The sequence below is a fragment of the Miniopterus schreibersii genome (assembly GCF_964146895.1).
Source record: "Miniopterus schreibersii genome assembly, chromosome: 2".
NCBI lineage: Eukaryota > Metazoa > Chordata > Mammalia > Chiroptera > Miniopteridae > Miniopterus > Miniopterus schreibersii.
The window spans coordinates 161,667,460-161,739,548 of record NC_138102.1 but is presented as its reverse complement, the minus strand read 5'-3'; positions in this window follow the sequence as shown (position 1 = coordinate 161,739,548).

Genomic DNA, 72,089 nt, shown 5'->3' with positions numbered 1-72,089 from the left:
CGCCGCTAATGAGCCGCTGCCCACGCGGGCAGGCTGCGGTCGCAGGTGGCTGGCAAAGCTAGGCAGGTTAAGAAAATAATATTTATCATCCAGCTGCCAGGGCTGTCTTTATCAAAACTCTTTCTAAAAGCCCTACAAGAAGAAGAAAAAACCGGCTTGAAAAAACATTTTTTTTTTTTTTGAAGGGAAACAAAAACAAAAAGCCCAAAGCAGCTGTGATTCAAAATGCTCCTTCCTAGCTGATGGGTTTAGAAAGAAAGCGGGAGGCCGTGATTGAATCCGACAGCGATTTTTAAAACATTCTCCTGCAAATAAAATGGGAAACAACAAACAACTAAATCCGATTGTTTATTTAAAAATTAGAATTAGGCAGCAACTTTGAATCGACACGACTAAATTCTGTTTTGTAGCAACCTCAAATTAAGCAATATCTTCCATCTGTTGAGCACACTCTGAATTTCCTTAATGATCACTATATGAATGTAAATTTTGAGTTTTAGCCAGTTTGTCCAAAGGAGCACAATGCAAATTAAAAAAAAAAAAAAAAGAAAAAAAAAAGCAATCATTGTCTCTAAGGAGGCTGCTGTGGTTTCCTCCATTTAGTTATTTCTTTACATTGGCCTTTCAGGGATGGGTGCCTTCTCTGTTTTGTGTGGTGAAGGTTTCTTTTTAAAATTATTTAATCAAAGTCTGATTTATGATTTAGCTTAACAGATGGTTCGTGATAATGTAGGTCAAAGTGATTTCAGAGAAATTCGGCGTTTGAAATCGTGTGTATGTGTGTGTGTAAACCTTTCTGTTTTCGTGGGCTCGCATTCCTATCTGGGTATGTATCTGAAAGCCAGCTTCTGAATGCTGACCCCAGCAGGGTAGTATTCCATATGAAACCGATTTATCAATGCAACCGTTCCTGGTTCCTTCCTTTGGCAATCAGCTTCATCTTCAGGGGGAAGAGAGGATAAATGAGAATTGAGGCCAGCGCATGCTGTCCTGTGTTCTAAGTACACATGTTAAACCACGTGTTGGAGAGAATATCATTAACTTCATATGGGTAGGAAATGAATTCCTATCCCTTCTGACAGATGCCCCGGTTTATATAGAAAAGTATTTTGTAAGGCTCACACACAATCCATTTAAGATTATCACGTTAAACCATATTTACTTCAGAGGTCTGTAATAATTACATATGCACTTGAAAATCCCCAGGACTTTGGCTGCTGTGTCACAGATTTATACTCAAACATTTTCATTTGATGTGCAAAGTGAGAAGTACTCTTTAGTGGCAAGACAATTATCTGATTCTACTAATAAATGACTGCACTAGTAGTCATTTTTAATTGAACAATTATAGGATATTGCACTGTCAGTTGATTATAGAAGTCATTTCATAAATGTCAAAAATCTCTTTAAATGAATTATGAAGCTCCAAAATAACTCCGGCAATCAGCCAGCAATAACACAATAATCTGTTTACCCTGTTGTCAGCTGAACTCTCACCACTTTGTCGAGGGGAAGAAGCTAAAAGGAAAAGCAGAGCACAGTGTGGGGAGCCTTTCTTAAGGGTTACGCTTCGTTCCAACTGAAGCAACCTCCTGGGCTTTGATTAACATAGATTGTAAGTGTTCTCGAGAGCTTGTCTACGTATAAAATGTATTACAAAATTGAAGTCACCCTGCAAATGCAAACATTGCAAACATGTACGTGTGTTCCATACATGCCAACCATTCCAAGTAAGCTGATCCACGGGCACTGTGTTAGCAACTCTGGGGCTGGCCTGGTGCCTCCCAGGACCCTGGCCCCTCACATCTGTTTGCCTTAGTTCCCTCGCCATCTCAGTCTTTTTTGCCAATTATTCTTGGGTTGAATCTCTTAAATATCCCTAATATCCACCAAATTTTATTTTTAAAGTTTACCCAGAAGAAGCGTTACTTTTAATATCACATCACAGAAAGCACTGCCCTGCTGTTTTCAGTTTCACATACATTGCTGTTGGCATGGAACAAGTGTGGACGCCTGTATGGAGATAATAATATCACATTTTCAGCTAGTAAAAGCGAAGCCAAAGGCAAATTCATTTTCACTTGCAGAGAAGGCGCACTGGCAACACAGAAGTTTCAAAGTTTTAACATGAAAGTTTATTGCAAAGTGAATGTTTTTTAAATATGTGATCTACTATATTTCCTTAAAAAGTACACTCTGATTTTGCAAAGAAAATTTTAGTTATTTAATACCTAATTTTTGATGTGCCATCTTTTCATATTTATTGCTTTCCACTTAATGGCACTCTTTCCTGTATTCGTTGAGCAAAAACAGTAATGTTTATTTTCAGATGAAGATATTATTTATAAACTTCTTTGTGGAATAAAATTTTCTAGAGCAAGAAATAAAGCCTTGAACTTTTATTTTATTTTATCAGTTTGGGATTATTTAGCTTAAGCACTTTCAAGTTGAATCCACTCACAAATCAAGGTAATCGTAATTTTACAGTTCCTCACTTAATATGTATGGGGGACACAGCATAATGCCCCATTTGTTCTTTCCAGGTTGTACATTCTTCAGTGAACAGCCCAGCAGACACATTTCTTGGTCTCAAAAATATTCTTTTAAGTTGCCTTCTTTCGCAGTTCTTCCCTTAGCAGTTCTCAAGGTTATGGCGTAGGGATGTCAAAATGACTCTACAAAAAGTAAACTGTAATACATTAAAAAATCCTAAGAACAGAGAAAGGTTACTCTAAAGTCTAGAAAACTGATCTGCAGTATGTACTTATGGACGGAATTAGATGACATACTAATTTCTGACAAGACTGGACCAATTCCACTGGCAGAATGGAGCAGAGGAAACTCAAAGGGCAGACAAACCTCCGTAAGGCCCATGCAGTGTCTTGAGAGAACTGGGGGAGAAAGAAAGCACCAGAACGTGTGGATGGGTGTGTGGCAGTTAGAACTGATTCAAAATTGGCTGAATGGCTTCGCCAGTGACACAGGTCATGACCTTAGATGACATGTTATTCACCTGATCTGTCCTTACATTTTTATCCACTGTTACATAAAATGACTACTGCCTTAGAAAAAATCTTTTGGAATTCATTGCTTAAATAGTTCTTTCAAGGTGTGTGTAAACCTAGATGAAAAACATCACACCCAAAGTCAACTCCTATTTACAGATAATATAAGAGGGATATTATGTTAACGGTTATTATATCACATTGTTTTCACCATTTTCCAAGAGGTAAAATATACTAATACTGGATTCTATTGAATCTGGCAGCATTATTGTTAGATACACTATTTCTTTATGTATCACTAAGGAAATAATGCTGCTAGTTGATCATGTCAATTGTAACACACTTCCTGATATAAAAGATGTTGGAATCTGGAAAAAAAAAATCATCATACCACTTAGCTTCACTAAAACAAGGTAGCACAGGCATAACACATAGCCTTTAATGGTTTAAAAGGCATTTCAGTCTCCTGGAATGCATAAAGTCACCATAATCGCCAAAAAGTACTGCAAAAACTAGAGTTAAAAATTCATTGTTTTTATATAATTTTTGTCATACTTTACCAATAAAAACAAAATTTGATACAATCATAAGTTGTGTTTGTAGTCTTAAATTATATTTTCCTTTATTGTCACTGAACAGCTGAACAAATACACATAAATATACATGCACACACACTTCATTACATGTATGTATATGATAAAATATGTATGTATATACACATATATACTTTGTCACAGACTTTTAAATTTTAATGCAATGAGGCAGTCAGATTTTAATAAACCTCTGCTGATAAATAAGTTGTAGAAATAGAAATACTAATAATTGGTATACAAAGTAAGGTGGAGGTAAAATTGAAAAAAAATTATTATAATTAATATGTCTGTTTTTCTCCTCTATAAGATTCTTTTCTTTGGCATTCCGCCCCCCCCCCCATATAGTAACTTGAAATAGAGGTCAAATATATGCTTATTTACATCAATATTATATTTCTAGTCATGCCAATGATGAAAGCACTTTAAGTCCTGGAGGAGAGTAGTAATAAATTTTTTTAATGCAATCACATAGAGTGTTGCCTTACAATTTGAGCATTAAAATATCAGTCAGGTATTCAGGAAACATAGACCGACATAATCAAATAGTTACTATCTAAACCCTCCCTAATCTTTTAAGGGCTGAAGAAAATGCATATATAGAAAAAGATATTAAGGAAAAATAGCTAGGATAGATGGGATTTTAAAGCATTTGTAAAGAGCTAAAATGCAATGAATTGTGTATTACAGGCAATGTTTGGAGAGCCTTTTGAATTACTTAAAGCTGTCAAAGAAATTTTTCCCCCCTAAAAGTTTATTTTTTAATATTTTAGTTATAAAACTAAAAAAAAAAAAAAAACACTTAAGAGAATTGAGCTGGTTGGTTTTCAATTTCTGAATGTTTGAGTGAAACTCAACCATAGCACATGTTGTCATTCTAAGATTTTTTTAAAAGGGGGGGATGATTGAAACAAAAAAGACACAAAACAAAAGACAGGAGAACTTTTGATACATTCAGAGAACTGATCCAGACTGGGAAATCAGTAGGTATTGCTCTTCTTCACTTCCCATTTTCACGCTTTCCCTGACTTTCTTCCCTGTTTTGGGCTCCTTTTCTCCTCCCTCTGATCACACCCCACCTCTCTGTTTTGGTTTGCCTGATAATACCTCCTATTTCTGACTTTTAAAATGTATTATAGTCTGTGGCTTAGATCTGGTGTATTTATTTATTTATTTGTTTAGTTTTTGTAGACTGCTGGTATCTTTTTTAAAAAAAATTAACGTTGACATAATTGCAGGTGTCCCCCTTTTCCCCGACCTTTGCCCACCTTCACCACCCCCTCCCTTGGCCTTCACCACACTATTGTCAGTGTTCGTGGGGCAGGCATTTATGTTCTTTAGCTAATCCCTTCACCTTCTTAATTCAGTCACCCCCACTCCCCTCCCCTCTGGCACCGGCCAGTCTGTCCTATGTATCCATGCTTCTGGTTCTATTTGGTGTTTTTAAAGCCTTCTTTAAATAACCAAAACTCTATCAGTAAAATAGTTCAAGATAACATATTGATATGAATCAACATTTAATATGTTACTCTTACAACAGCTTAGCATTTTGACAGAGGATCTGTTAAGAATATGTGCTTTATCTTGAAAAATAAACACTTAAGCTCGCTTTTCAGAAAGAGGGACGATCTAGTGTTTGGATGAGTTTGTCTCCAGGTCCACTGTGTAATATTTCTCAGTCTGTAGACATGGTTTCCATATCCCTGTTCTTACCATATGCTCCACTCTAGTGTTTCCAGTCTTCTCCTGGACATTTTTATTTGTCATCTTGATTGTCTCAAAGGCATTTCAAGTTTGATGTAGTCCCAAATAAGCTCATTCTCTTGCTCCCCAAAACCTTTTATTCCTTTTGTGGAAGGTTAATTCCTTGGTTAATAGTACCATTGCCTGCTCTTGTCTGCTTTGCTTGGACCTTTTTGGTTTGCCCTCTACCCATCTTCCTCTCCTCCAGCCCCACCCAATTTCAGCTAAGTAGATATAAGTCTTGCAGATTTATCTCAGAATTGTCTCTTGAGTCCTACCCCTTCAATGTGCTCTTGCTGACATTGACTTAGCTTAAGCAATTAACTTCTCTTAATAGATTATTGCAATGGACTCCTAAATTTTGTCTGTGACAAGGTTTTATTTCTCACTGTGATGTGCTTACACACTAATCTGTCACTATAAGCACCTTTTAGAAATGTCAATCATATGTCCCTCTCTTGTTTAAAAATTAGGTTTCTCACTATTTTTATTATAAAGTCTATACACTCAAGCATGGAGTTAAAAAACAAACTTTCACATCCAGGCTTAAATTTTCTTTTCAGCCTACATTTTTGCTAACAGTCCACACAGCCCTTATTCCAACCTTGCAGAATGCTTTCCATTTTCTTTCTTTCTCTCCTGATTTTGTGCAGTCTACTTGCTTACTTAGAATGTATCATACTGAAAATATCTTCCTTATGTTTTTAAGATTTATTTCAGATGTCACTTCCTCTGCAAAGGCTTTCCAGACTCTCCCAGGCAGTTGACATCCTTAGCTTAGCTATTAATCTTATAGTATTTGCCTTGGGAGGATGTTCCACTACAGCCACCCCCCCCACCCCCCAGTACAGACATTGGGCTTTCCCCTTTATACAATAATGACACCTCTTGATAGCAAAACCTCATTCCACAGTTGGGAGTTCTGAAAGTCCTGAATTATTGAAAGCGTATCCACACGAAATAGTTTGGATGGGGTCAGTTCACTTAAGTCTTAGATAATGGTGGAGACATTACCTGGAGAAATGATAAGTGACACAGAGGCAATTATTGATGGAAACTTTTACCTACAACCATGAGAAGCACAACTAGGATCCTGAATTATGACTGTGGTCATAGTGATGGGGAGAAGACAAATATGAATGATATTAAGCAGGGCTTGGAGATTGGTGTGATGTGAGATGAAGGAAAAAACAAAGTCTAGAATGACTCCTAGGCTCCTGGTTTGCTAAATATAGATTCCCATTAGGAGAAAAAGTGAGTGTAGAAGGAGGACAAGGTTTGAACATTTGAATTTAACCACTTTCAGTATATCAAGGTGTATATTTCCTTTAGATGATTAGATATATTGTACTGAAAGTTTCATCTTAAAAACTAGATCAGATGTTGGCTTTTTTGTTGTTGTTATAAAGGGTCAGGCAGCATTTTCATCTTTGAGGACCATATGTTCTTGGTTTGTTCAACTTGAGTTTGTAGCATCAAAGCAGCCATAGACAAAACAAAGAGGCATGGCTGTGTTTCACTAAATTTTCATTTACAAAAACAAGTGGCAAGCTAAATCAAGCCTGCAGGCCACAGCTTGCAGACCCCCGATCTAGATAATTGAGGTCCTCAGTGAATAGGAAAATAAATTTCTTCAAAGTGGATGAAATTACTCAAGGAAAGTATCTAGAGGGAGAAGTCAGTTTGTCATTGGATCAGGAAGAGTATAACCCATGAAGAAACCGGAATAAAATGGTCCAAGATGCCAGAAATGCAGGAAAACAAGAGGATTTGTATGTAAATAAAGTAATGAGATTTTCAAGATTAACTATGTCAAATGCGGTAGAGAGCTTTAGCAAGTATGAATAAAGAAAGGAAAAAATGCAAATATATATATATATATATGTATGTATGTATACAACTGACTTGATTTTGCTAAAAGCAATCACTAGCAACCTTAGAGTGAGAAGTTTCAATAGAGTGTGGGAGCAGATTTCATTTTGCAGAAGGAGGTGTCATGAAAATATAAAAGGGAAACCAACAAATATTCATTACTCTTTCAAGAAGCTTGGCTCAAATAAAGATTGGCAACCTACTTCAAGAAAGGAAGTTTTTGTCCTGGTTTTGCATTGCACCATCTGTATAGATTTAGGCAGGGAATCAGGTATATTAATGATTATACATTGTTGCTGCTATCGAAGTCTTTAAAATCTATAATTAACATCTGTGTTTCCTTGCATGCTGAATGTTTGGGAATTTTAAATGTACAGGTTAAGAATTATATGTTAAAGTTTTTCACTGAGAGCCTTCACTCCTCTTTCTTGGTTGCCTGGAGTCTGTAAACCTTTCTTTAAGCATACCTGATACTTAAAAATATACGTTTTTCTTTTTTCTTCCATAACTGCCACATCTCCTTCCTTCCATGACATAGTCTGATTGATTTGTTTCTGTTCCTGTATTTTCTCAAATGATGTATAAAGGTTCTTATAGGAGCCATATCTGGGATGCTAGTCTCTTAAATTTTGGTACTTGGTTAAAAGATTATACTTACCTAAGAATCTGGCCACATGAAACATAATCAATATAAATGTAAACTTGTGTGTACAATAATTTCAAAAATGTATTAGAATATGGAGAAAAAAGGTTCAAAATGTTAAAATAATCTGGAAGAAAATGAATATATATTTAATATTCAAAATATACTTAGGAGATGAGTATTTCACCATCCCACCATCCTGCCTTATCCAAATATGAATTGAAGTTCAAAGAAGTTTACATTGGAGATAGCAGTGTGGTACCAACAGATATTCTGTGCCCATCTTATGGAAAGATAATGCATATTATCTTTGAATTATTTATTATCAATGAATGGAGAAAGTTGTGCTGAATATTTACTGAGCACTTAAATCTGTGCCAGGCCCCATTCTAAGTACCCAATAGTTGTGAATTTATTTAATCCTCAAAATAAACCTAAAAGGTAGTCACTCTTATTACCTTCATTATACAGATGAAGAAACTGTGGTCCAGACAGATATATAATTGGCCCCAGGTTACATGGCTAATGAGTGGTAGAGCCAGGATTTGAATCCAGGAAGATAGCTCTGGAACTCCACCTCTTCACAACTAAGATGATGTGGTTAAGTGTTAACCTGTGAATAACAGGAGCTAATTCCCACTAGTATAAGACTAATTCATTTGAGAAAAAAAAAAATCACAAGTGACTCTTCAATTCCTTTCCAAATAACATATTATTCCTTATAGTAATCAAGGTCCAGGCTGTTCCTGCAATTCTCACAAGTCCCTAAGACACTCTTACTAAAAGCCTAGTCAGTATTTCTTACCACGTTGTTAAAGCAGCAAGAGTCTTTCAAGGTTTTTCAATCATACTTGAGTCAAAATTCATGTAACAAAGTACACATAATGCTCCAGGGCATTGTAACCCCAATGGGAATTTTCTGGCTTCCCAAACTTCAGAATAAATAGATTCCATTTGCGAATTACATAGAGATTGTGAAAAAGTGACCTCACCACAGTCCCCACTTCTCTAGTCTTTTTCTCCCAACCCCACTTCAATTCTTTCTTTTTCCATAAAATATGTTTAATTGTGTCATCTATTGCCCGGAGGACTGTGAGGAAGTTGAAAGGAACCACGAACCAGCGGAGCTAAAAAATGGGACAGAAGGACCCAGTATCAAGGTGATTCTGGTCAGATCGCCATCAAAGGGGATAAGGGTAAGGGCTGTTCCCCTAGAAATGAAAAGTGCATCTGCTAGTCCTCATCTTGCTGTCTTTTGTTTCTAGAAGCAAATAAAGCACTCATGACATTTAATGTCTCTCCCAAGCTTCTCTTGCTCATCCACAACAATACACACATATGTTTACTATAATATATGCCATTGAGATTTCCTCTAGATTGCAGCCTCAGAGCTACACCTGATTAATTCATTTAGCAGATTGTGTTTTGTGGTAGCTTTGTTAGAGACTATAGCAGTTTGAATAACATCATTTCATTCAACATCATTTCATTATAACTTTGATGAGAAAAAAATTTGATTCCCGTGGGAACCACTGCCTCTGTGGACTCTGCAAGTTCTCCCCATGCCTGTGTGGGGTTCCTCTGGGACCCTACTTTCACCCCACACCTCAAAGGTGTGCATATTAGGTGAACTGGTGTGTCTAATTGTCCCAGCCTGAGTGAGTGTGGTATGCCCTGTGATGGAGGGCCTCCCCTCCAGGGTTGGGCTCCACCTTGTGCCCTGAGCTGCCAAGATAGACTCGGGCCACCTTTGAGCCTAAACTGGAATAAACAGGTTAGAAAAGAATAATTTTCCTTGTTTGTATTAATCTTTCTTAAATGCATGTATAGGTCACATTTATTTCAATGTTTAATATTAGAAGTGTTTGGGGTCTTTATTTAGAAGTTTGGTGATGTTCCTGTGACCAGAGTCATGCTGTAGGAACCTAACTGTTGTTTGTATCACTTAGCTTATACTAAAGTCTGCTTCCAAGAACTTACCCACGAGGGTAAGTGAGGAGTTACCGCACATCCAAACTCCTCATGTATTGGCATCCTTGTGCAAATACTCTTGTCATTGGTAATACTGCATTTTCAGGGCATTTTCCTCCTGTCATTCAAGGAAGTCTCTATTACATGAAACCAATTCCTACACTCATAATATTATAGAAAGAGATTTAATTAACAGAAAATACCAAAATAACATATAATTAACATTAAGCAAGTAAGCAGTCAGTGATACTGAGAATTTTTGGGACGTAGAAATATCTAAATGTCCACTCACCTTATTTATCATGGTACTGATGAGAAAAGATAATCCTCATTCCCTTAACAGTAATCTTAGCCATGTTTGTTATGTCCTGATTTAGACACGCATCTCCTGACTTTCCTGTCACTCCACCGAATGAGCGACACTGATGCGGGTCTGAGGTGTGAGGTACGGAGGTGAATTGCCCAGCTGGGTGCACAATCTGGTACATGTGCCCACTCACCTCTATGGCCTCTGCCAGCATAAAGCACATGTTCAATATTTTAAAACTAGAGAAAACTTGCTTGTAGACTCAGTAATCTTAATAAGATACTTTCTTGTAGGAGTCTATCTACTAAGGAAGAAAAGCTATGTTCTAGGCATCATTCTCTCCAAGGAAAAAGACCTAACAAATTAGCTGCATTAATGCATTACTTCAAGAAGAGTAATACAGGTTTAAAGCCTTTATATTATATTCTAGCCAAAGACAGCAGGACTCTGGCAGAGAGCAGCACAGTTACCTGTTCCAAGAGGTGGCCAGGAAGAACAAAAGCCCCACTTGATGAGTAAAAGATCAGAGGGAAAGATGGGAGAGATTTGGTGGAGAGGTAGGTGGTTGTTACAACGAGAAGAGTGGGAATCAATAAGGAATTTATTGAGAACAAAGAGAGCACACCATACGCTCAATATTTATGGGTGTAACACCAAAGAAAATAATCCTGCAATATTATTGTATATTGATGTTAAAACAAAAGTACTAGAGTGAATAATTGTATTTTATGTTTAAGATTCATAAAACTTAAAACATCAATGAAACTCAGTGTTTACATTAATTTTAATTGAAAAACATGACTATATAGCAAAGCCTCAAGTAACAATGTACAGATATAAAACTCTATGGTAAAGATTGAATAGTCGTCAGGGCTAGGAGGGTATGTGGAGGGGCCTTCTGAGAGCTGAGCTGACTATATTCAGCGAGGGGGAAAGGTGTAGGGACACGAAGCTGAAGGAAGGAGAAAGAATAAGGCTGTCGCCTGATGCCTGAATGTCTGGAAAAAACTGCACACACACACACACACACACACAAACACACACACGTATATATTGATATTTTTATACTTAAAAATGGCAGGTTTTACAAGAATATTGAAAGCTAATAGTGCAATCACCAGCAGCAATACACCGGGGCAGAAAACTAGAAAATGCCAAAGATTAGTCAAGGCATTAGATGTCAAGGACACATATGAGAATGTAATACTGGTTTTCCCCCAGAATGTACACACACTCATTTCTGTAGATTCTTTTAAATTTTGAAAATGTACTGTGTGTTAATAAACACTGACTTTATAATCTCAAAGTGTGTATGCATTTTTGGGGGACACCCTATATGTGATGAACTTGAGACTAGAGAAGACTTAAGGCTATAGGCTAGTGTGTATCTGACAATTTTTTTCCCAATCAAAGGAAGCTTTAAATAATAGTGAATTGTTACCTATGATAATGATTTAAAAAACAATTTCTCTAGAACAAAATAAAAAGGGAGAGAGAGAGGAAGATTGTACAGGAGCACGTGGTTAATTGACATTCATTTTCGGGAGCAAACTTGTAAATAGTACCATTCTCACAGGAATTAAATTCCTTGCACTGTGGGTAACTTTAGAATTCAAAGGTGCCACAGTTCCTCGCTCTGTGTTGATGGAACTGAACGGCATTAACCTTTTCACTTGCACTAACAAAGACAAGTGAAGACAAGGTGTGCTATGACTCCTGCACATCTATGTTTTGGTTTTTGCCGGGGGCCCTCTACAATTATCCCGCACTTCAGACCTAATTTCTCTACACGTTTACCTCCATTGTTTTTGCACTACACCTGCAACACCACAATCTCATTAACTTTTTTCTTTCTTTTTCCCCAAAAGGAGAATTTATAAGAACATAGAAGATATAATTATTCGGTGATATAATATTGAGTAAATCTTTGTAGTTTTTGCAACTATGTTGTCCCTCATCCAAAGTAAATGTTTTTTCTTTACACCATTTAGTCTTATAAATAACACTCTACCGCTTCAACCAGAAATTCTATTGCTCTCCTAGTACTAAATTAATCAGACTTCTTATTTTTGTGCAGTGACAAGAAGGAAAGAAAACCAAATTGAAATTTAGAACCTGATGAAGTTTTTTTAACAATAGAAATATTACTTAAATGTTTATTTCTTCACTTCTTTTTAAAATTCAAAATATATGTATACATGTACACAAAATACATTATACTCATGCACATATATATAATATACTTTTATTTTGTTTTATGATCATAAAATATCAAACAACAATTTAGCACCCAGAATAAGCTATTTCAGATATAGAAACACATGCTTGTGTTTTTACAGCTCACAAGTAATTTGGTCACTGCAGAGGGATAGAAAGTTGTATTTTAAGGCAATCTCTAAAATGGATTCTCTTGGCTACCATGAGAAAAGATTAATTAACTAAGTAAGTACAGGAAGAGAAATCTTGTTTGCCTTCAGTTACATTTTTCCTAACCTTAAGGAAGTTTGATAAGCCCAAAATGTGCTTTTATAAAAATATAACACAGGCCAGATAAAAATTAACATTGATAAATGTCCAAACTTCGGTAGGAAGAGTTGAACAATCATGTTCATTTGTCAGACTCCAAGGCACACAGGGAAAGACACCTGATGTAATGAGGAATCTGATAACTTCTTTATATGATATGCAGTAGATTTATAAGAACGTGGAATGGTTATCTAGAATAAGAAAGGATCTATTAGAGGACATGTAAGCTGTCTTCAAATATTTAAAGAATTGTCATGTAGAGAGGGGGCAAATACAGTAAGGACCAAAGAGTCATATATGGGCTTAATGAATGGAAGGACTCATTAAGAATAGATAGCACTGCCCCGGTCAGTGTGGCTAAGTGGTTAAAGCATCAGCTTTCACACTGAGGGCTCTCAGGTTCGATTCTCAGTCAAGGGCATGTACCTGGGTTGCAGGTTCCATCCCTGGCCTGGTCATGGCATGTTATGGAACATGCCCTGGTCGGAGACAACCAATTGATGTATCTCTCTCTCTCTCTCTCTTCCCCGCTCTCTCCCTCCCTTCCATTCTCTCTAAACAAAAAAATGGAAAAAATATCCTTGGGTGAGAATTAACAACAACAACAAAAAGAATAGATAGGACTGACACAGAATATAGTATCATGAAATAGAGAATTTAAACAAAATCTCGATGACTATCGGAGAGGTGCTGGCGCAATGCTTTTCTGCGTGGACGTTGTAATAGATATGACCTCTAGGATCATTTCTATCTCTCAGTCTTATGAGTTGCTTTCTGTTGACAATCATTCTAGTCATGAGAATTCTTCTAAAATGCAGAGCACTTTCCAAGCAGTTTTTTGCAGAACACTAGTTCTGGTGGATTTTAATAGGTACTTTGTGTGTGGGGCGGAAGACTAGTCAAATTAATTTGGGGAACACTGTTTACCATACACTCTTTTGGGGGCATAAAAATGAACATTTGTATTTTATTTTGCTCATATGCAAAAGTTCTGAGAAGTCTTGCAGTAAAAATCCTTTTCAACTTGGAATAAACCAACACTCTCTGAACTGAATTGAATATAGAACACTTACTGTACTCCTGTTTGCAACTTGAAGGAATAGTGTTCCTTGGAATATTAGTGCTGGAAGCAGCAATTAATGCACAATAAAGAAGAAAAACCCTTAAACTGATGCCTAATGCATTTTTAACACATTTACAAATGCTTAATATACAAAGGAGAAATTGTCCATGTAGAGAGAAGATTCTTTTCCCAGAAAGTTAAAAAGTTATTACAAAGTTCCCAAAACACTTGCCTTTGATACAAACCAATCATATATTTTAAGTATTTTATATACATTTTTAAATGTTCTTGTTCTTCATAATGAAATATCCAACTAATGAACCTAATTTGGAGAATTGCCACTTTTATTCTGTCTATTGATTTTTATCTCTACAAATCATCTTTATTAAATTTGTAAGAATTATTTACCTTTATACTTGTAAACTCATCTTTATGAAAGAATAAAGATAAAAATGTATACATTTTCAAATAATTACATCAACACTGTCCTAAAGATGAAAATGGTGACACTATTGACACTGAACTGTTGTCTGGGAGACAGTGCCCCCATGTGATAGCTCAGAATTCCCACTCATTAAAAATGTTAAACATCCAATTTGGTGTATAAAATGTGGTTTTGAGCTGTCAATGCACAATGCAGAATTCTTAAATATATTAAAGTTCATTAGTATAGAATTAGAATCACATTTTATTAATTTAATTATGAATGTATAATTTCAAATATGAACATAATCAGTCTTAAATAATGTAGATTAAATAATTTATTGCTTCACTTATAATTTCATTCTTTTTATCTCTGGTCTGTCCTTCCCAGGATCAATGATCAGAGCTTATAAATCTGTTCAGGTCATTTCACCCTAACAATAATATATAAATGAAAATAAAGTCCTTCCCTAATTCTCCAGTAATTCTATAGGTATTCATTTTCATAATTTTTGAACTCCAAAGAGAATTTTTAACACTTAACAACCTTTGAAAAATAAAATTATTTTTTATATTAAACTCATTGCATTTTCTATGTGTTATAATTCAAGAACTTGTGTTGAATTTTAATTATTTTTACCCTTTTGCCTGCTTTATTATGAAAATGCAGCCTCCACTAAAAAAGGATGATTTTTTTATTTGTCTCTTGTATTTCCCATGTCTAGCACAGAGTAATGTTTATTGAATGAATGAAGGAATGAATGAATGTATGATTGAAAAAAAGCCATGCTTCCAATGAATCCCTAGTGCCTAGCTTAGTCTCTGATACATTATTGGGTGTTCATGTTTTTTAATTAAGTTTCCCAAGGTTAGGTTTTATCTATGATTCACTTTTATATCCCATACTATCATCTCTATTATTCTGTTGTATATTTTATATACATTCAATAACATTTTTGAATGAAAGAATGAAAAATAATATTATAATCTTTATCTGGTGCTTCCACTTTTCATTTTCTATTCATATTGAAACCCTGGAATCTTGGTTCTCTTCCCACCCTATTATAAAATATTCCATTTCAAAAAGTCACAATAATCTCTTAAATTCTCAAAACCATTGCTATGCAGCATATAACAATGCTGAGGAAACCATTCTTCTTTCAACTAACTATTCATGGCTTTCATGAAAACATGCCCTTCTGGCTCTCCTTTCTGATCACACCATCTTGTTCTTTGTAGCTAGTCTTCCTTATTCCTTGGGGTTTATTTATTTGTCCTGCTTTCTATGTTCCTTTAAGGTGGCACTAATTTACCAGATAGGCCTCAAAGACTCTAGCATTATATCTTGTATATAATGGGAATTCCATAAGTATTTTTAAATAAATGGTTTCCTGCCTTGAATTGATTTGATCATGAAAGACTTTCTGGAGAAAAAGAACTTTAAGAAGGGTTCTTACCAAAATTAATATAAAATAGTGGAAAGAAAGATGAGTCAGTCATTCTCAGTGGAAGGAGCTGCATGTTGAGATATGTATTTCCATGAATACATACATAACCTATGAACAGTGTTAGACATGTTTTCTTAAACTGTATAGAGACACAAGTCATGGAATCTGAGAAATGTCTATCCTGGCACAGGTCTGAGTTTCTGAAAGGATCAAAGGATAGGTCAAAATAGCTGGATTTCATAAGAATAATATTTATTCCTTATAAATGCTGGACAGTGGTATGGCCCAATGAAAGTAGAAACCGAGGAAAGTTATTTTCTAATTTGAACATATTATATTTATTATGATTCTCATTTAAGACCTAATAGTAAAATTTATTGCCTTATTTTATGCTTAAATTACTATCACCCACTCTATTACTACTAGTCATAGATAAATATATACATGCAATATATATTCTTCTTATATATATATATATCCTATATAATGAATATATACAAATATAATATGCATATCTATAAGACATAAAGACCCAAATATATTACTGTTCTGGATTGCTTTTCCCATTACTAAAGTATAGTCATTAACCAGGAGAAAGAGAACAGCTGGTTTGTAGAACAGAGCATCTTGCTAATGCAAGAAGTGAAGAAAAACTCTACGGAAACCAAATCCTTGTGGCAGATATAGCCCCAAATAAGGACATTTTAGGAAAATGGATTTTCTGGTGCTGGATCCCTTTCCCCAGAAGCAGCCAGCTGAGGAGCAGCATGCCTCTAAAGGACTCAAAGTACATATTTTAAGGAAACTGGGAGACTATGAGGGCAGCAAGCATGTGTCACTTAGCTTCTTTCAACTTTTGAATTGAATCTAAGACTTCAAACGTTTTTAAATACTTGTCATCTCCCTCCCTCACAGGGCTATAGGCAAGATTAAGGAGATAATGTTTTAAAAGCAATTGAGCCCCTTGACAGAGAAAGGATAAATATGGATCAGTGTTTTTGTTGATAAACTATACAAGACTTAGCATGGAAACAGTTGTGCAATTTAATCCATTTTGAGGAAAAATGACTCTATAGAGCTTGATTCCTTTTTGGTGAAGTTCTATATTGGTGTGAGTACCTCAGAAAGAATATCTTATGTTTAATTTCCCTATATCCTGAAACAGAATTTAGCCATCCACTAAAATAATGTTAAATCAAGCCATATAGTATAACAGGTTAGCAGAAGTTTGTACACTACAGCTTATTGGACAAGAGTGGCCAGTCCTGAAAAAAGTCATCAGTCATCTGTTTTTGTAAATAAAGTTTTATTGAAACACAGGCATACCCATTTGTTTACCTTTTGTCTCTGGTTGCTTTGCAATATATTACTAATAGCTGAGTAGCTGTATGACCCACAAATCCCAGACTATTTTCTATTTGTGCCTTTACTGAAAAAGTTCACAGACTTCTGGTTTAGAGGAGCGGGTTTTCATATGATAAACATGTATTAAGTGTTCATATGTTCCCTCAGTAACAATATAAATTTCTGCAAATTCTTTAGCATTTGTAAAATTTGGTCTTCATTTTATTCATCTGTAACAGTACCTGTCTGATAAAAGGTTTAAATTATAGGAAGTCTGTAAAAGCACTTAGCACAGTGCCTGACACTTAATAAGACTGAGATAAACTAGTTATTATTGTCATTGTACTATAGTACTAATTTAGTAAGCAGATTGAGCTCTGACATTCTTAGGCATGTATTTGAAATACTTTTTCACATGCTTTCAGGCAGTATTTTTCCTGAGCCCATTATCAAGTAGTCCTAATGTTCTTGCAGGGCTTCATGTTCATATATGAACCTTGAGAGTTTCCTCCCCCAGTCAAACAAAAATGGTGGCAGACTAGGTTTTTTGTGACCCATTAGTAGTAATGACACTCGCCTACATGGGAGGAAAGAGGAGAGTAAAACAAAGAAACCACACTCAAAGAGTAACAGAAAGAATGATGACAATATCTTATCAAATAAAAATTGATAAAGAAAAAGTGATAAAAGCAAGTAATGAAAATGAGGGTGTTGAGAATTTGAATAACCAGAGTGAAAAAATCCACTAGAGGTGCTCAGGCACAGATCTGAATTGGTAAACTTGTAGATATTTTGATAGAGATTAAACATTCTTAGATCACACAAAAAGAATAAGAAAAGTGAAACAAAACCTCAAAAAAATGCAAGTTATGACTAGCCATAACTCTGTTTGTAAACATACACATAAACAGAAGTATCAGAAAGGGAGAGGAGAGATGAAGAAGAATATATATTGAAGAAATAATGGCTGAAAACTTTTCAATATAATAAAAATGTTAATCTATACATCCAAGAGGCCAAAAAGAAATCCAAGTAAGATAAACTGAAATCAATATCCAAGCATATCATAGCAAAAATGTGAGAACACATTAATAAATTGAAATGACAATGCACTGACTGGGAGAAAATACTTGCAAGCCATATATCTGATAAAAGAATTTTATCAAGAATATATAAAGAATTCTTTAAACTTCATGTTAGAAAGTCAAAAATACAAATTATAAAATGGATACAGGATCTCAGTGGGCTACAAAGAAGATATAGAGAAAATAAGCACATGAAGATATGTTAAACATTATTAGACATTAGAGAAATGAAAATCAAAACCTCAGTGACTTATCACATCATACACACCAGGATGGCTATAATGAAAATGTCAGATGATAACAAATGTTGACAAGGATGTGGAGAAATTGGAACATTATTCAGTGCTTGTAAGAATATAAAATGGTGCAACCATATTGCAAAACTGTCTGGCAGTTCCTCAAAATATCCAATTGCTATATCATCCATCAATTACATTTCTAACTGTAAATTCAAAATAAATTAATACTACATCTACATAAAAATTTGTACATAAATATTCATAGTAATATTATTTATAATAATAATAAATGGAAACACCCAAATATCAATTAATTGACAAATAAGTAAAAGCTGGTACATCCACAAAATAAAATATTATACAACAATAAAAAGAAAAGAAGTACTGACATATGTTGCAACATGAATGAATCTTGAAAATACATAGACTCTTAAGCAGAAGAAATAAAAAGAAAACAATACCTAGTACATCATAGTAAAACCACTGAAAACCCAAAGATAAAGAAAAAAATTGCAAAATCATCTAGGAGGGGTGAAAGGAAAAGAAGGTGATTAATAAAGGGCCAATAATAACATGGACAATTGACTTCTCAAAAGAAACAATGAATGTGTATATCTTTGGAATGTTATATTCAAGGTGCTAAAATAACTATCAACCAAGAATTCTATACCCAATGCAAATAACCCTTGAAAAATAAAACCGAGACTATCCTTTCAGTTATTTCATAGTTTAGTAAATAAACATATTATAATAAATATTTAAATATAATGAAATTAGTTGAATGTGAATATAACTGTAGAAGCCCTGTGAATGAAGTAATAAATTATGTATAGAGGTTTAAATACAACCTCACAATAATAGTGGCATGTAGGCAAAATGACAAAATTAGATATTTTTAAGAAAGAGAGTCCTAGAAGATGTGTGTCTTTCTGTATTTACAGAAATAAAATCACAAGGAGAATTGTCACATACACAAATTAAAATAGTCAAGAGTCAATTTCTGAAAAACTTCTTAATGACTTCTTAATGACATGTCTCTGTGTATATGTATGCATATAAGGTGAATATTAGTAACAACTGTTAATTATTTCCAAAATAAATTTATGTTCTCTATTCTTATAGCAATTCTGATAGTTTTGGGGTATGTGCATTTTCAAAAATCCCCCATGTGCCTGATAAAATTATAATTATAATATGATGATAATATCAATCTTCTATGATTAATAGATTTTGATGTATGTTATTTTTATTTTAATTAACATGGAGTATTTACTATGTGCCAGTGCAATAGACAGTATTGGTGCCGTGTTCAGATTCCCTTTGTCAGACTAGAATCCTCATCATCCAAATGCTGAGTATTTGCTCCTAATATCTCATATTTACTTCTCTCTCTAGCCAATCATACAAATAGGTGTCAGTCAAAAAGAACTTCCTCACCTTTAGTTCTCTGCAAGTAATGATTAACAGATGTGGATAAATAAAAATTTGTGTCCTTTTTTCTCAAAAGTGAATAACTCTGTAGTGTGATTTATGCTCCAGATCACCTTGTGAATCAAGAAAAGACTAGATGTTACCTAAGACTTCATTCTTGTTTTTTTTTTTAATCTTTTTTTGAAAATAATCTGTCATATCTTTACAGGTTTTTCTGAAGAACATTATTTTAATGAATCATGTGCACATGATTCATTGTCTCATGCTCACTTCTAAAGAATCCAACTTAAAATGGTTGGTACCAGGATAGATCTTAAGAAATAGACACTAATGATGGGATTCTGGAGTTGGACCACCCCAATGTAGCTGAGAATTATGACCCCATCACTGGTGAAAAGTGGAGGTATGTAAGTTCCATTGTTCAAAATTTCAACCATGGTAAACTTGGTGGAAGGAGATACACTTACTTGTGTAATCTCTGTGGCGTTAATAGGTATGTGGGGGGTGACTACAAAGTCTATGAAATTGAATTGCTATGTATGAGTCAAATAGATGATTTGAAAAAAGAAAATAACAGGTTTAGGATGATTGATCACTAATTAAATCAAAATGGGAGTCAGATAGTATATTTAATGGCATTTAAAGAGCTATTAATCTCCTGTAAGTGAGTCATAGACAGAATAGAAGTATGACCCCAGAATTTCATTGTAAGTTTGGCCTAAAAGGCTAAATTATTAGCCTAGGAAAATTCCTAATGTCAAATTCAAGCTATTGATCTGAAAAAAGTTGGGTTCTGACATATAAAATAAGGATATCTGGATAAATACCCTGGAAAACCTTGAATCCAAAATTTCCTGAACTTTTGGGGCCTGGAGAAGTCACCTATGCCCCCTGTTGTAAGATGGAGACCCTCCCACCTTTGAAGACTATGTAGAAGCACAAAATAGGTCAGGTACCTTAAAAGACAATGCTGCCTTCCTCAGAATATGTTTTCAACCACCCTATGGTCACCAGACTCACAATGAGAGTCAAATCTTAGTGTGATTTAAATAGTGAAGTACTGGCTCTGCTAAAGGAGTACCAGGAGTGTTTGACAAAAAAGTTATAGCAGCTGGCTCACATATACTGTCACATGTAAGAAGAGTATTCCTGGTGGTGGATCCTGAGGGTACTGGATCTAGGAGGACAGAATATAAACTTGGATAAGGAAGACTTCTCATCTGAAACATCCTTGCAGACACACCTAGAAATAATGTTTAATTTGGGCGCCCCACGTCCCAGTGAAACTGACACATAAAATTAAACATCACAATCTCAATGCCATGTAGAAAGAAGATGGAGTTAACCTCCATGCAATCTTTCCAATCTTTTAGGCATATGGAAGAATTCTGTGGTAGTTCCCATGGACACCATTAAGGACCTTAGATGTCAGTGGAGGGTCAGAGGCCACCATACTGCCTGAATGATTGTTGGACCAAAAAATGTGATGCTCAACCCAAAGAAAGTTTTGGGAAAAGTACCAGTGGTAGGTCCAGTGATAGGTCTGCAGGGGTCCTTTGCTTTGGAGATCACCAGGGAGAATCTGAACATTACTTCAGAGAACCCAAGCACAAGACATACATAAATCTCTCCATATCAGGGAAGCTATAAGTGTCAATCAAGATCAGACTGAACAAAAATAAGTTAATGAAGACTCAACAAACCATCTATAGTGGAGTAAAGTTAGAAGACTACAATCTTCCTATCTTCCTCCTCACTTCCACTAATAGAAAAGGAGTTTGTTTCTAAAGAATAGAGAGAGAGAAGTTGTCACAGAGCCACGTGACACCTTATGTCATCCTTTTATTTATTTTTATTAATCCTCATCTGAGGATATTTTTTCCATTGATTTTTAGAGAGAGTGGAAGGGAGGGAGGAGGGAGAGAAAGAGAGAGAGACACACATCAATGTGAGAGAGATACATCAGTTTGTTGCATCCCACCCGCACCCTGGGCATTGAACCTGCAACTGAGGTATGCACCCTGGACTGGAAATTGAACCAACAACCCTTTGGTCTACGGGTTGATGGTCTAACCACTGAGCCAAACCAGCCAGAACATGTAATCTATTTTAAATAGCCAAGGCTACAGCTCTAGCTGCACTGGGAGGAAGGAAAAAAAATTTTTTTAAACCACATTTGAGATTAAAATTTAAAAGTGTATAGAACTAAATATTCAATGACAAATACCAACAGTCTGGTTATAAACATTTTCTTAAAATTATAGAATCTAATCACAATTGTATAAAAATATATCCTTTTAGATATAAAATAAAGATAATATATATTCAATGTGTGACATTTAAAAATATTTAATACCCACTAAGTCTACCTATGAACTTATTCCTTCCTTCACATTTCAACCATAATAATTTACCAAAGTATTCTGGACAACAAAAGCAAAATAATCCATTCGAGCAAATTTGTTTCATGTAGTCTCCTTCCAACACCACAGAAATTATCAGTAAAACATTTTGAAGGACATAAAGTATTTATTAAGAATAACTTACTTTGCATTCAAACTCTGTTACAGAAAAGAGCTAGGCAAAAGTATTTTTCAAAGACAAATGTACAAACTACTATTTTGCAAAACATTCCTTCCTTTGTAGTATATTACTAAGTAAATATTTTATGAAGTGATTCAATTTGTGCTATGTTCTGAATTTGCTTGAAATATGATCTTTTCTTTCAAAACAGTACAACATACCACATTTGTACAGTAAAAGATGTCAATGATATTTAGATAACACTGGTTATCCCTGTCAATGCATTAAGGAGTGTTTTACCCAAATACATTTTCTATCTTTTTAACTCTGTGTTGAAAGCCTACTATATATCTATTATCCATTCCTTGCAAACCTGGCTTTTTATTCCTTCAACACCTAGTTTCAGTATTGGTCTTGGGTGTGTTTTACATGCTACTTGATGTCAGTTGTTGCTGGGATCCATGATTTTTCAACTTGGAAAATGTGTGAGGTAGGTGTAATTTGACTGGTGAAAGACTTGTTGCATTTGACAGAAAACTACAAATCTGCCCCAGGGACTGCTCTAAATCTGAGGAGTAAGTTTGTGATTTCCCAGGAGGTGCTTAGGGATATATTTTATAATGTTAGCATTGCCTATTCCCAATTGACTCATGTTTTGATGAATATAAGAGGTAGTACGCATTGTAAAAAGAACACACTGATGAAAATCCAGTTTTAGCTTCCTGTGTAGGCTGTGCCACACTGTGAGTTTAGGTAAGTGAATACACATCTGTAAAGTTTTATTTTATAGTCTATGAAAAAAGTAGGTGGAGGTGGTAGTGATGTTTGGAAAGGACCATGTCTAAATAATCTTCCTGCTAAACTATTATATTTTTTTCTATTGTAATATTAGCTATTTCTGACTTTGCTTGCCTTATGGAGGTTTTGACCACTGTGCTCATATTTGGAAAGTCTCACATTTGTGAGAATATTTTATCAGTATAATTTTAATATAAATGTAGCTAAATTGGTATTTTGGGAAATTGTTTTTGCCCATATAAAATATTGGTATTCTATATTAGTTTAGTATTAAAAATTTTGGTCTTAAATGAAATAGAATTTCCTTTCTCCAACTTCATCTGAACATGGATAATGAACTTGATGGAATCTGTCAATAAAATTGCTTTTCCAGCTCTCATACACACAATTGCACATACATTCATGAAATGTGCCTTAGTTTGTATAACTTCAAAATATGACCATATCAACTGTATTCTAATTATGAAGCAATCACTGTTGCTTCTACTCTGTTTACATACTCTCAACTATTTACTTTAACATTCACTTATTTTTTCCTTTATTATTCATTTATTCAGGGTCATGGATTCTTTTTTTATTCATTTATCTTTATTGTTGAAAGTATTACAGATGTTGCCCTTTTTCATTGACTTGAGAGAGAGGAAGGGAGAAGGAGAGAGAGAGATAGAAACATTGATTGGCTGCCTCTTGCACACCCCCAACTGGAGATTGAACCTGCAACCCCGGCCTGTTTAAACCACTATCTCCTGGATCCTAGGTCAATGCTCAACTGCTGAGCTATGCCCAGCTGGGCTATTTTTATATTTTCATTTTAATTTATCTTTTGTTGAAAGTATTACAAATGTCCCCTTTTTCCCTCATTGATCTGCACTGCCCTGCATCCCCCACCCCCACAGGCCTTCACCACAGTATAGTCTGTGTCCATAGGTTATGCATATGTGTATATAAGTTCTTAGGATAATCTCTTCCTCAACCCCCCTGAGATTCGTCAGTCTGTTCCATGCTTCTATGTCTCTGGATCTATTTTGTTCATCAGTTTATTTTGTTCGTTAGATTCCACATATGAGTAAGATCATGTGGTATTTTTCTTTCTCTGACTGGCTTATTTCACTTAGCATAATATTCTCCAGGTTGTACCATGCTGTCTCAAAGGGTAAGGGAACCTCCTTTTTTATAGCTGCATAGTATTCCATGGTGTAAATGTCTGAAAAGATGCTTGATATGATTTCAATCTTCTTGAACTTGTAGAGACTTGTTTTGTGTCCTAACATGTGATCTATCTTTGAGAATGTCCTGTGTGCACTTGAGAAGAAAGTATATTCTGCAGCTTTGGGGTAAAATGTTCTGTAAATGTCAGTTAAATCCATCTGATCTAGTGTGTCATTTAGAGTCACTGTTTCCTTGTTGATTTTTTGTCTGGAAGACCTATCCAATGAAGTCAGTAAGGTGTTAAAATCCCCTATTATGACTATATTACTGTCGATCTCTCCCTTAAAGTCTTCCAGAAGTTTTTGGTTTTTTTTCAGCCTTTGTGAGTCTTTTGTTTTGAGGTGTGTCTCTTGTAGACAGCATATATTTGGGTCCTATTTTTTCATCCATTCAGCTACCTTATGTCTTTTGATTGGGATATTTAATCCATTTATATTTAAGGTGATTTTTGATAGGTACTTATCTATTGCCATTATATTTTTTATGCCTATGTTGCTCTTTCTTTCTATTTAGGTTTCTTATTACAGCAGACCCTTTAACTTTTCTTGCAATGCTGGTTTGGTGGTGATAAACTTCTTTAGCCTTATTTTTTCTTTTTGTCTGAGAAGCTCTTTATTTCACCATCTATTTTGAGCAATGGCCTTGCTGGATAGAGTAGTCTTGGTTTCAGATCCTTGATTTTCATTACCTTAAATACTTCGTGCCATTCCCTTCTGACCTGTAGAATTTCTGATGAGAAATCAGCTGACAGCCTTATGGGAGCTCCTTTGTAGGTAACAGATTGCTTTTCTCTTGTTCCCTTTAAGATTCTCCTTTGTCTTGAATTTTTGGTATTTTAATTATGATGTTTCTGGGCATGGGCCTCTTTGGGTTCTTTTTGCTTAGGGTGCTCTGAGCCTCCTGGACTTGTGTGACTTTTCCCTTGATGAAGTAAGGGAAGTTTCTGCCATTATTTCTTCGAACAGATTCTCTAACCCTTGCTTACTTTCTGCATCTTCTGGCATTCTTAAGATGCAAATATTTTTACATTTCATGTTGTCCCACAACTCCCTTAGACTGTCCTCTTGTTTTTTAATTGGTTTTTCTTTTTGGATCCCTGATTGAGTGATTTTTTTCTACCCTGTCTTCTAATTTGCTGATTTAATCCTCAGCTTCCACTAATTTGCTGTTTACTCCTTCCAATGTATTTTTTATTTCTACTATGTCATTCTTTTTTTATTTTCTCTCTTTTTTTTTTTGCCTGACTTGGACAATTTACTTAACATAAATTAATTAATTAATTAATTATTTTTTTAACTAAGAACCATTTTTTTAAGTTTCTTTATCTTTATTGTTGAAAATATTACAGATGTCCCCTTTTAATCTCCATTGATCCCCTCCACCCTGTATCCATCTCACACCCAGGATTTCCCCATACCAATGTCTATGTCCATGGGTTATGCTTACAAACATATAGGTTCTTTAATTAATCTCCCCCAACCCACTCCCCCTCTTCACCTTCCCTCTAAGATCCCTCAGTCTTTTCCATGCTTCTAAGTCTCTGGATCCACTTTGTCCATCAGTTTATTTTGTTTATTATATTCCATATGTAAGTGAGATCATGTGGTACTTGTCTTTCTCTGACTGGCTTATTTCACTTAGCATAATACTTTCCAGTTCTCTCCATGCTGTGCCAAAGGATAAAAGATCCTTCCTCTTTACAGCTGCATAGTATTCCATGGTGTAAATGTGCCACAGCTTTTTTATCCACTCATCTACTGATGGGCACTTGGGCTGTTTCCAGATCTTAGCTATTGTAAATTGTGCTGCTATGAACATGGGGGTGCATACGTTTTTTGTGATTGGTGTTTCGGCCTCCTTAGGATATATTCCTAGAACTGGGGTCACTGGGTCAAATGGCAGGTCAATTTTTAATCTTTTGAGGAAACTCCATACTGCTTTCCATAGTGGTTGCACCAGTCTGCATTCCCACCAACAGTGTACTAGGGTGCTCTTTTCTCCACACACTCGCCAGCACTTGTAGCTCATTGATTTGTTGTTAGTAGCCATTCTGACAGGTGTAAAGTTATACCTCATTGTGGTTTTAATTTGAATCTCTCTGATGACTAGTGATGTTGAGGATTTTTCATATGTCTCTTAGCCATTTGTATGTTCTCTTTGGGGAAGTGTCTATTTAGGTGCTTTGCCCATTTTTTAATTGGATTGTTTGTCTTCCTTTTGTTCAGTTGTATGAGTTCCTTTTGGATATTAACCCTTTATTCGATGTGTAATTGGCAAATATGTTCTTCCATACAGTGGGCTCCCTTTTCCTTTTGTTGATGGTTTCCTTTGCTGTGCAGAAGCTCTTTTTTTTTTTATGCAGTCCTATTTGTTTATTTTCTCCTTAGTTTCTCTTGCCCAAGGAGATGTATCAGCAAACATATTGATGCGAGAGATGTCTGAGATTTTGCTGCCTATGTGTTCATCTAGGATTTTTATGGTTTCATGTCTTACATTTAAGTCTTTTATTCATTTTGAATTTACTTTTGTGTATGGTGTAAGTTGGTGGTCTAGTTTTATTTTTTTTTTGCACGTACCTGTCCAATTTCCCCAACACCATTTATTGAAGAGACTGTCTTTACTCCATTGTATGTTCTTGCCTCCTATGTCAACTATTAATTGACCATAATGGCATGGGTCAATTTCTAGGTTCTCTGTTCTGTTCCACTGGTCTATATGTCTGTTGTCATGCCAATACCATACATTTTGATTACAGTGACTTTGTAGTATGTGATTCCTCCAACTTTGTTCTTCTTTCTCAATATCGCCGTGGCTATTCGGGGTGTTTTTTGGTTCCATATAAATTTCCAAAGTGTTTCTTCTAGATCTGTGAAATATGCTGTTGGTATTTTTACAGAGATTGCATTGAATTTATAGACTGCTTTGGGTAGTATGGACATTTTAATGATGTTAAGTCTTCCAATCCATGAACATGGTATATTTTTCCATTTGTTTATATCTTCCTCTATTTCTTTTTTCAGCATCCTGTAGTTTTCCAAGTAAAGGTCTTTTACATCTTTGGTAAAGTTTATCCTAGGTATGTTATTTTTTTATTTGCCATGGTAAATGTTATTTTTTTTTAGTTTCTCTTCCTGAGAGTTCATTATTGGTTTATAAAAATGGCATCGATTTCTGGGTCTTAATTTTGTATCCTGCTACCTTGCTGAATTGATTTACTAAATCTAGTCATTTTTTGGTGGAGTCTTTAGGATTCTCTATGTACAATATCATGTCATCTGCAAAAAATGACACTTTTGCTTTTTCCTTTCCAATTTGGATGCCTTTTATGTTTTCTTCTTGTCTGATGGCTGTGGCTAGGACTTCTGGTACTATGTTGAATAAGAGTCGTGGAAGTGCCTCTCTGTCTTATTCTTAGGTTCACCAATCTTGTTTATCTTTTCAAAGAACCAGTTCTTGGTTTCGTTGATATTTTATATTGTCTTTTTTTACTCTCTATGTCATTTATTTCTGCTCTAATCTTTATTTCTTTCCTTCTACTTACTCTGGGCTTATCCTATTGTTTTCTTTCTAAGTTTTTAGTTGTAGGGTTAGAGAGTCTATTAGAAGTTTTTCTTGTTTTTTGAGGTAGGCTTGTAGTGCTATGAACTTCTCTCTCAGGATTGCTTTCATTATGTCCCATAGATCTGGAGACGTTGTATGTTCATTATCATTTGTTTCCAGGAAGTTTTTGATTTCTTTCTTGATCTCTTTGGTATATACCATTCATTGTTTAAAAACATGCTTTTCAGCCTCCATGTGTTTATATGTTTTTTAGTGTTTTTATTGTAGTTGATTTCTTATTTCATGCCACTGTGGTCTGAGAGGCTGCTTGATATGATTTCAATCTTCTTGAACTTGTAGAGACTTATTTTGTGTCCTAACATGTGGTCTATCTTTGAGAATGTCCCATGTGCACTTGAGAAGAATGTATATTCTGCAGCTTTGGGATAGAATGTTCTGTAAATGTCAATTAAATCCATCTGACCTAGTGTGTCATTTAGGTTACCATTTCATTGTTGATTTTATGTTTGGAAGACCTATCCATTGAAGTCAGTGGGGTGTTAAAGTTCTTAGTATGACTGCATTGTTCTCCACCTCTCCCTTAAAGTCCTCTAGAAGTATTTTTATAAATTTAGTTGCTCCTATATTAGGTGCATTTATGTTTATCAGGGTTATATCCTCTTGTTGGATTGATCCCTTTAATATAATGTAATGACCTTTCTTTTCTCATTATGGTCTTCATTTTGAAGTCCATTTTGTCTGATATGAGTATTTCTACCCCAGCTTTTTTTTTTTTTTTTTCATTTCTATTTACATGGAAAAATTTTTTCTATCCCATCACTCTCATCCTGTGTGAGTCTTTTGTTCTGAGGTGAATCTTTTGTAGACAGCATATATTCGGGTCATGTTTTCTTATCCATTCAGTCACCATACATCTTTTTATTGGGGCATTTTAATCCATTTACATTTAAGGTTATTATTGAAAGATACTTATCTACTGCCATTTTGTTTCCTTTAAAAAAAAAAATCTTTATTGATTTCAGAGAGAGGAAAGGAGAGGGAGAGAGAGAGATAAAAACATCAATGATGAGAGAGTCATTGATTGGCCACCTCCTGCATGCCCCTGATTGGGGATCAAGCCCACAACCTCAGCATGTGCCCTGACCAGGAATCGAACCCTGATTGCCTGGATCCCAGGTTGATGCTCAACCGCTGAGCCATGCCTGGCTGGGCCCATTTTGTTTCTTTATGCCTATGTTTTTCATTCTCTTTATTTCTACTTCTAATTATAGCAGTCCCTTTAACATTTCCTGTAATGCTGGTTTTGTAGTGATAAAGTCTTTTAGCCTTTTTTTTTTTTTTTTTTTGTCTGGGAAGCTCTTTATTTCACCATCTATCTTGATTAATAATCTTGCTGGATAGAGTAGTGTTGGTTTCAGATCCTTGTTTTGCATTACCTTGAATACATCATACCATTCCCTTCTGGCCTGTAGAGTGTCTGATGAGAAGTCAGATGACAGCCTTATGGGAGCTCCTTTGTAGGTAACAGATTGCTTTTCTCTAGCTTCCTTTAAGATTCTCTCTTTCTCTTGAATTCTTGACATTTTAATTATGATGTGTCTGGGCTTGGGTTTTGTTGGATTGTTTCTTTCTTGGGACTCTGTGTGTCTCCTGAACTTGTGTGCCTTTTTCCTTGACCAGGTTAGGTAAGTTTTCTGCCATTATTTAATCAAACAGGTTCTCTAACCCCTGCTTACTTTTGACCTCCTTTGGCACTCTTATAATACTGATATTGTTACGTTTCATGCTGTTCCACAGCTCCCTTAGACTGTCCTCCTGTTTTTTAATTGTTTTTTGTTTTTGGGTCTCTGATTGAGAGATTTTTTTCTATGCTGTCTTCTAATTCACTGATCCAATCCTCAGCTTTCTCTAATCTGCTATTTATTCCTTCCAATGTATTCATTATTTCTGCTATGTCACTCTTCATTTCTGACTGATCACTTTTCATAGTGTCCGTATCTTTTTTTATTCTGTTGAGCATCCTTGCAATCAGTATTCTGAACTGTATATCTGAGAGATTGCTTATCTTCATTACATTTGGCTCCTTTTCTGGAGACTTCTCTTGTTCTTTCATTTGAGGCCTGATTTTTGGTCTCCCCACTTTGGCTACTTTTTGGGGTTTGTTTTTAAGTGTTAGGTAGATCTTCTAGGACTCTCAGTCTTTTTGGAGGGTCTCTGGTACAGGCCAATGTCAGATGCAGTTTGTAACTGGCCTTGAGTACCCTGTTTGGGGCTATCAACAACCCTAGGCTTGAGGTCTCCACTCTGGGGCTGGGTGCATTTGGACAGGACCAAGATGCACACCGAAGTCTGCTTTTCTAAGCCCCAGGTCCCAAAACAGATCAGGCAAAGACTCAAAGCACCCTGAGGCGTTCCTCTGCAAGTAGACTGATTAATCTGATTTTCTTAATGAGCCTCAGGCTGTAGAAGCTCTACAGGGTGGGGCAGCTGGTTGTTATCAGTCTCTTAACAACCCTCAGGCTGTAAAAACTCCTATGGGCAGGGTGAGAGGCTTTCTAGCAGGGTGGAGCAATTGCTTCCCCCCTCAGGCAAAAGCCAAATATTCCCTGCCCCAGAAAGAAGTCCTCCACAGTCTGGGGGAATAACTTGGCACAGGAATCCAGATGGGCATCTTCTGCTCTCACTCTCCAGAGCCCATAACCCCAGACTCTCCCCACACAGCTCCAGTCCACTCCGCTTCCCCTCTTCTGGAGCCCAAGGTGAGTGGCTGCACACAAAACTTTGTGCATTGGGTCTTTAAGAGGGTGTCTGCAGTTCCAGCTCCCTCTCCCTGGCAGACAGAAACCTAGCTGCTTTTCACAGCCAGATGTTATGTGGGCACCTTTCTCAGTTCTGGTGCTTTGGGCTGGGGAGCCCAGCCTGGGGTTTAGGCCCCAGAGTCCTCAGTGGGAACCCCCACAGCTGAGATATCCCTCTGGACTTTCAGCTGCTGCCTGTGGGAGCCCAGCCAGCCTTCTTGCGTCTGTAGTTCCTACCAGTCTCTGTGAAGTCCCCACTTTTCCTCCTTGGTTATGAGGATGCTCTCCAGCTAGTCTTCAATTGGTTTTCATGATGGTTTTTCTCTGTTTTAGTTTTAAATCCAGATTGGTTCTGAGAGAGTATCAGTGTAGCTTCCATTCAGTCTGCTGCCATCTTGGATCTCATTCTTAATTCATATTATGTCATTCTTAATTTCCTTCATAGTTTCTATATCTTTTTTCCTGCTGTTGAGCATCCTTATGATCAGTATTCTGAACTCTATATCTGATAGATTGCTTACCTACATTTCATTTTCCTTTTTCTGGAGAATTCTTTTGTTATTTCATTTGAGGCTTGTTTTTTTGTCTCCCCATTTTGGCTGCCTGTTTGGATTTGTTTCTGTGTATTACGTATCTGCTAGGACTCCCAGTCTTTTGGAAGGTTTCTGGTGCAGGGCAATATCAGATGCTGTTTGTGACCAGCCTTGAGTACCCTGTTTGCAGCTTTCCCCACTCCACAGCCTGTGCTTCCGTCTGCTGGGGCTGGGTATGTTTGGGAAGTACCAAGATGCCTACCAAGGTTGCTTTTCCAGCCCTGGGCCCAGAAGCTAATCAGGCAAAGACTCAAGGCACCCAGAGCCCGATTGTTATTCAGTCTCTTAATGAGCCTCGGGCAGTAGAAACTCTATAGTGTGGGGCAAAAGCTTTTCCCACAGGATGGGGCAATTGTGCCCCCCCCCAGACTAAAGCTGCTTGGATGATAAATGTCTGCCAATAAAGATGTCCTCTGCTGTAGGGGGGAATGACTCAGCACAGGAATTTAGATGGGTGCCCTCCAAGCTCCATCTCCAGAGCCCACAACCCTAAATTCTCCTCACACAGCTCTAGTCCACTCTACCCTCCCTCCACTGGAAACCAAAGTGAGTAGCTACACATGAAACTTTGTGTGTTGGCCTTTTAAGAAACATTTCCAGCAATCTCTCCTTGGCAGGCAGAAACCCCACTGCTTTTCACAGCCATATGTTATGTGAACAGCTTTCTCATTTCTCATGCTCTGGGCTGAGAAGCCTGGTCTGGGGTTTAGGCCCCAGAGTTCTCAGTGGGAACCACCCCACGCACAGCTGAGATCTCCCTCCATGAATTTCAGCTGCTGCCTGTGGGAGCCCAGCCAGCCCTCTAGAGCCTCTGCACTTCCTACCAGTCTCTATGTAGTCTCCACTTTAGGTCCTTGGTTATGAGGGTGGTCTCCAGTAAGTCTTCAGTTGATCACTCAGGGTGGTTTTTCTGTATTTTAGTTGTAATTCCAGTTTGGTCCTGAAAGAGTTTCAGTGTAGCTTCCACTCAATTTGCTGCCATCTTAGACTCCTCAAGGTAGATTATCTTTTAAAGAGATTGGAAAGGAGAACAAAAGTCTTGTCCATTCCCCCACCTATTCACCATTTCAAAGTTTTTTGTTTGTTTGTTTTAAAAATAGCTTTGTATAGATGCAAATTAAATCTTATGTCATCTTCATATCTTTTAACACTTCTTTTCATGCATGTCTATTGGTAATAAATGATCTCAGTGATTACTTGCCTGAAAACCTCTTTATTTCATTATTTTTAAAAAATCTTATTTTGTTGAATATAGAATTTAGATTGATAGTTTTTTTAAATTTCAGTGCTTAAAAGATGTTGCTCTATTTTTATCTCATTTGTATAGTTTCTGACAAGTCTTCTATAATTCATATGTATATAATGTGTCTTTTTTTCTAAAAGCTTTTAGACTTTTCTCTTTATGACTGGTTTTTAGCAATCTATGATATACTTTGTTGTTTTCAACTTTCTTCTGGTTTTAATGAGTTTTTCAGGTTTCTAGTTTTTATACTCTTTATAAAACTAGGGGGAAATGCTATATTTCTTCAAATATGTTCTCTGCCGCTCTTTTCAGACTTCTGTTGCATACATTTTAGATTCCTTGATGATATCAGAGCTCACTATTAATTTTTTCTTTATATTCATTTTCTTTTCTCCCTTTGCATAATTTCTGATTATGTTTTTTACTTTGTCTTTTGTTTTCCTTTCTTTCTTTTTGCTACTGTTAAGCATTCTTTACAGGAATTACTATTCTACTATGTTATTAATTTTATTTAGTGTATTTTTTTCAGACATTGTATTTTTTAATTTCTAGAAGTAGTATTTGTATCTCTTTTTACATTACTTTTGTCATCATGGTTATATTTTCTTATATAGTTTTCAAAAATATGGAAAATAGCTTATTTTATGACCTTGTCTGATAATTCTATTACCTGTGTCATTTTTCAGTCTGTTTGTATTAATTGACTTTCTCCAGCTATGATTGATATTTTTCATGTTGGGAAATTTTTAATGGATAAGAGACAATGTGGATTTGATACTGTTGTTGCTGGATTTTGTTGTATTCCTTTAAACAGTGTTGGACTTCGTTCTGGAATGAGGAATCTATCTATTACATTATTTTGAGGCTTGCTCTTATGGTTTATTATCACAAATACACAGTAGCATTTAATCCATGATGAATTTAACGCCGCTACTCATGTGTTACCTTTTAAGATTTCTTCTGAAACCTCTTGTATTATTAATTCTTTCTTCTCTGGCTGGTGAGAAAATGTAAATTCATGGTTCCTCTCATAAATGCCCAGAGAATTACTAAGCCAGAGATTAAAGTGAACAATTCTGCTGATTTTTGGAGCATTCATTGTCTCTCCCTGGTATATATTCTTCAGAACTACGTTCACAAATTGCAGTCACCTTGTCCTTCCCAATTTTCAGTCTGCCTCTCCAACTCAGAGTCCCTTGAGATCTGTTTTGAATCCCCTTCCTTTCATTGTTAACTGGAAATTGACTTCAGGCAAGAAGCTGTAACATTCAAAAGGCTCACCTCATTTGTTTCCCTTCTCTCAGGGATCATCGTCTCATGTAGCTTATTTCCAATGTTTGAAGATTGTCATTTAATATTTTTTGTTTAATTTTTTGTTGTTGGAGATGGGAAAGTCAATCAAGTCCCTTACTCTCTCATGGTTAGAGGCAGAACTCATGTACAAGTAATTTTGAATGTATTTTTTTCTATAATTACATTTTTGCAGTTATTTTTTCTTGTGTATTACCCATAACAGTAAGCATAAATGAAAGTAGTATTTATTTTAGAAGTTACATTGTTCAGCCATATTATCACAGGTTTATTCAAAGTGCATAATATGTGTTCAAATAACTATACATTACTTTTATTATTCCAAATTTAACTCACAATATTATTGGAAGTGTCTTGTGCATTCCATTGTTTTAGTGACTTATGAAACCAATTTATGGAATCTATAAATTGGAAAGAGTCTTCTGATGCTCTAATTTAATATTTTAAAACTTGGTTAGAAAATAGTATCACTCTGATTTTAAAAAATATAGCATAGGTATAGGAATCATTATATCAGGATTTTAAATTAGTATTTCAGAAATATATAATAATATGGATAATTATAGCATGCAGTATTGTTTTTTTTCCACAAAAATGTCTTTCTTAGATAGATTTATTTATATGCACATTCATTCATTCTACAATTAGTATTCTTGTTTGCCTACTATACAGTACAGAGCCCTAGAGAAAAGGTAAGAATAATATAATATATAAAATTTAAATTATATCACACTTTCCCCTTTCCATTTTAACTCTATTGTTACTGTTACCATTGTAATTAGTTAGTTATTAATAATAGGAAAGAAGCAAAAGGAAGGCTAAACATTATAAACATGGTCGTTTGGGCAGCTTCACCAGGAAACTACAATTTCACACTCCCCAGGGAATCACTCACTAGTCCATTCCCTGCAGATTACTGGAGGAGGGAGTCCAACAAAGGGTAATCATGTGTAACAAAAGTGAGGCATGTGCAATAAAGTTGGGTGATGTAGGAAAAGTCTAATCTGAAAACAAAGATAATTGGCTAGATGGGGTGGAGCCACAGCCAGTGCATGAAATCTTTGAAGATCAAAATCCACGGACAAAGAAATTCTCACTCTCTTGTTCCTCTGGCTTTGTCCCTGCTTCCTTGTACTTGTCCATGTTCCCTCCATAGCCATGTGGTCATGCAGACCCCACAAACAATGGACTATAGCTGGGAACACAAGCTAAGCTAGCCTGATGCTGGACTGGACTGTGTAAATATGGTATGGAAACTCTGGGCAATGTCCTTAATCCTAGCTCTGTTAAAGACACAGCTGGATATTATCCTTGATAGGATGGAGGGAGATGAGACTATGAAAACTCAGGGGGTTAATTTCATGCAAATAAGTGCCATTCATTCTCCTATATGAGTCTCAAAAAAATTCTTTTTCTTGGGGCATCACAAAAAGCCCACTTCCACCAGCAACAGGTGAAGGCAAGGAGAACACCTCACCAATAGCAGCATCATGAGTGATCTTGGTAGCCCCCTGAAACTTGAGATTGTGAAGGTCTAAATCTTCCTTTCCCTGTCTACATAGCTGAATCTGATTTCTGACTTCATTAGCTTAACAGTATGTCGCAAAGTTTTGGAGTCTTATGGTCATCCTATTATATCAATAACTTAAAATTTTCTTACCTCTAACTGTGGACTTAATCATTAGTGGTCAGAGTTAATGCCAAGGTTAAATATTCTATTCCCAGTAGAAATGAAAACTAACAGCATTTATGTTAGACGCTCAATGAACTGTTCCTTCACAGTGGAATACTGAAAGTGTTTGAGGGGCGTGCTCTTGATATGTGTGAGAGTCTGATTCTGCCCGTAAGCCAGTTTGAAAAGTAGGTGGATGAAAGGGCCATCTCAAGTGACTTTTTCAGCTGTCATTTTTAATCCAAGTGTGGAGGTTGTAGAGATTAATTTGCTAATTGCCTATAGTTAATATTTCATAGCTCTTCAAAGTTATTTTTTAATCTGTAAGAGGATCTTTTCTAAGAAAGAAATTCTGCCTCTGTCCTCAGAACCTCTCTGTCTAGCCTTTGACATTCTTCTCAATGAAGACTCCTTAACCTCCTTTCCCCTGCTCTTGGAAAGATAATAGAGAAATCTCTTAATCTGGGTTTCATCTGGGATCCCGTTCTCCTTTTGAACCCTACTGTATACCACTATGTCTTCTTGAGGCTCTAGGACAGTCACAGGATAATAGCCATTTTTTATCCAGTCCAAGGCAAGTATATACGCTTATTATCTATGTAAGAGTGTCATGGTTTGAGGGATGATTTCCTGTTAGAATTCAAAAAAGAAACATAGCATTTCAGCTTTCTTAATTACAACTTTTGTTCCACTTGCTTAATGGTATACCCAAAATTTTAATCTGTATATTTAATACTTTCGTTGTGTGCCTACTATATGTCAGGCATTGTGCTCAGTGCTGGGGATATAATAGTGAACAAACTACACATCTGTAGGCACACAGAAGTTTATTTAGTAGGTGTTGAATTAAAAAATATGCTAATGTAAAGTTTAGAAGATGGGTATTTGTGAAAAATTGGTATCAGTGGTATTTGTGGAAAAATCTAGTTTCTGTTATGCTCCACATAAGCACACTTTAAAATAATAGCACTTATATGAATAACATATGGAATATCTAAATTTAAAAGTAATGTCTCTTGGAGGAGCAGCCTCTACAATTTAACTGATGTGTGGTATTTGTGAGAGCAAGCGTACTTTTCCTATGTTAATGCTTTTATCAACATAAGGTTAATAAAATTTCAGAATTAAAAAAGTGCAACTGATAAATTTCATATTATAACAAGGTTACCGGCATTGGCTTCATAAGATCAATGGTGTGGTTGATGTACCCTGCTATACCTCTAGTTAAGTATAATACTGTAAAGGTCCTGGAAACAAAATTGATGTATCTGGGATGTTACCCAGAATGTAATCTTATGCTATTTTTGCAAGCTGATTTCATCATACTCAGAAGGATTTATCAAGATGCTTACCTGTTGTGAAATTCAACATGATTTCTTGAGGGTGCAATCTAAGGCTGAGTTATATCATCCCCTCTTAGCCTTGCTACATCAATGCCTATGCGATTGTAATTCTTTCTGGGTCCTCCTATTCAGTAGTTGCTGTACAAAATGTGAGACACAACAAATGCATGTCATACTCTAAGACTACTGTATGTCATATGGATTTGCTGAGACTTTTAAAAAAATATACAGAGTGCATTTTCGTGTATAAACTGTTATCTTAAGCCTGAAATAAAATTTTCATTTTTGTCTGGTTTACATGCAAGTGGGACAAGTAGACTGACCCCTTTTGTTATTACATACACTTAGCTTATTTGTCTTAAGAAATTGAAATCCCTGAAGTTAATGCCTTCTTATTATTAACATTAAGCATTTTAAAATAGAAAATCATTTAATTTCAAAAATAAGTCATCTAAACATCATCTGTGTACTATTCCTTTTTATATTCTTTTGTAAAATGTGTCTGGAGTGCCAAGGAAGAAATATTGGGAAAAAAACATATGTAGGTTACTCTCCAATATACAGGGTGGGGCAAAAGTAGGTTTGCCAAACACAGTTTACTCTTGTATTATTATTTATTAATTATTGTATTATTTTCCATATGAACAACTCTAAACCTACTTTTGCCCCACCCTGTATACAAGTATATACAAACTATTGGTTAGGCAATTATGAAAGTGTCAAAATTTTGTCTCTATTGGCATTTTGCAGAATAGCTGTATGTTAATCAGGAAACTGACTGGAAAACTCTTATTCCAGGTTTATGTAGGATTACACTATGAGTTACTCCTCTACATATTTGAGAGTTCTGATTGCCTGTTTTCAAGGAAGTTCTCTGAAAGTAACTTTTCTTTAATCATTCAGATTTTATTTCTAAAAAGGCTATGAGAAAGCAGTGACATGTCAACATTTATAAATAGAGTCAATGCATACCATTTGATATATCATAACAATGTGCACATCCACTTCACCCATAGAATATAAAATATTTTATGATGTTGTTTTCTGCATGTAAGGTAGTACTAGTATGAACACACACATATGTGATTTGCAGAATAAAGTTCTCATATTTCTAGGTGGTAATTGAAATTAGAAAGTATCTAAAACATAAAGGGAGACGCAATTTAAAACACTATCTCCATCCCCACTTTTCTCTCATCAAATGTATTCGGCTCCTGCCATCCTCTACTGGCTCTTCGCTTCTTTCTTCTCTTATCTCCCTCACTCCTTCCCTCCGCACTGAAGGAGGCCACTTTGAAACACACCTTTCCCTTATCTTATCTTTCATCTTTTTCTCACTGCTCTTTTCTGTTACATTCTGAGTAAGCTTCAAGGAAATGTTTATTTGTTGCAGAACTCTAAATCCCCCTGACCATGGTATACAACCTCTCAGCATAAGCACATGGAGAGTAGAAAAGGTGAATGCCCAGTCCAGGGGTGCAGGGTGGGGCTGTTGAGGGAGAAGGGCTTGGTCAGTAGTTTCTCGAGACAGCAGAGATAAGTTTTATTAATAAGGAGTTTCCTTCCCATGGAATAGATCTAGTTCAATGGTTTTCTCCAGCCTGTTGCAATCCATTTAAAACGCACACCTCAATATGGCATGACCGCCTCCACCGCACTGCTTACCTTTTCTTAACCAGGCTGCGCACTTTTCCACTCATCTGTGCCTGAGGTCAAGGACCCAGATATTCTTCTCCTTGCTTCTGGCCATGTGTGCTTTTTCTCCTATACTGTTTTCAGTTTTATTTTCTTATTGATTTTCCATCCCCATTGTTGACATTGTGTTTTATAAGAATGACTATGTTAATCGTACTTCTAAAAATTTAATATTCCATCCTGAGGTCCAAACATATTAATTCAGCTTCTGTGTTCACTCTTGACTCCCACACCAAACACTGTCATTAGGAACTTAAAGTGAAATCCAAAAGGTTAAGGGATAAAACTATTAACTTTTTGGTATCAACCACCTCACTATTTATTGCCATTTATTTTGTAATTATTGCTTAGGGGGAAAAAACCCAAAAAACCTACCATTGCTTCATGCCAGCTTTAACTGCAGCAGCGAATTTAAAGAGGAATTCAGACTTCAGACTTCCCCTGAGGCTGATGGACTTCTCCTTTCAAAGTAGGACACTTCTATCTGATGGCATTAACCATAAAATCCCCCATTTCAAGTCTATGATATCCAGAAGGACAACAGCTCATTTCATCTCTTATCAAGAAATCCGGCCCATCAGTCATATTTCCCGAATCAAATGACATTTCAGAAAATTCATTTGAACCAAAAATGAGGTTTCCTCTCTGCATACTCCAATTAGTTTAAAAGTGGTTTCTGATGAAAATTGTCAAAATAACTGAGCGATACATAAAAAAAAATTCCTATTTGTATGTGTATCTATTATCAACTCATACTTCACATACACCTATACAAGCACTGATATGCACACACACATACCCCCCCCACACACACACACACGCGCGCGCGGGCTTCCCAGCAGCTGCAGCTAGCCATCCTGTCAAGCGGTATGAATCTTTAATTTCAGTGATCAGCATTAACAGTAAAATACTTAAGATCTTTCCTCCCTCCTCCTTTTTATCCCGCTACCCGAGGTATTCCAGTGGGAGGGTGCTCACTCGTTTGCTCCCTAAGTACACAAAATTAGCTGCTTATCAGCTGATCTTCTTACATGATCCTTTGAAAATCCTTTGTGTGCGCGCACGGGCACTGACGCGGTGTCCAAGGCCACTTCTGCCTCTGGAGGAAGCCCGGGCAAGCCACCCCCAGCCTTTCTCTTCCCCACTCACAGGGGGCTGAGGCCTAATTAAATTGCTCTCAAAGACAAGAAGGAATGAATTTTCTTCTTTCCATCTCCCTTGTCACCCATTTAACTCAGCTGACATTCACTGACTCCTTTTTACTTGTGTTCAAAAAAAAAACCAACACCCACGTGCGCGCGCACACACACACACACACACACACACACACACACACACACACACTCAAAGCCCCGTAAAGACAGGATTTAGAGAGAGGGAGACGTGGGGAGGGGCAGTGTTCGTGGATAAACTCTTAATCTGGTTACTCCCTGCGATTTATAATTTCAGAGACAAACAATGGGAGCGAGACCGAGCGCAAGTGCCAGAGGAGGGGGTCGAGGCCTCTCCCTGGTTTCGATTTTATTCCATTAAACTAACAATGGAAAGGACAGACCCCCCCCCGCCCCCCCCCCCCAGTGCTCCTGGTCAACCCTGTACTCCTTTTCCTCTTTCCCGGGCGCAGATTAATGCGGGGTGCCGGGGAAGCCGGGACGGGCCTGCCCGAGGGGCGGGGGCGCCCCGCTCGGCCCCGCTATGGCCCCGCGGCAGCCCGGAGCGGCCGGGAGGGGCTTCCCCGACGACACCCCCCCGATGACACCCGAGCCGGGCGAGCCCCGCGCCAGGGCCTGGGCAGAGCCCGCAATTAGCCTGTGAAGGTCACGGGAAGTGCCCCGCTCGCCCTTCCCGCGCGGCCAGCCTCCCTCCCTGCCCCCTTTCTTCCTCTCCCGCCGTCCAAACACTTCCGAGGCCCCTGTTCAATTAATGCTCTCCAGGCTCCAGGGGCTCGGAGCGAAAGGTCAGGGAGTTCAGGAGGGAGGGAGACCCCGGGAGCTGGGGGCGCCCACCCCTCGGCCCCTCCCCCCTCCCCCACGGGCCGCGCCCTTCCCCCCCCTCGGTAATGATACCCCAGGGCGCGGGGCAGTCGCTCCCCAGCGGGGCGGGCGGTGCCCCAGAGCGTCGGCGTGGTCGGGAGGGATCGATCAGGCTTTCTTTTTTCAGACGGTAATGATAACCTGTGGACACGCGGTCAGCGGCTTGCGAGCCTCTGGGGGGCTCCTGTCTGCGCCCGGCTGCGGGGCTGCGGGCGGCGCCGCCTCCAGCCTCCCCCGCGCCCTGTCCCGCGCTCTGTCCCGCGCCCTGTCCTCTGTCCCGCGCCCTGTCCCGCGCTCTGTCCTCTGTCCCGCCTTCAGAGCCTAAGGAGGCTGAGGACGCCCCGCCTGGCCCCTGCCGTCCCGCCCGGCGGAGGAAAGCGAGGCGCCCGGTGCGGGCCCCGCAGAGCGCGCGCTCCCTCGAGCCCAGGAGCGCCCATCTAGACGCGCTGCAGAAAGAAAAAGACGAAGTACTTCAGGAGATTGCGTTCGAAGGATTCAGCTAGGTATACAGAGATGGCTGAAAAGTCATATTAGGATTGTACAGTTTCAATGTTAGATGTTAACAAAATGACTTGGTGAAGGGCTCGAATAAAAAGTAGCTTAGAAACGGCAAGCTGAGGGAGATTTTGTAGCACGTCTCTCCAGGCGCCGGTGCGCACGCGAAGATGGTTACTCAGCGTTCCTTTTTTCTTTTTTTAAGGGAAGATACTGACCTTAGAATAATTGTTTATTCTCATTATCTGCTAAATATTTATTTAAAATAATGTGGGAAATCCCACGAACACTGGGTCACGCTGGGAGATAATCATTAACACCAATTTCAACGAGGTGTGGTCTTCCCCTCCCAGGACTTAGAATCTGTCACAATTAAATATTTAGGCATAAATATTTTATATTGTGTTGTCGTATTTTTAAAACTTGGTGATCTTACTGTGTTCATACACTTCAGTTATTTTTTTTTATATTCTCAAAGCTCTATACTTTCCTTTTTCCCTAACGTGGCGATACAGATTCTAGCACAACTAATATCTCACTCGCAATCAGAATTTTTCGTTGTCACATTATTTTCTGTATCATTTGATGGACCAAACTATTTTCCTATATTCCTATGAAACTATTTGATGACGCTTTTTATTTTGTTGTATAATTGGGTGAGCAATCGTGTGATAAGCATAAGTTTGGTATGAAATCAGAGAAGCGGTGTTAAAAACAATGAATATATTTCCAGGAAAGTTCCTAAGATGTTAAATCTGTTGAAAGAAGAATTGTAGAAAAAGTATCAATACTTCTTTGTAGATTTTATGACTACAGAGATAACACTCTGAAAGACATATATAGTTGATAAAATGAAAGTTTTCTTTTACAACCTAATATCATGGTTTTTGAAATATGTATGAGAGGTGAAAAGTTGTGTGTTTGGCTAAATTAAAAATGAGTATGATGGTAAAAAGAAAAATATATACCTCAAAAAAGAAAGAAAGAAGAAAAGGAAGCCAACCTAAGATTGATAATAGAAGGTGGTACTTTGTGTCCTGGGTACCAAAAAAAAAGAGTAAACATCCTAGAGACACACCACACTACACAGACACACCACGCAATAATGCAGGGTTTTTCCAAGTAGTAGGTTCTAATATAAAATTATGACAAACAGATTTTATAATTCAACTCAGAAAACCATTTTCCTCAGGAGCCAAGAAAATAAAGCCCACAAGCATGGTTCATGTTAAACCAAGTATAACACCTAAGATATACTGATGTGTGCTTGTGTGTGTGTGCATGTGTGTACACACGTTTTCCCACTAAGACACAGAAAACAGTATGAGCTGTTTTCACACGGCATGCCAAAGTAAATAAAAAGATAAACTGGATCTCTTACATTTAAGGGCTCAATTAAAAAAAATTAAAAAGTGCTGGTGCATAAGAAATGCTTAATACATTTTAATAACGGTTATGATGATTGTTATTATTCCCTATAGGGTTTTACATGAGGCTTGAAAGTCCTTTCTGGTCATTTTGTCTACAGTGTGGGACATGCACTGGATGGGCAAGAGTGGGTACAAGTTGATAGGAGCTAATTGGGGGAAGACTGAATTAGGGTGAAGATGGTTGAAATGGAAAGAAGTGGGTGAACTTGAGAGATACTCAGTTATAATCAATAAGGACTGTTCAATTGCATATGGGGGTTAGGACGTGCCAAGAATTATAAAGTCAGAAGCCTTATAATGACATACTAATACAGTATGAAATATCCTTATTGTGCTTTTCTGCTCACCCAGTCCCCCATCTTTTCTTACTCTGATACTTCTTTGGTTTCTTCCCATAATAAATAAACATCAGAAAAAAATAAAGACCAAAAAAAGGCACCAGGTATAGAAGCATGAACTATTTGGTCCTATGTAGCAAACACAGGAGATTTCCTTTACCTGAATTTTGGCTTTTTGGTGCCAGTATGTGAAGAAGGCATCTTAATTAAGCAGAAAAGTAGGGGATAAAGAAAAAATTAAATATAATTAAAATATCTTAATTGATTTAAAAAATAAATGAGTAGCATAAATTAATTAAAAATAAAATGCCTCTAGTGGAGTTGGGCTGGGGGTGTTGGCAGCAGGTGAACAATAAAGGAGCCACGCCCATTGTGCCTGTGCAGGGTAAGACATGGGACCAGGGACTGAGTGCTGGGGGAGAGGAAAACATTCTGGAGATGGAGTCAAGACAGATGGTTTCTAGTCCTGAATTTGTGACAAATGAACATGTGAGCATAAAGTCTACCCCCCACAAAAAAATTCCATGAGATAACACTTGTATCCTGATGCCTAAATTGGGTAGGCACAGCCAATGTGGATAATCACATTCTTTCATTGGCAGGATTAGGTAATTCTGTACTGGTGGGGGCATGCAGACACATGTAAACAAATATCTACATCCATAAGATATGCTGCATTCTTATGTATAAAATATGTTACATACATGATAACTCACAAGGATTCCATGAGATAACACTTGTGTTCATGGATTCGGTAAAGTTGTAAGAAACTATAAGAAAAAAATGAGTGTGATCTGAATTGGGGTTTTGTTGTTTTTAGTTGGGGAAAGATTGTAGAAGACACATGGAAAGAAGTGACACATACTTTAAAGTGCTTCAAATTTAGTGTTATTTTTTTAAAATTACACAAGACAATACTTAGTGCCATTTGGCACTTTATAAAAAATCTGGAACTCTTGCATTCATATGTATATAAAATAGCATGCATATCTTGTGATGTAGATATTTGTTTACATGTGTGTTCATGGCCCCCACCTGCCAACAAGGAATGTAATTATGCATCTTGGTTGTGCCTATCCAACTTAGGTATCTCAGGAAAACTTTCAATAGTTAAACGAATTATGAACTCATTCTTTTAACAAATATTTATAAAGCACTTATTATGCATCAGGCATTATGTCCATTGCTGAGCCTATAGAAATGAAAAATGGAGACAAAAAACACACATTTCCTGCCCTCATGGAGTCAGAGTCTAGCAGAGAAGACAAATTTGGTTTTATTATATAAGCATAAACAGGCCAAACAAGTCTAGTCAAAATATTGTATTTCTGCATCATTTGTCAGTGGCTAAACCCCACAGTTACTCCTATGTAACTCTGGATTTCTACACGTCAGGCAAAATGACTTTAGGACCCAAAAAATGTTTCCTTAAGAGGAGTTGAAGTTGTAGGACATTGGGCATAAAAGTGTAAAAAGCCTAAAAAGGACACAAAAAAACAGAATCATAAAAACAATTTGAGCGAATCTGAGCAGAGCACTGACAGTACATGCAGGCATCAAACAGAATTTCCAGTATGTGTCTTTCATATGGTTAAACAAGTGGGTGGTGATTTCATTGGCTGATATAAGGAATACTGGAGAAGGGATATGTTGGGCAAAAAACAAAAATGTAGGTGAGGTGATGATTTCAGTTTTGAATTCGTTAAATTGGAAGAATTTGTGATTCAACATTTAAAATGGTTAGTAAGCAGTTGGATGTATGAATCTAAAGTATTAAAGAGAAGTCTGGTGGTAGATATAAGTTTCACAGTTATTCTATAAAGATAGTACTTGAAACCTGGGAATGAATAAAATTGTCAGAGGAAGGTGAGTCCTATAAAATAAGAAATGTGATTAGAAAAAAAAATCCCTGAGTAATCCCAATATTTAGTGGTCAGGAAGGAATAAAAGAAATTGCAGAGAAGACTGAGGAGGAGCAGCAGAGAGTAAGACAGCCAGAGGAGTCTGGTCTCTGAGAAAGTTAGTAAACAAAAACTAAATATCTTGGATTCCAAACAAAATATGAACTTCAAACTATTGGATGTAGTACTCAGGACTATAATGATATTTCTCATGATAACATAAAATATTACGGCTGTAATATTACTTTACTATAATACTCATCACTATTACTAGTATACTGTTTTTAGGGGAAAAAACAGCCAACTTTTACTCACGAAGTGGCCCATAGGTCCACATTGTCATGGTCATGTGCTCAAATTTAGTATAAGGAGTTGAAATATTACAAAAATACTAAGATATTAGAAGACTTCAATAACGGAGAAGATGATCATAATAAGGAAGAAAGGAGGAAGGAAGAGTATGAGAGAAGGAAAGAAGCAAGCAGAGAGAGAGAAAGGAGGGAAGGCAAAGAAAGGAAAAAGAAAGGGAGGGGTGGCAGAGGGAAGAAAGAAGGGGGGAGGGGAAATTTTTGCTTTAGGGAAAACATGTATCTTTATTCTCAGCCATGCAATTTGGGGAGGATTTTTTTTTTTCACTCATTGAAAAGTTATCATTGGAGTGACTTATGTGTGCCAGGCATTATTCTAGAATCACACAATATGGAACTAAAGGGCAGATTATAAAATGCCATCCCTCGTACCCACAGATGATATGTTTATAAGGTGAAAAGTGATGTTTTCTGCTGCTTGTAAGTAAGAGAAGCCCTTCCACTGAATTTGAAAGTGTGGGGATAAAGTTGGAGTTTCCAGCAGCCATCTCACCACCATATGGGGAGTCAGCTCAGTAATAAAGCCAACATAGAAGACAGAGCTAAAAAATTCAGTGAAAACAAACAAAACAAAACCTTATAGCATTTTTGAGATTCTGGATTAAGTATACTTGAAGTCAGACCTGTTTTTAAAGTAATGTAAGTTTTATTTTTATTCCATAAAAGGTTAGTTTTTCTAACACTTACAACTAAAAGAATCTCAATTTATGGACTGAAATTTTCAAACTTTTAAGATAAAGATGAAAGTATTGGTTGATGTTTCCTTGTTAATGTCTAAGAGTTTCTGACAAAAACTAGTCTACATTAATGTTGTTTACAGTCTAAAATAATTTCTAAAATATATTATGCACATAACAATGATCTAGTCAAAATTCTATATTTTCTTTCTGTTTTTAACATGGCAAAATTGAGTGAAAAGCATTCTTTTTGACTATTTATAAGCAATAGGAGCAATTAGTAAAACTAGAACATAACCCCTCAAAATAATAGACTTCTGTGTTTAAATTCTTATTGGATTACACAATTTCTGATTTTTCATCATACATCAGTAGATGAGTGGATAAAAAGCTGTGGTACATTTACACAATGGAATATTACTTGGCTGTTAAAAAGAAAGAAATCTTACCTTTTGGGACAGAATGGATGGACCTGGAGATTATTACGTAAAGTAAAATAAGCCAGTCGGAGAAAGACAGTACCAAATGATTTGACTTACATGTGGATGCTAATGAACAAAATAAAGTAACAAACAAAATGGAAACAGACTCATAAATACAGAGAACAGATTGACAGCTGTCAGAGGGAAGGGGTGTTGGTGGGCTGTATGAAAAGGTGAAGGGATTAAGCAAAAAAACTTGCTAGATACAGACAACAATATGGTGATTATCATTTATCAGAGGGAAGGCGAGTTGAGGGAGGTAGAAAAGGGTAAAGAGGAGATAAATGGTGATGGAAGAAGACTTGACTTGGGGTGTTGAACATGCAATACAATATACACATGATATATTATAGGATTGTACACCTGAAAAGTATATAATTTTGTTAACCAATGTCACCCCTATAAATTCGATTAAAAAGGGTTGTGTTCTGTCTGACGTACATAATGACTCTGTGACCTACTTAAAATTAAACATTGCACTGTCTCGTATAGATTTTAACTATTTCTTTCCCCTTAAAATGGAATTATCCATTGCTTTATTTGTATTAAAAACTCTGTTGACCTGATGTCTCTAACTGAAAATTGTAGATTTTTGGATACATTAAGTTACACATAAAATGGGACCAGGGGTAAAATCGTGATTGCAGAATTTTCAGACATACTGTTGTTTCCATTTACAACATAAGGTTCGTTGAATAAACGTTCTGAAAGCTTACCATAATATTTGCATCTTGCTTATAACAAATTGCTAACCGGTAAGTTTATGGGGTAACATATGGGTCTCAGTTCTTTAGTTGGCGGCAGTTAAACAAATCCTACATTTTTGCACACAAATAAATGCTTGAGAAAGAAACTACCCATTTTATGTAATCATATGTCCATTTGGATATAGGTCAGGAAGGACTTGCTAGTGTGCTGGCAGCTATAAAAAACCTGCCCCATGCTAATTACTATTTAGTTGCAGGGGTTGGTTCAGCTAACTGTGCATATGTTATGGCCCATATGTACAAAGCTTCCCATTTGTGGAGAGGCCAGATGGGCCCTCCCTAAGCATGAACTTTCCCTGCTACATGGAATAACTATGAAAGGTTTAAATTGCTAAATTGCTTGCTTTTGTTTTTTTATAAAAGGATTCACTCTAGTGCTCATATTTTTTAGAGTTATTAGGGACTTTTAATTCAGGAAGAATAGCAAACCCTGTTTGTTCGTGCAAATTTCTGCAAATGGGCCATAATTTTCACTTTGAAGTGCCCATGAAACCAACACTCTTATTATTTCACAATTTTTTTAAATGTGGGTTTTAGATTAGCTTGTTCAAATTGAGTACTATGGAAGGGAGTTATGTATACTATTTGTATTTATCATATCAAGCAGAATGTATGCATAAAGGGGTTCGTCTCCCTCAAGACAATAATTTAAAATTAAAGTTAATTTCTGTGGAAGAGTAAAATATTAAAATTTCTATAAAGACAAAATTTATAAACTAACTATTATTGGAGATCACTTACCTGGGAAAACATTTCATATACTAAAATAAATAATTTTTGTCTATTTTTTGAAGCAAAAGTTATGGTCACTCTAAATCAGTCTGAAGCAAAACAACATGAGGAAAACAACTCCTTGGCTTAATTTTTGCCATTATATTTGAATGTGATATATTTTAATATAAAATATGCTGGTTAATGCTTTTCAAAAATTTATAACAAACTCTATTACTTTTAATTAGTATTTACTGAATAACACATTTAATGTTCTCTTAGTCATATGGCTTATTATTATTGAGTTAATCTGAAAACCTATAATTAAATAAAGTAAATTTTCAAGGATGTGCTATATTATATAATTTTTGAAATGTCTGTGTTCTCAGAATCATTCACATTATATACTCAGATTTAGTAGAAAACCAATATAATTTTTAAAAATTTCTACAGAGAAAGCAGTTAAGCAAGTGAACTATCTTATCCAAAGAAGGTCACCAAGCGAAAGAAAATAAAGCTCTAAATGTAAAACTCTAGTTAAAATTTGTATGTTTACAAAAATTCTGTCAGCAAGTTTCTGAATTGTCAGATATAATAGTCCACTATTACTAAATAGTCCAGGGAATGCAAATTAAAATTTACTAATCTTACAGTTACAAAGAGTGTAATTGATGGATTCAGAATATAAAATTTATAGGTCCCAAAAAAGTATGTGAAAATACGGAGCCCCCAAATTAACAAATAAGACAAATTTAGAAACTTCTAGTAATTGTGTAGTAGTATATTATGAGAGTAGAAGTGCCTTACCTTCTGTAAACTATTTACCTTTTTGATATTTTCTATCCTTTAGGTAATGTTTCTTATTTTTTTAGTATTATTTTAGAGAATAAGTTGGAGAAATATCACAACATCCCATAACTGAATGATTGTTTTGCTGCAAGAAGGAAAAAAACAAAAAACAAAACAAAAGGAGACTCATGAATCAGGTATAGAAAATTCTGAGTTTATAAAAGAACACTTCCTTTTTGTAATATTATGAGTTCTCTTAAGTATTGTGTCCATAAATTTTCTAAGACCCATATTGAAGTTGTTACATATTTTATACTTTTATATCCTTTTGATGAAGAAAATTTCAATTTCTTAAATGAAACATAATTATTAATTTTATAGATTTAATTTTATTAATAATAATTTCTGATTAAAACTGGAAAAATAATTTAACTTTTTCTATAATCCTGTTAATCCACATGTAACTAGAGTAACATTTTACACAAATAATATTGAATCATCATATTATATTATCTTGGAAATAAGAGTAACCAGAATTCATCTAACAGAGCGCTTCTCAACCTCAGTTCTATTGGCATTTTGGGTCAGTAATTTGCTGTAGGCAGGTCTTTTGTAAGTTGTAAAATGTTTAGCAGCATCCTTGGTCTCTAACCACTAGATGCCAGTAGCACTTCCCTGTTGTTACAACCAAAATATGTATTTCCAATCATAGCCAAATGTTCCCTGGGAGGCAAAATCATTCCCAGTTGAAGACCATTGACCTAAACATTATTGATAAACAAAATTTTGTCTGTTTTATGTTAAAAAAGAAAAGCCAACTACAGTAACAAAATATTATTTTAATTACTTTATAAAATGTAAAGAAAAATTTGGCATATCTTCCATTTTTATAATTAAACAGAAAGTAACATAACAATTTTTATTTCTAATACATTCTCAAGCATGAGGCACTCCTACATAATCAAAAAATAAAAATGAAGCACGTTTATCATATTATAGTTACTGACGGAAAAATTTAAAAGAAACAATTTGACACTGGCAGAAATTAATATTGTTTCTTGGCTCATGTAGATGTTTAAATTGTGGTATCAATAATGGAATCAGGACAGTGAAAATCAAACAATCAAGAAAACAAAAAACTATCTCACCCTTTTAATTTTTTTTATTTTTGACTCCAAGCCAGTTCTATTTGTTTGCAGAAGTTGGAAACACAATGATCAAAGTAGTTTTTTCTATGATGTGTGTGTGTGTGTGTGTGTTATTAATGGTAACAAAGTGGGACTTAAAGAGAAAAATATATTTACATAGAGTGTCTGTATCATTCCTGTTTACTACTAAGTGTATTTCAAAAGACATGATGGCAGTACCTACTTTGCAAGCAGTGACATGGGATATAAAACAAAAGAAAGAGGTATTGTCTAACTATAAGTCCATTTTGATCCTTCCCACCTTTTCTATTAATTTCTAGAAAACATCCTATAAAAATTCATAGTATCTTCAAGAAAGATGCAAAGTTCAATGTAACTTGTATTATTTTCTGTGTTTGGATTGGTGGTCCAAACAGAATATGAAAAACAAATGAATAATTTTGTAATAATATTTTAAGATTAAAAACTTTTAAAATTTTGACTTCTGGTTTTTGTTATCAACACAATTATTTTCTTTAAAAATCTCTCTGCTGATTTCCATTTAAAGTAATGACAGAAGAACTTATCAGATGACTAACCTTCAGAGAGCAACCGTGAAATTAGGATATAATTTAAAGGCAACTACCAGAAACACTGAAATTAAACAAGAAATCAATAACCATAATAGAACCATGAAACTGAAAAGATTTGGAAATTAAACAACATACTTCTAAATAATCAAATAGTGGAAAAAGAAATAATAGGGGGATTTAAAAATACAGGAACTGAATAACAATGAAACTACAACATAGGAAATTTTGGGAGAGATAAGTAAAGGAGTATGAGACATGGCCTTAAATTGAAAAGGTTTCAAATTCATACTTGAGATTCCTACTTAAGAAATCAGAAAAAAGAAGAACATTTAAGTCCAAATTAAGGAGAAGAAAGAAAATAATAAAGATAAGTAAATTCTAACTCAGACAGAAAAATAGAGGAAATCGGTAAATCTAAAAGTAGGTTTTTGGGGGAAAAAGAATAAAATTCATAAACCTAAGAAGATTGTTCAAGAGTAGTAGAGAAAATACAAATTATCAATATCAGAGTAGAGAGATGGCATCACTACAGATTGTAATAATATTAAAGTTAAGATAGGAGGTGTTAAGGGAAACTTTATGTCAAAAATTTCAATAGCTAAGATGAAATAAAAATATTCCTTTAAAGACACAATTACCAAAACTGACCAAAGAAAACATTTAAAAATTTGAAAAATTCTTTCCTAGTTAAAGAAATACCTACGAAGACAATTCTACCTGGATTAACTGGTGAATTCCCTCAAATAATTAAAGAAGAATTATTACTAATTCATTGTGAACACTTCCAGAAAAATAGAAGAGCAGGAAACACTTTTCAACTATGTTCATGAGGCCAGTAACTCTTCATCAAAATTAGACAAATATTTTACAAGAAAAGAGAAATATAGAATTCCTCATAACCATACATGTAAAAATTATTTTAAAATTTAAGTCAATGATATATTAAAATAATATAAAATATTTGTTCTGGCAATGCAAATTTGCTTTAAAGTCTGAGAAGTCAATAAATGTAATTTAACATAAAATAAAAGGGAAAGGCCATAAGAGTATTTTAAAAGATGCAAATAAGCATTTAACAAAATTCTCTACCCATTCATAGCTAAATATAGAAAGAAAGGAGAGGGAAAAAGCAGGCTAGGAATAAAGAAATAGAAGAGAAACACCAAAACTGTAGTATTGCAGGTGAGTCACTGAATGTGGATGTTTCCAAAAAAGATCATCTCCTCTCAGCTGCTGCTGTACAAAGATCAAAACAAAGAGGGTAGAAGGTTTTATGTACTGATATTTAGAATTAGGAATTCCAGTCTGATCTGTCCTGAAAATGATGCAGCTTTCTTTCCCCTAACATCAACTCTAGGCCCTCATGGTTCGTACATGTTCTGGATGTCATTCCAGCCAAAAGAGAATGTAGGGGATTCAAGTTTAATTCTGGTTTAGCCCCCTTGGTTCTCTTATTGGTTTAACCTGGTCCTAAATAGTAAGGATAATGACCATGTGGTTGAGATCACTACTCACTGACTTCTCCAATGTCTCTGGTGGGCCAAAGATGGGGGTATAATGGGTTTCCGTAAGTTCTATGTGAATGTTCTTCTCCCTCTTGCATCAGATCTTTTTGGATGAAAATTCTGGGTGTAAGTAGGAGATGATGAAAAAAAAGATGACATTAAAAATATTGAAATGGACGCACCAGTTTTGCGGAAGTAGAAAAACCAGGTGCCTGGTGAGGGGCAACTGTCATTACTGATCTTACTCATTTAGAACCATCCTGAAGCCTTCCCCATGAAGGAAAGTAACTGTGCAGCACTCCAAAATGGTCACAAGCTTAAATTTAACTGACTCCTGGGTTTACTCTTCATCAACAGAAAGTTCTGATTAAAATTAGATCGCCATTCTCCTAAATTTAATAAGGAGTCACTTGGCAACAACAACAATGGCCCCAACTCCTACTACTTCTTTGCAAAACACCAACAGACACTTCTTGATATTTTCCTTGCCTACACAATCAGTTTTTTGTTGAGGCAGATGAAAGCCATCTCGGTGGTGGGTAGACTAGACTGACTCCTCTCAAATTCTATGACCAGACTCAATTATTTGAACTGAAGTAGGAATTTTAAGATTTAGCAGCCAGCCAGGGACCCACATTAGAGGCACAATCAATCTGTGCCCCCCAAATGATATAAATGGGTATCACTTGGGGGCATCAACAATACTCTCCTATGCTCCTGGGATTATGCCTCTTGCATAGTATCCAGACATAAACTGGCCTCCTGAAAACAAGTAATAAGACCTTAAGAATGGTTATGAAATAGCTTCAAGCATTTAAGAAAGCACCACCAATAGATCATGCAGCTCTCAGATTTTTCCAAAATGTGGTTAGCCTTGTTTACTTGAGATGGGTTATGGTGGGGTGGGGGGTGGGAGGATTCTCAGAGTAATAACAGATTCTTATTTATGAATATCCTCGGGGGAGTTTCCCACACAATCAGAGTCATAGAATTGGAAAAGTTAGCATAAAATTTGTCTCTGATTTTAGTTGCAGAGTGATTGATGATGCTTCCTTAAAGATGGAGGCATATTGATCAGATTCAACTTACCAGCAAGAGTTGTTATAGATGATAGAATTTTCCCAGTCTTCCTCCTTTCAGGCCAAGGCAAAGTCTGTGCAATTGCTAATATGCCCTGCTATGCCTGGATTAATGCCTTAAGCCAAGTGGAAAGTTCAATAAAGAAACATAAGTAGAAAGCCATCTGCCTTTCTAAAGTAGGCACTGAAATTTTCTGGAACTTGGGTTGGGTTCAGGACCCTAGGAGTTATGATTGTGCTATAATACACCAGGTTGGCCTCATCATGCTGCTGCTTGTAGTGTGTTTGAAGTAGCCTTAATTAAATGAAACAAATATACTAATTAAACAGCTGTGGCCCATCATCTGTCTGTCTGGGGAAATTTTTCAGAAACTAAGACGATGTAGAATTGATGGCTGAATTATTGGTAGACAATTCTCCACATGTCTGTCATGTTTCTGCACATTTTGTGTGCAGAGGCACTGATAGCCTTTGTTCTTTTCAACAATGTGTATAAATTAACAGCCTTGGAAGATATTGGTGTGTTTCTCCAGAGCAGAGAGCAGGTGTTCTTACTCCAGTAAGCAATGCAGTACAGTGGAGATTTTCTCTCCCTTGAACACGTGTTTGTCAGGTTTACTTATATCTCCTTGCAAAATATTAGAAATTCCTAACATTGGGGTTCCCTACTGTGATACAAATTCATTGCATATGAAGCATTCATCTGAGCTACCCTCATGTGGCCCCGTGGGGTTGGGGTGTCAAGGGGAACTGACGTGACTATGAAGCTCATTCTGCTTGTGCTTTGAGAAGTAAAGCTCTTTGTCTCAGACCCAGTAGTCTCATGTCTACCGCCGTCATTCATAGAATTGTGGAAGCTGTTACCTTTCAAGTATAGTAAAATCTCGCACCTTTCATAGTTTTTGACATCAAGTTGGATACAGATGCTTGAAGTGGTCGTTTTTTCTTCATTCTTGATCTTAGGGGAACAACATTTAGTATTTCACCATAAAGTATGGTATTAACTATAGTTGTTTTTTTTTCCTTAGATGACCTTTTACATGTAGTTGCCTTTGAACATCCTAGTCTCTAATGGCTGTTTCCAAAAGGGTAAAAAAAAAAAAATTTTAAAGTAAGGGGCAGAGGCATCAGACCTTTAAATCTGATGGATGGTGCTTTAGCTTAAGGGGAGAGTGTTCACCTGTGTGTCTGTACCAAATGACACTTTGCTCAACAATGAGCCACATGTACAATGGTGTTTCCCCAAAATTATAATGAACCTGAATAATTCTTATCACCTGGTGATGTCTTTGTCATCCAAACATCAGCACAGTGGATTTATCACCTGTTTGTGGTGATCCTGGGATAAGAAAACCTACTGTGCTGCCAGTCATATAAAAGTGTATCAATATAATTATGTTCAGTATGTAATACTTGATAATGATAGTATAATTAACAACTATAATACTGGTTTTTGTATTTAATATAATATACATTTTATCTTACTTTAGAGTGGACTGTCTTTACTTATGAACGAAAAAAGTTTGCTTTAAAACAATATGCGGTGTTATGTCAACAGCAGTCTCATACATTTCATGTTTACTGAATTTTTCCATTGCATCATTTTCTTTTGTACTTCATTTAATCTTGAGTTAATTTAGGGCAGTAACATGCTGTACAGGCTTGTAGCCTAGGAGCAATAGGCTATCCCATATAGTCCAGGTGTGTAGTAGGCTAGACCTCCTAGGTTTGTATAAGAGCACTGTATAGTGTTTGAACAACAACAAAATTGCCTAACAATGCATTTCTCAGAACGTATCCTGTCCTTAAGTGGTGCATGACTGTATTAGGTTGAGAAAATTCCTCTTTATTCTAAGTTAGCTCTATTTTTATGAGGAGAGAACTGCTGGATTTTGCCAAATGCTTTTGCTGTGCCTATCAAGATTATCATATAATTATTAATTGATTTTTGAATGTGATACAGCCATGCATTTATGGGATAATCCTCAAAATATATATGTATATATACAGGCATATTTTCTAGAAGTTTGTGAAGCATATTTTGCACCTAGGTTCATGAGGGACATTAGTATGTATTTTTTTCCAGATTATTTGTCTGACTTTGGCATCAGGGAAATTATGGTTTTAGAGAGTGAATTGGAAAATCTTCCCATCTTTTCATTTTGAAAGAGTTTGTATAGAGCTGGTATTATTTATTTTTTTAAATATTTGATAGACATATATTGATTTTCAAATTTTTTATTTTATTTTTTTCAAATACCCAATAAAAGCCATGATTTTCCCCTAATTTCTGCTTTAGCTGCATCCTACAATTTTGTATGTGTTGTATTTTCTTTATCATTCAGTACAAGATATTTTCTTTTTTCGTATGTGAGTTTTTCTTTCACCATGGGTTATTTAGAAGTGTGCTGTGAAATGCCCATAAATTTGTGATATTCCAGATATGTTCTTATTGATTCCTCATTTAACTCTATTATGGTCAGTAAAAATATGCTGTATTATTTCAATTTTTCTAAGTTTTTGAAACTAGTTTTATGGCCTGATATATAATCTATCTTAGGAAATGTTTCATGTGCCCTTGGAAAAATATGTATTTCACTGCTTTTGAGTGTAGTATTCTTTACACATCAATTAGGTCAAGTTATACATTTGTCTTTTGTGACTAGTTTATTTCAGTTAGCATATGCATCAGGCTGAGATATAAACTTAAGTTCTCCTCAGGTCTTTTCTGAGCCTGTGCCTTTCCCTGGACATCCATCAATCATGATTTTCTAATTCTCCCACATATGCACATCTTTATTCAGAAGAAGCACTCAGCATTCAGAAGACAGATTTCTAATATCTGAGGGAAGCATCCTTAATGTATTAATGTTCTTCCCAAATTCATAAGTTGAAGCCCTAACCCACAACATTACTATATTTGGAGATACGGCCTTTAAGGAGATAAATAAGGTTAAATAAGAACATAAAGGTGGGCCACTAATCTGATAGAACTGGTGTCCTTTTAAGAGACACCAGAGTGCTCTCTCTCCATGTGCACATGCAGAGAAAAAGCCATGCAAGGACACAACAAGAGGGCTCTGTCAGCAAGTTGAAGAGCAAAATCTCATAAGAAATCAACCCTACTGACCCCTTAATCTTGGACTTCCAACTACTAGAACTGTGAGAAAGTAAATTTGTCTATAATATTTTGTTATAGCAGCTCATGCAGACTAATAAACTATGTTATTCTGTAAACACTTTTGTTTGTTGTTTTTTTCTCAATCCATTTTATTCTGATTTAACATTGTCCTATCTTTTGCTCCTAATTTCCAGTACTTTTTATTGACTTGAACATATTAATCATTGTCTTAGTTCAGGCTGCTGTAACAAAATACCATAGACCAGGGGACTTAAATATAACAGATATTTATTTTTCACAGTTGTAGAGGCTTGGAAGTCCAAGATCAAGATTCCAGCCAATTCACTTTCTGGTGAAAGCCCACTTCCTGGCAGGGAGAGAGAGAGAGAGAGACTGAGAGAGAGAGAGAGAGGGAGAATGTTCTGGTCTTTCTCTTCTTATAAGGACACTAATCTCTTTATTGAGTCCCATCCTCATGACTTCATCTAAATCTATTATGCCCAAAGGTCCCACTTTCAAATACCATCACATTGGGAATTACGGTTTTAACACATAAATTTTTGTGGAATAAAAACATTCAGTCCATAACAACCACACTTATTTTAAATCCATTTGATTGTTTTAATAGTTCTATCTTTTGGAGTGAAATATTATGATTCTTTTATCATCTTACTTTCTCTCTGATGTTTTGCTTCCTTGTATAGTTTATTTTTATGAGTTTATCCTATAAAAGTTTATGGGGTTTTTTGGCCAAAAATCTGTATGCCCTGGGTTATAAAGCATCTGTTCTGGGATGTTTCACATTTTTGTTTGTTTGTTTGTTTGTTTGTTTGTTTTGTGTCTAGGCAATATGTGCCTATTGTGGATTTGGGTCCCACAGGAGGGTTTAGACAATCCATGAGAGTTCTCTTTTACTTCTCCTCATGTTCGTTAATATTCTCATGGCCACAGGAAGTTAAAAGGTATTTTTGCTTTTAATTTTCCTAGTTCCTGTTTCATGGCTACGATAGTTTTCATAACTATGCGTTTCATGTAAATAAATCAAATTCAAGCTCCTACAGTTTATGGCATAGATTTCTTTCTCATTGGAGATTTAGAATAAAATCTATAAGGTCTATATCTGTCTCTGATACCTTCTTTGACACCGTTTTGACTTCAGCTTTGAGTCACTGATTTGAATTCTGTTTTAGTTTCTGAAAATTGTAGATTTAACTTTCTTTTGTGGTTGGTTGCTTATTTAAATAAATATTTTTTTCTACTTTATCCAATATTTCTAAGTGTTTTTTGGAGAGGAGAGTTTTCCACATTAGTTCAATCTCCCACATTAACTATAAACTTATTTAACCTCTTTAGGTCTATGTTTCTAGATCTGTAAATGGAGATAATTACTCTTAACATACTGGGTGTTTGTGAAAGCAAATTAAATTAAAGCATGTTAATGGCTTAACCTATTGCTTAGTAAACCATAAATATTCAGTAAATGTAATTCATTAGCATTATAATTCTAAACAACATACATTTAAATTATGACATAAGAAGCTACCAAAACTAAACAATGAAAGCAATTTGAAATTATTCTCTTTTTAAATTTTTCTAGTGAAAGATGGCTTAAGTAATTTTTCTTAATATCCAAAATGTAGAGGAAAATTATAAGGCAGATTCTTAAAGTCTTTGTATTATATAATTTTGATAAATTTCTCTAATATATATTGAATTTCCTGCAAGTAGCATTATGTTTGGGGTTACTGTGAGAGCTTTGCAATTTTGTACAAAGATTCCATGAATAAAAGGCTTCAGTGTTCTGGATTCTGCTAGAAGACTTTTTGAGTACATGTATTTTTAATTCTCTTTATACAACATTGATGTCTAATGAATGGATTTTAAAATCTTATAATTGTAAGAGAGAGATAGGTAAGACTGAAGGCAAAGGATTTAAAATTTAGAACTTCTAATCTTTTTAATGATTCAGTTTAATGGATCTAAAAATCTATATATACATATTATCTCTTTTATTGATTAAAATAGTTCCAAGTCCTTTGAAGGATGACATAGAAGCTTGGTGGAATGTTTATCCTTAGGGGAATATGAGAGAGAGAGAAATAAAGATGAATTTATTGAGTTGAATTAGTAGATAATTAAGAGTGACTAAAACAACAATGTTTACACATTTTTAATTTAAAGCCTGTTCAATTCTTTTAAAATTCATCTGTATCTGCAATTATTTAAGCTGTGAGCTGTGCACTGGAGAGGAAGTAAAACCACAGATTTTAAGAATGTAGCTGGAGGTAATATATAAATCCAATTGATCAGTCTGGCAGGGAATTGATGCTGCAATTTGTACCCAGTGGCATTCTCTCTCTTTTACTCAACTGCTTTAGAACATTATCAGAAAGTCAATATGATAAGCCAATATGGTGACATACTTTCAGTCATAAATCCCTTGTTCAGATTAAAATTTAGGTGCTCACATTGTAGATAATAAAGGACAGACAGCCTGACTCTATATCACTATGTGTCATTCACAAAGGACTCAACTTTACTACAAGTTTGCATGCATGTATCAAAGATCCTAAGTACCAGCCAAACTGGAAACAGGCGTCTGCCTCTTCAGGTCAAAACAATAGAGGAAAAAGATAATATGTACCCAGTGCTGTCCTCTGGCTTCAGACCTCTCCTGATGTTCTGATCAAGTTACCTTTAGAATTCACTGTTGATTTCATGCTTTGATTCTCTTAATTTATTAATGCCTTTACCACCTCAGCATTATCTTTACGGCTCATTCCTTTCCAAAGTTGCTCATTCCTATAAAACTACTGGGCAAGTTTTACTGTCTTTCATTTATTGTATATAAATTTAATTCTGACATTTATTCCACCTAGATTTTTATTCTCTAACAGCACAAATCTCCAAGAGAAGGCCTCTAACCAAATTTTTTCCTCAATAAATGTGTTCAAATTATTGGCAGCTTTCCAGCAGAGTGTGTATACATTTTTTGTTAATATTATCAGAAGTTTTGATTCTATAATCTGTTATACAACATACTCCAGACAGGCCCCATCTAAACTTGATTAAATAAATATCCCACAATACATGCTGCTTACCATGCCTCCCTACAATGAAGGTAACAATCAATTCTGTAACAGAGAGTTGACGCAAGCCGGTCCAGATATTTATCAATAATATTTTTATACCATTTAAATAATCTTTGCACATTAGAAAAGCAACATAACGCTTAATTGTAGAGTGAAAATTATATATAGCATATTTTATAGTTAAGTTTTTCATAGTCACTCATTTGTGCAATTTATTTGAAGATATGTGCTTAATGCCTACTATCAACCTAGGCGCTATACTGGGCACTAGAATGCAGCTAGGGGATGGACACAAAGTTGGTGCTCTACATGGGACCTATATCTTAGTGTGCAACGCAATCAATTAGCAAGCTTAAAGAAATATATAGTATAGCAGATGAAAATGAATGCTGTGAAGGCTAGGATGATAAAGGAAAAAAGAGTATGTATATGGGGAGTGGCTGAGGATAGGTGATGATCATGGAAGATTTCCTTGATTACTTGATATTTGAGCAAAGACCTAAGGAAGTAAAGGAGTGAACCATGTTGGCATGTGGGAGAACAGCATTCTAGGCAGAAAGAAAAACACCCACATGTCCCTGACATTGAGGCACGTTGGGAGGTTCAAGAAAGAGCAAGGGTTGGCGTGTGTCTGGAGCAGAGTAAACAAGAGGAGGGTCTTAGTTTGGGTTCCTCCGGGTTAAGGATTCACGTGTAAATGAATTCTTAAAAAACTGACAAGGGGGAGGGAAAAGCGGAAAAGCTAAACACGAATGCAATTTCAGGTGAAATCCTCGCCTCAGCCTGATCCTTCTGGGTGTTCTGGAGTGTAAATTACTTGGCAGAGTTTGTAACACCTTGAAGTAAGAGCTCTGGGCTTTCACACTCCTGCAGGAGTCAGTCCCAGGCTGTGGGCAGCCCAGGGCAGACTTACACTCCCAGGCACTTCTGCATAACAGTGCTTCTGGGCAAAGCGGCTTTAGCAGCCCAAGTCTCCTGATAAAGGTTGTAGGTGCCAAGTATACAGAAGCTGTAGAAATGGGTGCACAGAACAAGAAATATTTTCCCAGGAGATCTGAGAGAACATGTAGTCAGACTGACCAACATTCAGTCTCCCCTGGATTTCGATGTGGTCCTGCGACTGGAATGCAGCAAATGAAATGTAGAACCTGTGTTCTTAAATGACCATGTGGAGAACTCACCTATTTGTAGAAAACCAATTTAAACTGTGACATTAATGCTTATAAAGCTTGTATTATTTTGTGTATTATAACATTAATTTGTCATACCAGTTTGCATTTTTTTTTTTTACTTTAACTGATAATCTGTATTTGAAATAGATTCCTCTGCCTATAATAAAAATAGAAGACCGTAGGTGGACTCGTGATAAATCAGCAAAGTAGAGGCTAAGGCAATATTTTCGGAAAGAGAAACTGGTGGAACTAGAGAGGTGAGATATGAAAATAAAGCCAACAGGATTTGCTCATGAATTTCAAAATTAATTCTGTATTTTTGTTCAGTCTGAATTTCTCTCTTATTCTGATGTTTTCTTCCTTCCTTAAACAGCCATCCCCATCTCTATCAATCCTCTTTTGGTATGAAAGATAATTGTTTACATTAGGTAAATTTATATTATCTCTCTACAATATTTATATTTTTATGTCTACTTATGGAAAGGCGCTGATTATCTCTAACAGTCTTTGGCATTCACTCACCACCAAATATTTATTTTACTTTTACTTGTCCCTGCTTACTCTGACTTTTTTAAAATCTATTCCTTTGCTGTTAATATGTTCCCCATGTGCCCAAATGGTAGTTCTCTTCCATTAGGTTCCCTCCAGTTCTCTCTCCCATTATTCTACCACCTCATCTAGATTCTATCTTACAGAAAGAAGGTTTCTAGGGCCAGGGACACAGACTTGGAACACTCTGATGGGGAGTCTTCAGAAAAGCTCTGAAGGATGAAGTGTATCCTTAATAAGGCAAGTTAAGGTGGCTGCACATATGGAGGGATGGGCAGATTCAGCACAGCATGCAGGTAGCTAAAGCCTACACAGTTAGTAAACAAAGAGGAATGGTGCATAGTAATAAAATAAGGAGTCTTTTTATGATCCCGTGAGTATGGAAAAAAAATAAATTTTCTTAGATATAAACCTGGTGTAACAAATACCTGTGTGATGATTTGATTGTGCTTTAGTTTAAATTCCCCTGAAAGCAAGTCTGATTTATTTCAGGTGGTATTTGGAAGGTAACTCTGAAGAGCTGGGGTGGATGTCAGAAGAGAGAGAGGGGAGAAAAGCTTCATTGAGGTGACTAGTGTGGGCAATTGAGGCCTTGAGATGGTGCTAAAAGTACAAAGTGTCTTTTAGAATTGTCCACCCAAGACACAATGAAGGGGTTATTATTCATCAATCTGAGTTCACCGTTGGTTAAAAGTCATCCCATCAATTTCCCTACACTTCCATGCTATTCAAGTGTGGGTAGAGAGTAGGATACAGAAAGCTATGACACCGCCCGGCCGGGCGTGGCTCATCAGTTGAGCATCAACCTAGGATCCAGGTGATCGGGGTTCGATTCCCAGTCAGGGCACATGCCCGGGTTGCGGGCTGCAGCCGATCAATGACTCTCTCATCATTGATGTTTCTATATCTCTCCATCTCCTTTCCTCTCTCTGAAATCAATAAAGATATATTTAAAAAAAAAAAAAAGAAAGCTAAGACACCAACAGCTGAGGCAAGAGACATTGTTGGGAGGGAAAAAAAAGTGAGTTAAAACCTTCACAGGAGTGTCCTGACTTGGCTGAAATCAGAGATGAGGCCAAGATGTGGGCCAGAGCATTAGATATATCTCATACAGATGGTGATAATAGCATCTTATCAGTGATTGGTGACTGGGGCCCAAGAAACTTAAGGCTGTGATTCAACTTTTCAGAAATTCTGGTAAATATATTTTATGTCCCCAGGGACTTTACAAAAGGTAACTCTTTGGTGGCAGATGTATGAATCTGACCAGTTTGTTTCTGTATGGATTCATTCAGGGGTTGGAAATAGGCAAATAATTGCTTTGCGAAAATGACTCACCTAATGTTTCATTTCAAGTTAATCTTAAAAGAAAGTTTGTTTATTTTTGAAGGATGTTTTCTTAAATACTCATATCTCAAGTTTCCTAAGTTTAAGGCCTGTGAATAAAGCTACTGACATTTTGTGAGAGTTAAATGACTGGCTCCTGAACATTTTATAAAGCAACTATTTTCTCCGTCTTTTTGATATATTACTATTTAACTATGAGATTGAAATCTCAGAATAATCTCACGCCTCGAAGATTCCCATAAGAAGTTATATATTTGCTGTGTCTCTAGTAGGCTACCCTGACCTTTCATGTTTCAAACTGCAGCCCTTTGCTATCATTAGTCTTCAAAGTTTTCAAAAACCTTGGGAGAAGTTTTCTTTCTTATACCCCTTACATTGCCTCTGGGCTGAGGAAGAAAGTAGGTAAAACAAAAGATTTTTGTCTGCCTTGAACCCAAAGGAAGTTCAAATGGAAGCCTCAAGTGTGATGACCTTAATGACTATTGCTCTTTTATCATAATGTATACTTAATAGTTCATAGAATATTTAGTTCAGCTGGGCACAATTTTAAACTTCAGACAGAAGACACATTTCTGTAGGAAAACTTACCTTTCCAGAAGGGGGAATTCTTTTATGCCTAAGGTTAAAGTAGATTGCATGGGGGAAAAGCAATATTTGAGAACAACTTAAGGATGATCAAACTTCTGGTATCTAATAAAATAAAGTCTATATCCTCTAACTTGTCCATATTAGCCTGAATAAAACTGTAATTAATAATTTTCTCATGTATTAATCTGTCCATCAATGCAAATCTAGTTAGCAAACATATTAAAATACTACTAAGATATGTTATTTTATATAACGTGCTAGACAAATTGAAACAATAAATACTCATCACTTGATTACATCAGCACAATGTTCCATGTGCTGGTTTGTGTCTATATACACAGAGGGGCTAATAATACCAGCGAGCAAAAGCCTATTGATAAGTTTTCAGGAATTTTGTAAGCTGTTGTTAAACCCTGTCATAATTAAAAATTAAGTTATATAAGATTATAATTAAATATATTAAAGCTGAAGTAATTACAAATATTCAAAACTCATTCCCTCCTACTTATTTTTCTACATTTTAGTATTATCTATGCTCTTGAACTTTATTTTTTTTTTTTGGTTTGGGTTTTTTGTTTGTTTGTTTTTAACTTTATTTATATTTATTTTATCTATATGGTGGGAACACTACGCAATGGCATGGTACATCTCTTCTTAACTCCACTTTCAGTAATGTCAAGTTAGTAGCTTAAACTGAACGTGGTGCAAGTACCTAGGTGAATGTTATAAATCAGGGCTTGTTTATGTTTTGTTGAATGACTAAACTTAAGAAAGTACCAAAAAATATTAAAAATGGAGATTAAATTTTAAAATGTGTTTTGTGTGTTGCCATCATATCATCAAGAACACAAAAGTTTCAGAAAATATTCTTATAAAACTTGAAACTTATTTAATTCAGTATGGAATTTGCTCCCATCATTGACAAAATAAAAGAAGTTTTGATTTATATTTTCAGTTTCACTTACATTACTTGTTAATGTAAATGATAATATCAACCAACATTTGCCAATTGCAAATATAGATTGTTTAGGGATATAAGAGTTCAAAAAAACTGATAAAAGAATTCTATGAGAATCAATTGGCTATCTGAGATTTAAGATAAAATATTTTATATTTTATTGCTATTTATAATTACTTAATAAGAGTAAAATTTATAATAAACACACATATACATATATATGAATATATTTAGATTGACAGATATGGATATAGATGTCTAATTTTTTTTTTTTTTTTTTTTTGGAAAGCTGATTGTTAAACATTCACCAACATAGCTTTGTAGAAATATTTAATTGTAATAACCAGAGACATTTTATATAATTCTTAAAAATAATCAGCTCCCTCAGAACCTTGTGAAAATTCTTTTTCTTTATACATTAAAATTAAGACATAGATAAAACACATAAATAAAAATGTTTACAAATTTTTATTTAGATAAAACATAATTTTAACCACGAACAAAATCATCTTAAAAGCAAGATTTATAGTGACCACACCAAGATAAGCTAAATAGATCTTTACTTGAAAAGGCCTACTTTTATTAAATTTATAGGTAATATGGGTTTGATGTTTATTTTTCTCTCTTTTAGAATAGTTTAATATTAGAAATCTGACAGTGTAGCCCGGCTGATATGGCTCAGCATTTGAGCATCGACCTATGATCCAGGAGACTGAGGTTTGATTCCAGTCAGGGCACATGCCCAGGTTGCGGGCTCCATCCCCAGTGGGGGGTGTGCAGGAAGTGGTTGATCGATTACTCTCTCATCATTGATGTTTCTCTCTCTGTCCCCTTCTCCCTTCCTCTCTCTGAAATCAGTATTAAAAAACAAAAGAATATTAAGAAAAAAAAAGAAATCTGACAATGTAAAGAAAAATGCCACAGACTATGAAGTTATAAATGAATAACTCAGTAGTAATAGTACTTTTGAGTTATATCACATTTTTGTACTGAGATATGCCAATCGCATATAATAGAAGTTCTTTAACTCATTCTAGACTATAAATAATAAGAGTAACAAGTACTTTTAAATATTATTTTACTTGACAATAAGATTTGAACTTTTTCACATTTTACAGGAAAAAAAGAAAACACTTGAATTTTGTCCAATTTATATTTTCTAATGTATTTTATTTATAAAAACCTACAAATTAGAAGAAAAATAAGTCCATTATTATAATGGATGGTTTTACAGTTCATTTATGATTGCTCTTTCGAGCTAGACATTTTGATCACAATATTCATTCATACTTTGTACACCAGCTTAAGCCTTCTTACTTCTTTAAAACCTAGAGAAGGGCCTATGATCTTGTTCTTTTACCTGGATGGGCCTAGACCACTCTCCTGTGCTTCGATATAAATATCTCATCCTTTGAACACTTGTTGGTATTGACTTTACTTTCACACATATCTACTCATTGCACCATTGTCTTGACTGCACTTTTAATCTGTAAACACTGTGAAGACAGGGTTTATGTATAACATTTTTAAAGTAATGATATACTTCAAACGTATAGAGTAATATGCTCCCTCCTATATCTACCACACAAATCATTTTCTTTCACTTTGTTCTTCTCTCCCTCATTACTTTCTGCCCTCCAAAATGAAACACACTAGACAAGATTAAATCACATTTATCTCCACCCCAATCCTATTTCCCAATGGAAAATATTTCTCTCTCTCCTTTGGGCAGAAACCACCATCTTTTTTCCATATTTCTACTATTCATATGTGTTTTAAATTTATATAAACATAGCATATAGTTCTGATTCTGAGTTCTTACTCAGCATTTTGTTTTCAAAATTTATTTTGTTGACTCATGTAATCCTACCCCCCACTTTTCCTACTTCCCTTTCCCTCCCTCCCTCCCTCCCTCCCTCCCTCCCTCCCTCCCTCCCTCCCTCCCTCCCTCCCTCCCTCCCTCCCTCCCTCCCTCCCTCCCTCCCTCCCTCCCTTCCTTCCTTCCTTCCTTCCTTCCTTCCTTCCTTCCTTCCTTCCTCCTTCTTTCCTTCCGCCTGCTTTCCTTCCTCTGAAATACCCCTTCCATCACATATTGCTTGAGAACTGCATCCCACTGGATATTTTATCAATCAGTTCTAACTCAGATACATAGACCTTGCAGTTTAAGAGCTTAGGTTATAAAACTAACTTAGCTATATTAGGACATAATTTTTTTTAAAAAAAAAAGGAACAAAAAGGGTTTTTTGTGTGTGTTTTTTTAAAAATATTCATTAGATTTTATATTGCCAGATTCATCTCTACAAATGAAGGCTGTGTATTTTTAGAGACACTCTTTCTGCTCACTGATCAGTTATTAGAGTGAGGTTAGTACATGGATTTACATGCGATTCTACACTGGCTTGCAGTCTATCAGGAAAGGCTTTGTGTTACATTAGAAGTATGTTCAAGGAATGTCATCTCAGTACTTCAAGGGGTTTTTCTTTAATAAAAAGGGCAATAGGGATCACACCAATCCACTGAATTTGCATGTTTTCCCCTCATATTGCTGAAAACATCTTTTCAGACTGGAGCAATTAGGCGGGTAATTGCCCTAGTCTGAACTTAGCCTTAGAAGCGCATTCTACGAAACTAGAGTAATTAGACTTCTTCAGTCTTTTTTCCTTCACCTCATTGTGCTCATGCATTAGGCTAATGTTACTGTGCTTGGGTTCACTTCAGTGCAGTGGAATGGAAGCTGGGGATGTGGGAAAAGAAAGACTTAAGTAAATAGGAACCCGGCAAACAAAACTGAAACCCAGCTTGTGACAGCAATGGTGAAAAACGCTTGCATTCTAATAGGGCCTGTTAAACGGCATTTTAATTAATCTGAAATTTGCAACATAACTGCTTGTCACTGTCCTTTAGAATGACTAGTTTACGTTCTTAAAATAGACATACAAAATACCTCATGGTTTGCCAGATTATTTAGCAATGCTTTGCTCTATCAAATTAATCTTAGTTGCTAACAGGATAACAGTTTTAGCAGTTTTTTCTTCGCTTTATCATGTTACAATCATTATCCAAAGGGAACATACCAGGTCAAGTGTTAACAATATGTGCATTGCAAAAATAAAAGTTAAGATTTACCATCTGTTCAAAAATAATACCGTTACATTAGATATTTTTCAGGAAAATTCCCTTTAATCTGAATAACAGTTTGATTTTTGTTTCAATGTTTAAAGACTATAGATATGTTTTTGTGAAGCAAAATTATAATACACAATTGAGAGATCAGAATTGAAATGTTGTAGGACAATACAGTGTACCTTTGTGCCAATATTTAAAGAAGATAAATTAAAATATAAATTCTTGGGATGTGTTCCATGGATATAAATTCAGAGCTAGGGATGGCATGAGTAATGTAATACTCATTAAATATTTGTTAAGTTCAGTAGATTGTAAAATTTAAAGCTGCAATATTGTTTTCATGTTTACATTTAAAGTGTTGATCAGAGGTTGCTCACTGGGCCCTGATTCTCAGGTTCTTACCCCAGAGCCCTTCACCCTGCTCTGTATTCTAGGTGATAAGCAGTGGCTTCTTGAGACTTCGTGATTTGCTGTCCAAAATATTTGATGTTCATATATATGTAACCAGGTCATGTACATATAGCCGGTCTCACTCTTTCTGTTCAGGTCTACATGTTGCTCTTTCGATAGTCGATTTTTTGCCGTGTTGCCTTTGTCATTCACCTGCATAAAATTTCTCCTTAGTAATCGTAATGGTGATGTTGTGCGGTTTATTTACATTTCCACTCCTTCAAAATCTGACCATAACATCCACATGAAAGGCTAAACAAAGGAACTGTTTGAGAGGAACCATCCTCAAGTTTAGTTCATTAATTAGAGTGGAAGGGAAGGCTTCCATTCCTTTCCTTCCAGCTCTGTGTCCTGAGCTAAACCACATGAGCAAAGTTAGCTTTTTACAGGGTAAATGATGGCATGGGAAAGAAAGGGAATTTGGATTGAGTCAACAGATGAAAAACTTGCCTCTGCCACTTAGTGGCTAAGCAGGTTTGAAACTCATTTTTCTCATCTGTGTAATGTAGTCAATACTACCTGTTTCCTAAGGTTGCAGTGAAGGTTAAATAAGGTGTTATGCAAAGCCCACGAGCGATGCCTGTTATATAGCAGAGTCATGAAGGGTGGCAATTAAATGTATCGTTCACTTTGCTGTGAAATCCCTGAAAGCAGGGACATGACAATTCATTGAATCTCTGGGGCCCATCACTGTTCCTGAAATATAATAGGAACTCATACATGTTGCTGATAGAGTGAATTGAATGGATGAGAAAATGATTGTTTGAGTAAGAGCTTAGAATGCAAAAGCATGTAGACACAGTACTGCAGATCAAAACACATAAACTGTTTACTCTTCAGCATACATTATCTATTTCATGTAAGACAAAATAGCTACTTTCTTATGGAGCTAGAGAAGAATGTGAAGGTTCTTAGAAAAGAACCAGAGAAGCCTGACTCTACCACTAACTAGCTGAGAGAACTCAAACCAACCTACGTCTGTCTAGGATTTAAAATCCTCATCTGAAAAAAGGGCTTTCCATGAATGATATCTAGCATGCCACCTACCCTTCTCTTCTAGAGTTCGGGAAGCCCATCAGTTTGAAAGGTGCCCAAGTTTATGGTGAGAAAGTACTTCAGGAACTCCAGGGAAATTAGTCCTAATTCCCCTGACTCTACTCTTAGATCTCCAGCCTCAATGTCTTTCATGAAAGGATTTCAGCAAACAGGTTTGCAAGATAGATAAACAAACATGTAGGAAGACAGAGACACTTTGCATATGGATTTCATTTTAAAAGAAACTGGAAAAACCCCCACACCATAGTAGAAGATGCTTAATTAGCACAGATTCTGAAATAAAAGATAAATGTGTTAATTAATCACTCATCTTGATTTGCAAAAGGTCATACCCATATATGCAACAATATAAGCCACAAAAATTAGAAAGAGATATTGTGCCACCTATCTCCTCTTCTGCAAAACTATTCAAGCTTCTAATATAACTTGCAGAAGATATATAATTGAGACGTAAGTGCTCTGGTATGCTTTTTTTATTGGAAGCCTGAGAATTATTCTGATATTGTAGTGTTTTGAGTTTTTTTAAAGATATTGACTGCATTTCATTTTTCTCTTTCACCATCTAATTACTTAATTACTCTTCCAAAATGCCTACTTCTTGCTTTTATTATTGGTATATTGCTCATGTGAGGACATTGCTGAGGAATCAGAGCTTCAAGGACTTGAACTTTCTCATCCAAAGTAAGTTAACCTAATTTAGCAGCTGCAGTAGAACAGGAAAGCAGCGTGATGCCAAGGAAAGGTTACACAGTGGGAAGTTCGTGCTGGCAAGTACCAATTCACACCTGTTTTAGGCCTACAGACAACATCAGGGGTGCTATTTAAATGGACTCTGTGAGCAATTTATCCATTGTCTGGAGTCATTGAAATGAACTACGCTGATTCTTCTCCTTGGCAATTATTCCAATTACGTGGATGCACCACTTATCAGGGTGCTGATTAAGTGGGTTTACTAGCAGGCACCAAAGAAAGACTGTGAGGAAATCCACAAAAGTGACATTCACACTTCCTAAGGTTTCTCTCACACTCACTAATGTCTTATGTTATATGGAGAGCAGCATAGAACATTGTACAGAAAAATACTGCAGAAACTAGGGTTAAGGAAATGATGAAATGTTCCACGTGAGTACATTGAGATTTCAAATGTCAACATGAGGAAAGATAATTTAGGTTAAAGATACCTGCTGTTCTTGGTATTGGATATTTAAATATGTAATTTCCTAATTTTAATAAGCTTTTTTTTTCCCTCTGAGAAAAGGGTAAAATTTTCTCTAGACTGCTAACTTAAATTCATTTGGAGAGTACACAAAGACAGCCTAACATATGATCTATGTCAAGTAGATCATATGTTAATGATCTGAACAGGGAAAACACATTTGTTGCTCCCCAGTTTGACATTCTAAATGACCAGACTCTCTATGTTTTATGTTAGAATTGGTTTTGAATCATGTAAATTTTAATTTTTATTATTATTTTATAAGCCAATCATATTCCATTGAATATCTCATTTCAATAGGATATTTCTATTGAAAATCAAACATGTAGTGACACATTTTTATAAATAAATTAATTAATATTAAAATCAACTAAGAAAAATAGTGAATTCAAATACATAGAAATTGAACAGAATTATGAAATATAAAATGGAGATAACACTTTCAAAAAAGGAAATTAATTATTTTACTATAATATTGATTCATAATACTGACTTAGACAATAGGTAAATTTTTGTTGCTTTTTTTTTTATTGGACATGAGATATAGAGTCTTTGGTAGATTGGTTAAACTATTTAAAATTTAGTGAAATAAAATACATTAAAGAAACTTTTTAAATAAATAAACATAGTCTTAGCCTCCAAATTTGGCTCTATGATAGGAAAGAAACAAAAAGATATTAGAAATACAAATAACAACAGCATGTTAAATAATGAATCACTTTTATGTTAGCCTTCAGATCAGATAAGTGGCAATAACTAGTCCAGGGTCATAGATATGTAAATCTAAGCAATCCTATGAAAAGAAGCTTATTCCTTCTCCAACAACTCTCCCTCTGTCTAGTGCCTGCTGTTATTTTCTAGAAGTGCTTCTAGGACTGAGTTCTCTTTTCTCTGTGTAGAAACTGTGAAGGGGCGCAAGTTGACCCTACCTGCCAGCTAACAGGTTAGCCTGCCGAAGGTTTTCAGATGTCGCCCAAAACACAGTTCTCCTGGGTCAGAGAGAGAGGACATCTTACTACTCATGATAATATCAATTGCTAGGCTGCCATATTGTTAGGCTCCTTCCCTGAGCTCTGATTCCCACAGGGATGAAGGCCAGGTAATACCTGCGCTCACAAATTAGATTCAAGGCAGGGACCCTGGTTTCAGGGAACCTGAGTCCTATGTGCTGGACAGTGAGCATGCCTGCCTGTTACTCCAGAGGGGGACACTCATCCTATTTCTCAAGGCTGTAAGCCAAACTTTCCTTTGCTCTAGGGAGATGCTATGGCAACCTTCCACGGCTCTTCACTATACAATTATGTTTGGAAATATAGCCCAGAACAATGGGCAGTCAGTGTCTCTGCTCATAAGATCTATAGAAACACAAGAGACCCATAAATAATTGTCTGTCAGCATCCACTAATGCAAACAAAAGCAAAGGATTCTGTTACAAGCATAATCTATAATCTTCTCTAATTTGTAACTTAAAAAAAAAAAAGTGTAATCTTCAGCATTCTCATGATTAATACATTATTTGTTTTATAGCCTAGAATAAATGCTCATATACAGCCTAATGATTGGAAACTGCCCTCATGGGACACGTGCAGTATTTTTGAGTCGACTCTCTTATATGCAAAACTAACTTACATCCTTGAAGACTGGAACACAGATGAGATTCCTTAAGCTTGATACCATAGATAGATAGCAATAATTTTCTTTTTAACAAGAGTTGATTTAATAATGAGTTTTAACCACTAGCCAATTAGATAGCAAGCCAATGTACCAAAATCAAAAGAAAATAATCAACTTGATTTGACTGACTTAATTTTACTTTCTTCATTTTTATTGATAATGTTTTAGACATTATAATTAGTCACATAACCAACTCTACCAGATTTCTTTCTGTGGAAATAATTGATACAGATTATTTGATACATTTCATTTCATTTTTATTTATTTATTTTTTATTATTATTTTAATCCTCACCTGAGGATATGCTTTTCATTGATTTTAGAGAAAGGAAGGGAGAGAGAGAAGAAAATATCAATATGAGAGAGAAACATCAATCAGCTGCCTCCTACATGAGCCCTGACTTGGGATCAAACCCTCAACCTGGGTATGTGCCCTGATCTGGATTCAAACCTAGCACCTTTCAGTGCACAGAAATACATACAAACCAACTGAGCCACACCGGCCAAGGCATACATATAATTTTTAAAGGAGGAACAATATAACAGAGAGCAAATTTTTCAAGAGGAGAGAATACAATGAAGTTACAATTTTAAAGTTCTGGGAAAAAATAACTGTCAAAAATGCTTGCCCAAAATACCTTCAAAATACAAAGATGAAAATATTTTTGTACAAATAAAAATAGATATAAGAGTTGCCAGCAGGCCCAAACTAAATTTCTAAAGGAAGTTCTTCAAGCAAATGAAAATGTCAAATGAATACATGAAAATGTAAGAAGAAATGAAGACCACTAGAATCCAAAATCTCATAAGTAAGCCTAAACTGACATTGAGTTTTAAAATATCTTACGGGTTTTAAAGCATATGTAGATTTAAAATACCTTAAACAATAGCACAAAAAAGTGTATTAAGAACATTGATTTGTCCAGAAATTGATAAGAATTCTAGTCTAAGGTAACTACTAAAAGAAAGTAATACTAGAGTGATAGATTTTTACAAAATGAAATAATAAA